This window comes from Sciurus vulgaris (assembly GCF_902686455.1).
Source record: "Sciurus vulgaris genome assembly, chromosome: 6".
Classification (NCBI taxonomy): Eukaryota; Metazoa; Chordata; class Mammalia; order Rodentia; family Sciuridae; genus Sciurus; species Sciurus vulgaris.
The window spans coordinates 47,481,630-47,553,718 of NC_136466.1; positions in this window are offsets into that span (position 1 = coordinate 47,481,630).

Genomic DNA, 72,089 nt, shown 5'->3' on the forward strand with positions numbered 1-72,089 from the left:
TGAAACGTAACAGAAGTTAAAATTCATCCCTAATTTCATACACTTCTAAACAGAATTTAGTACTCTTTTTCGTTTTCCTTTTAAAGTTTGGATGTATATAATTAAGATTTGAAACACATATGTATACATATACATATATTATAATTTTCAAATTTTAAAATTGTTTCTTTAAATATTTCTTCATGGTTTCATACTTGTTTCATTCATGGTTGTATAATATCCTCATTTACTGCTATTGAGAACTTAAGACTGTTTTCAGAAGATATCATGATAAATAATATTGCTATCAAAAGCATGTTTTATGTAATCTTTTCCAAGAAATGAAGTGACTGAACCAGACTGAGTAATCACTACCTATCAAGTGGCTCTTAGAAGCAGCATATGAAATAATACAACTACTTTAGAGGCAGCAACTCCATCTTTGCATAAAGGAGTGGTGTTACAATTGATAATTAAAAATAGCTTTGTAAGTCAGACTCAAATAGTCAAGGGTCTAATGTTTTGTCTTATATGTAGAAGCCAGAGAGAGAGAGGAAGAAATTTTAAAAAGGTGATCTCATGAAAATAGAGGGGAGACCACGAGAGAATGAAGACGATCTCATGGGGATGTAGTGGGGAAATTATGCTCTGTCCATATAAGAATATACCACAATGCCCATTTTAAGTCCTGTGAGTATAAATCAAGGAGTGGGATACCTGGGTCAAATTGTGGTTCCATTTCAAGTTTTTTGAGGAATCTTCATATTGCTTTCCAGAGTGGTTGTACCAATTTGCAGTCCCAACAGCAATGTATGAGTGTACCCTTTAGCCCACATCCTTGCCAACACTTACCATTGTTTATATTCTTGATGATTGACATTGTGACTAGAGTGAGATGAAATCTAGAATAGTTTTGATTTCCATTTCTCTAATTGCTGGAGATGATGATCATTTTTTCATGTGTTTGTTGATCAATTCTATTTCTTTTTCTGTGAAAAGTCTGTTCAGTTTCTTAGCCCATTTATTGATTGGGTTATTTGTTTTTTTTTGGTGTTGAGTTTTTTGAGATCTTTATATATCTGAGGTACATGTGATAAAGATTTTCTCCAATTCTTGGGCTCTCTGTAGGCTCTCTCTTCACGTTGTTGTTTCCTTTCCTGAGAAGAAGCTTTTTAGTTTGTAACCATTCCATTTGTTGACTCTGGATTTTACTTTTAGTGCTTTAGGAGTCTTGTTAAGACAGTCAGGTGCTAAAGCTGATATGATGAAGGTTTGGACCTACATTTTCTTCTATTAGGTGCAGGATCTTTGTCCTAGTACCTAACTCTTCGATACATTTGAGTTAATTTTTATGCAGGGTGAGATATATAGGTTTAATTTAATTTTGCTACATATGGATTTCTAGTTTTCCCGGCACCATTTGTTAAATAGGCTATCTTTTCTCCAATGTATGCTTTTGACACCTTTGTCTAGTATGAAATCACTGTATTTACGTGGGCTTGTCTCTATGTCTTCTATTCTGTACCATTGGTCTTTCTATCTATTTTGATGCCAATACCATGACATTTTTGTTATTATAGCTCTGTAGTATAGTTTAAGTTCTGGTATTGTGATGTCTCCTGCTTCACTCTTCTTGCTAAGGATTGCTTTTGCTATTCTGGGTCTCTTATTTTTCCAAATGCATTTCATGATTGCTTTTTTTCTAGTTCTATGAAGAATGTCACTGGGATTTTAATAAAATCAGCATAGTACAATGATGCAGCCACATCAATGTTTATCAGTTCACAATAACTAATCTATGGAATCAAACTAGATGCCCTTCAAAAGATAAATGGACAAAGAAAATATGGTAAATATACAAAATGGAATAGTAATCAGTCTTAAGAATGAAATTATGCATTTGCTGGTAAATGGATGGAGCTGGAGAATATCATGCTAACTGAAAGAAGCCAATCCCAAAAAAACAAAGACAGAATGTTTTCTCTAAAAGTATTATTAGATACTGATCCATATTGGGGTTAGGTGGGAATGAAGGAATTTTGGATTGTGCAGAGGGGACTGAGAGGAGGGGGGGTATGGGGATAGGAAGGATGGTGGCATGAGATGGAAATTATTATCCTATATACATGTATGATTACGCTACTGGTGTGCCTCTGCACCATGTACAGCCAGAGGAAGGAGTTTTCCTCCATTTGTGTACAATGTGTCAAAATGCACTCCACTGTCATGTATAACTAATTAAAACAAATTTGAAAAACAGGAATATATACCATGTCTTTTATCCATAGAATTCAAAAGAAGAGAAAGTTACAAACTAATTTTTTTTCATCCTGAAGCTACAAAAAGATTTTTTTCATATTAGAAACATCCCGGGTTGCAGGGTCAATCTTGCATTAGTTATTCCAGGCACAGGAGTCTCCATAATAAATACATCTCTGCATCAACACAGGTTTTCCATTTTCTGGTAAATTTCCTCTCTCATCCTCATGTTCTCTGATTGGCTAAATGAATAAAATAATTATCTGAATGCATAAAAAAACAAAACAACAAAGCCTGAATGTTATCTGTGATATTCACAATAGGCTGTGGGAGAGGGAAGAGTGTGGTTCACCAGATTGGAGGAGGGTAGGGGGAGTGGGGACAAGGGAGTGGAGATGGGAATGGGAAAGAGAAGAATGAATCGGACATAACTTTCCTGCGTTCACATATGAATACACGACCAGTGTAACTCCACATCACGTACAATCACAAGAATGGGAAGTTATACTCCAGGTATGTATAATACGTCAAGATAAAGTCTACTGTCTGGTACAACTAAAAAGAACAAATACAAATTTAGAAAAGAATATACCACAAGAATCACACTTATATACAACATAATGTGCTAATTGACATAATAATTATAATAGAGGGGAGATTAGTAGGGTAGAACAAGCAGATGAGGGAGGGTGGAGAGGAGGAAAGGAAGGGACTGGGGAGTGGGACTGGTCAAATTTTGTTATGAGTTTGTGAGACTATGACATAATGAATCCCACTATCCTGTATAACTATGATTCGCCAATAAAATTAATTTAAAACCATGAACAAATGACTTTCTCTCGGCAGGCCCTATGAGCGTGACTTAGACAAACCAAAACTTTTGACTTATTCTATATCTTATTTGATGTAGACATGTCTTGCAAACTTCCAAGTAAGTCAGAAAACAAATCTGGGATCACTCTACCTCTGTGCTCAATAAGAAGTGTTTGCCAAAAATTTACTTCTGGAATAATTGATGTTGTCACACACGCACATACAAACACACACACACACATAGACACACAGTCAAACATGCCTATCTAAAAAACACCAAATTCCGAAGAGTTCTAGAAGTCAAATTTTTCCAGTATAGAAAGTATGCCCGTATAGGCAAATTTACTCATTTATTTTCATCATGTTTCTGTTTTGTAGCCTCATTTTGATTACTGTTAGCATGTTTACTTTTATCTAAGAAGTCTGGCATCTTCCTAATGCAAGGTTTTATGCAGAGTTTCAACTCAATCAGAACAGAGTGTTCTTCCTTGAAAAAATAAATTACCCATATATGGCATATTTCATTTCCTTGGTATGAGTTTCTGTGTTCAACCCTGTTGGGATATGTTTGACTTCTCTCTCTTGATATATGTCACTTTCTTTTTCCTCCTCTTGCCTTCCAGCCTTTCCCATTCATTTGAGGATATGAAGGTTTGATGCAGGTGAATTGGCCTCCCTGAAGACAAGGAGTTTGACACAAATTGCAGAAACTTCCCTATAAAGTTGTGTATCAGACGAGAAGTTGTTAAAAGAAATAGCTGCCTGAAGCATCTCATTTCACAATACCTGGGGATGGAGTTTTTGTTGGAAACCATCAGACTGATAGGTAAAAATATGTTGCCCAGTATATTCAGTAACAATGCATTATAGATGCCACTCCTATGAATAATTGAAATTGTATTCCACTGAATTCATTTTATTAGCATTCAGTTGAATAACATGATTATAAGTGCAGAGAAAAACTTTACTTTGTACATTTATTAACACTATTTAGTACTTTAATGGCATGTTATATTTTCAAAGTAAAATATAACAAATTACAGTTCATTAAGGAGCTACACAGGATGCGGAGGCAAGTTAAGCTCATTATGCCCATTTAGCAGTTTAAGAAACAGAGGATTCAGAAACTAAAGAGATCTTAAAAATATATTTCCATGAGTATGACGTTAGAAAGAAACAACATAAAATTATTAATTATTTATTCTTAGTTAAATTCAATCATCTCGTAAATTCAATAATCTTCACCCAAAAAATTACTGGCTCTTTTTTATTAGGGCTGGAGGTGTGACTCAGTGATAAAATACCCCTTGCGTTCAATTCCCAGACCAAAAAATTAAAATGAAAGAAAGAAAGAAAGAGAAAGAAAGAAAAAAGAAGCTATAGTTTTTTCATGTAATCTATGTACATCTTCCTGAATACTTGAAATCAGCTCCAGATTACCCCCACCTCCTAATATAACATAAATGCTATGCAAATAATTGTTATACTGTATCATTTAGAAAACAAGTCTGTACAGGTTCAGTAGAGATGCAATTCTTTTTTCTACTGAATACCAAACTGCAATTGGTTGACTCTGTGGATGATGAATCCAAGGACACAGAGGACGAACTGTACAGACACCAGGGTGCATGGGCATAGAGGAGAGACTGAGTAGCAGTGGGAAGGTGACCATCTGCAACCATGGAGAGAAGCCTCAGGAGAAACCAAACCTGCCTACATCTTGATCTTGGACATTCAGCCTCCAGAACTGTGAGAAAATAAAATTCTGTTGCTTAAGTAAAAAAGTAAAATAAAAAATATTGACCCATTTTTGTCTGCTTAGTCAGAAAACACAGATAAAATTTCTGACTGATATTTATATCTCCAACAGCACTTCCTAAATATAATGGTTTGACTTTAGTCATTCATTTCCTGCTCTTTCATATATATATATGATTATTTTATTGATAACAGTCAGTTACAAAGAGTCAGTTTGAAAAGATCTACAGGCTCAAGAAAATGACTAACTGACCATAGAAATAAACTCATTCTCTTATTTTTTAGAATTCTATGCAGTTTAGTAAAATTTTTAATGAAAGTCTCTTATAGTACTACTGTAGCAAACTATCAGATGAAGTAATTGTGCCCAGGAAGAGAATACACACACACACACACACACACACACACAACTTGCTATCTTTGATATACCACAGCTGGCTGAACTAGTTTTTATTTTAGTTCAGAGTTAACTTTTGAAGCTAACATTTATCTGACTACTGAGGGGCTATTTTCTACATTACTCTATATGATTACTTTTCTATATGTAAAGCAGCTTTCTTTGAAACCAATAAAAATTTACATGTGGCAGAGATTAAATACTATTAATAATAATTATTTAAAACTCATATCAGACACATGGAAGGATTCTTTTTTTAATTTGTTCTAATTAGTTAACATGACAGCAGAATGCAATTTGATACATTGTACACAATTGAAGCACAACTTCTCATTCCTCTGGGTATACATGGTGCAGAGCCACACCTGTCATGCAATCATGCATGTATATAGGGTAGTGATATCCATCTCATTTCATCATCCTTCCCACTTCCACAAATGTTGGAGGCCGCTGCCCTGTAGGGCCCGCAGTGGAGGCTGGCCTCACCCTAAGATGGCGCCGAGAAGCCCAACTGCAAAGAAAAACAACTTTAAGGAAGTGCTTTCTATTGGCTGACTGATCTCCTCTGCGACCGTGCTTAGCTCGTGATCAGTACATGTCCTCATTACCCACCATTAAGTCTCCACGAGCCAAACGCCTGACCCGTTAGGTGATTGGTTGTTACATCTCATAAAGCTGCACACTTTTCACTGTGGAGAGGGGCAGCAGCTGCGCAATGAGAGAAGAAGAGGGGCAGCAGCTGCTCAACAAGAGAAGAAGAAGAGAGAGCAGCAGCTGCGCGAGAGAGAAGAAGAAGAGAGAGAGCTGCGCGGCGAGAAGAAGAAGAAGAAGAAGACGGTGGTGGTGGAGGAAGAAGAACCAGGCACTCGGCTCAGAAGCTCTCCCATAAAAATAAAGACCTTAAAACTCCATCTGAGAGCCAAGTCTTCATTCTACTCGCTGGATGAGACACACAAACCCTCCCCTTCCCTCAGTATCCTCTGCCCAATCCAAAGTTCCTCAATTTTTCCCTAGCCTCCCCACCCCATGCCCATTATGAATAAGCATCTGCTTCTTAGAGAAAACATTCAGTCTTGGGTTTTTGGAGGATTGACTTATTTCACTTGGCATGATATTCTCCAGCTCCAACCATTTATCTGCAAATGTCATAATTTCATTCTTCTTTAAGGCTGAGTAATATTCAATTGTGTATATATACCACATTTTCTTTAACCATTCATCTATTGAGGGGCATCTAGATTGGTTCCATAGTTTAGCTCTTGTGAATTGAGTTGCTCTATATTAATATGGCTGTGTCACTGTAGTATGCTGATTTTGTCCTTTGGGTATAAACTGAGAAGTGGAATAGCTGGGTCAAATGGTGGTTCCATTTCAAGTTTTCTGAGGAATCTCCATACTACTTTCCATAGTGGTTGCACCGATTTGCAGTCTCACCAGCAATGTGTGAGTGTACCTTGTTCCCTACATCCTTGTCAATATTTATTGTTGCTTGTATTCTTGATAATTGCTATTCTAACTGGAACAAGATGAAATCTTAGAGTAGTTTTGATTTGCATTTCTCTAATTACTATATGAATTGCTATATGAACATTTTTTCATATATTCGTTGATCACTTCTCTTTCTTCTGTGATGTGTCTGTTCAGTTCCTTAGCCTATGTATTGATTGGGTTATTATTATTATTATTATTTGGCTTTAAGTTTTTTAAGTTCTTTATATATCCTGGAGATTAGTGCTCTGAGACTCATGTGGTAAAGATTTTCTCCCATTCTGTAGACTCTTGCTTCACATTATTGTTGCCTTTACATACAAGAATTCTTGAAGAGAAACAAGAAAATAATTTTGCACAAACAGAATAGAATAAATAGAAATCGCTTATAAAGATTTTTAAGGCAGAATGTGAATACTTTTCTGTATTAATTTTAAACTTCAACAATTAGTTTAAATTATCTCGAAATATAAATCATGTATAACCACATGCTAATTATCCATATAATATGAAAATTCAAGAGCATTTAAAATGTGAAAACATTTATCGAAAATTTCAAAAATCATTATATGTATTACTTTTAACAGATGTCAGCATACATAGAATAGAATATTTGATAAACTTGCAAAAGCCTCTTTAAAGGCCGATAAGAATTTTTTATGGTCTATATCTTATTAGAAAACCAAAGTTCCAAATATGGATTGTTAGGAAAAAAGATAATCTCTTAGTAGTCAATTTTTCCTTTTCTGGAGGTGGGGAGTGCCTGGGGAATTGTGCATTCACGGAAATTAAAAAGGAATTAAAGTATTATCAGAGTCACACACTTGCTGTCAGTATAGAAGCAAGCAAAGCCCACTGCTGAATGACATGTGTTTGGTCTTCCCCACTCCTTTCTGTGAAATGAATCATATTCATAGAATTTAACAGTTTGGCAGGCAGAAGCTGGACTATTGATTGTTTCTCCACAGTGTTGATTTCAAGCTTTGACAATTTGGTTACAATTCCCCACTGGGAAATCAATATTATCTAACTAACCCTTTACAAAGTTTAAAATATACACATGTATGCACATGTATATGCATATGTACATATGCGTGTATATAGAGAGTTGTAAATAAACTGAATTTTTCTGCTACTAAATTTAAATCTACATGTCTTGTCTCAGAAAATAAAACTGTGCTTCTTAAGTTATATCTTACTTTGGAGATTTCCTTTTCTTCTTCATATTCTTACAGCAATACTATCTTGGTACTTGTTTCAGTATAGATGAGACTAACTACCTTAGTACATTATTTTCTTAATTTTTTCTTTCTGTCAATTTCCTTACAAATTTCTTAGTCTGCTTTCTTATTTATCTCCTGGACTTGATTCTACTCTACTATTTTCCCAAGTCTACTTGAAATCACTTATCTGTACCTTATAACTGGTATTTATATATTCCACACCAGATCGTATTTTCCTTTTTTTCTTAATACTTTTTTTTTGGTAATTTCTTGCTCTTTTAAATTTTTTTATTTATCTTTTTAATTTTGTACAGACTGCATTTTGATTCATTGTACACAAATGAGGTACATCATTTCGTTTCTATGGTTGTGCATGATGTAGATTCATACCATTTATGTAATCATACATATACATAGAGTAATGATGTCTGTCTCATTCCACCATTTTTCATACCCCCTCCCTCTCATTTCCTTCTACATAATCTAAAGTTCCCCCATTCTTTTCTCACTCCCCAACCACCCACCTCCATTATATATCATTCTTCACGTATTAGGGAAAACATTCAGCCTTTGTTTTTTTGGGCTTGGTTTATTTCTCTTAGCATGATATTCTCCAACTCCACCCATTTATTTGCATATGCATAATATTATTCTTCTTTATGGCTGACTAGTATTCCATTGTGTTTATATACTAAAATTTCTTTATCCATTCATCTGTTGAAGGGCATCTAGGTTGGTTCCACAATCTAGCCATTGTGAACTGAGCTGCTATAAACATTGATGTGACTGTGTTACTGTAGTTTGCTGATTTTAAGTCCTTTGGGTATAAACCGAGGAGTGGGATAACTGGGTCAAAGGATGAGTCCATTCCAAGTTTTCTGAGGATTCTCCACACTGCTTTCCAGAGTGGCTGCACCAATTTACAACTCCACCAGCAATGTAAAATGTGCCTTTTTCCCCACATTCACGTCAACATCTATTATTGTTTTTGTTCTTGATAATAGCCATTCTAATTGGAGTCAGATGAAATCTTAAGAGTTGTTTTCATTTACATTTCTCTAATTACTAGAGATGTGGAACACTTTTTCATATATTTATTAATTGCCTGTGTGTCTTCTTCTGCAAAGTGTCTGTCCAGTTCCTTGGCCCATTTATTGATTTGGTTCTTTGTATTTTTGGTGTAAAGTTTTGTAAGTTCTTTATAAATTTTGGAGATAAGTGCTCTATCTGAAGACGCGTGTGGAAAAGATTTTCTCCCACTCTGTGGGCTCTCTCTTCACATTCTTGATTGTATCCTTCACTGAGAGAAAGCTTTTTAGTTTGAGTCCATCCCATTTATTCATTCTTGCTTTGATTTCTTGTGCTTTGAGGAAGTTTGATCCTAAGCCAACATGATAAAGATTCAGGCCTACTTTGTCTTCTATTAGGTGCACAGTCTCTGGTCTAATTCCTATGTCTTTGATCCATTTTGAATTGAGTTATTGTAGGGTGAGAGATAGAGGTTTAATTTCATTTTACTGCATATGGAGTTCCAGTTTGCCAGTTTTGTCCATTTGTTGAACAGTCTCTTTTCTTCATTGTATGTTTTTGTCTCCTTTGTCTAGTATGAGGTGACTGTATTTATGTGGTTTTGTCTCTGTGACTTCTATTCTGTACCATTGGTCTGCTTGTCTATTTTGGTGCCAATACCATGCTGTTTTTGTTACTATTGCTCTGCAGTATAGTTTCACTTTTTCTACTCATGATTGTTTTGGCTATTCGAGTACTCTTGTTCTTCCAGATGAAGTTCATGATTGCTTTCTCTATTTCTATGAGGAATGTCATTGAGATTTTAATTGGAATTGCATTGAATCTGTATAGGACCTTTGGTAGAATGGCCATTTTGACAATGTTAATTCTGCCCATCCAAGAACATGGGAGACCTTTCCACCTTTGAAGGGTTTCTTCAATTTCTTTCTTTAATGTTCTGTAGTTTTCATTGTGGAGGTTTTTCACCTCTTTTGTTAGGTTAATTCCCAAGTATTTTATTTATTTTTTTTTTTTTTGAGGCTACTGTGAATGGAGTGCTTTTCCTAATATCTCCTTTAGAGGATTCATCACTTATGAATAGAAATGCATTAGATTTACACTTATTGATTTTATATCCTGCTACTTTGCTGAATTCATTTATTAGTTCTAGAAGTTTTCTAGTGGAGTTTTTTGGATCTTCTAAATATAGGATCATGTTATCAGCAAATAGTGACAGCTTTAATTCTTCTTTTCCTATTTGTATCCCTTTAATTTCTTTGGTCTGTCTAATTGCTCTGGCAAGTGTTTCAAGGACAATGTGGAATAGAAATGGTGAAAGAGGGCATCCCTGTCTTGTTTCAGTTTTTAGAGGGAATGCTTTCAGTTTTTCTCCATTAAGAATGATGTTGGCTATGGGCTTAGCATAGATAGCCTTTACAATGCTGAGGTACATTCCTACTATTCCTATTTTTTCTAGTGTTTTAAGCATAAAGAGGTGCTGTATTTTTTTTTTCTTTTTCTTTTTTTTGCGGTGCTGGGGATTGAACTCAGGGCCTTGTGCTTGCAAGGCAAGCACTCTACCGACCGAGCTATCTCCCCAGTCTGAGGTGCTGTATTTTTATCAAACACATTCTCGGCATTTATTGAAATAATCATGTGATTCTTAACTTTAACTCTTTTGATGTGATGAATTACATTTATTGATTTCTGGATGTTGAACCACCTTGCATCCCTGGGATAAACCCCTCTTGATCATGGTGCACTGTCTTTTTAATTTATTTTTGTATGCAATTTGCTGGTATTTTGTTAAGGATTTTTGCATCTATGTTCATCAGGGATATTGATCTAAAGTTTTCTTTCCTTGACATGTCTTTGTCTGGTTTTGGTATCAGAGTGATACTAGCCTCATAGAATGAATTTGAAAGGGTTCCCTCCTTTTCTATTTTGTGAAATACTTTGAGGAGTATTGGTATCAGTTCTTCTTTAAAGGTCTTGTAAAATTCAGCTGAGAATCTATCTGATTGTGGGCCTTTCTTGGTTGGTAGGCTTTTGGTGGCTTCTTCTATTTCAGTGCTTGAAATTGATCTGTATTGATTGTGTACATCTTCCCGATTCAGTTTGGGAGGATCATATGTCTAAAAATTTGTCAATATCTTCAATATTTTCTATTTTGTTGTAGTATATATTTTCAAAGTAGCTTCTAAGAAGTGAAAAGCAACAACACAAGTCAGCATATGGAAGAACTACCCTCAAGGAAAAGCCAATCAAAGGATAAGTAACAAACCAAAAATAAGCCAAAATAACCAGGAATACAAATCATATCTCAATCATAGCCCTGAATGTCAATGGCCTAAACTCAATAATCAAAAGACATAGACTGGCAGATTGGATCAAAAAAGAAAGACCCAACAATATGCTGCCTTTGAGAGACTCATATCATAGAAAAAGACATCCACAGACTAAAGGTGAGAGGATGGGGGAAAACATACCATGCACATGGTCCCAGTAAAATATCAGATAAAGTGGACTTCAAACCTAAGTTACTCAGAAGGGATAAAGAAGGACATTTCATACTGCTTAAGGGAAGTATAAAACAGCAAGATATAACAATTTTAAATATGTATGCCCCAAACAATAGAGCATCCATGTTTATAAAACAAACCCTTTTCAATTTTAAGAATCAAATAGACCAAAACACATTAATAGTGGGGGACTTTAACACACCACTCTTACCACTGGATAGATCCTCCAAACAAAAAGTGAACAAAGATACTATAGAACTAAATAATACAATCAATGATATGGATTTAATGAATATTTACAGAGTATTTCATCCATCATCGAGCGAATATATATTCTTCTCAGCAGCTCTCACGGATCCTTCTCAAAAATAGACCATATGTAATGCCACAAAGAAGCCATTAGTAAATACAAAAAAAAATAGAGATACTACCCTGTATCCTGTCAGACCATAATGGAATGCAATTAGAAATAAATGATAAAACAACAAACACAAACTATTCACTCACCTGGAGACTAAATAATATGCTATTGAATGATGCAATGATAATAGAAGACATCAGGGAAGAAATTAAAAAATTCTTAGAGGTAAATGAGAACAATGACACAACATATCAAAATCTATGGGGCACTCTGAAAGCAGTACTAAGAGGAAAGTTCATTGCATTGAGCTCATACATTTAAAAAATAAAAAATCAACAACTAAATGACCTAATATTACATCTCAAAGCCCTAGAAAAAGAACAGATCAACCCCAAAAATAGTAGAAGACAGAAAATAATTAAAATCAGAGCTGAAATCAATGAAATTGAAATAAGAGAAAAAATTAAAAGAAATTGACAAAACAAAAAGTTGGTTCTTTGAAAAAGTAAACAAAATTGATAAACCCCTAGCCACACTAATGAAGAGAAGAAGATAGAAATCTCAAATTACTAGAATTCATGATGAAAAAGGAAATATCACTACAGACACCATTGAAATACATAACATAATTAGAAGCTAGTTTGAAAATCTATACTCCAGCAAAGTTGAAAATATTGAAGACATTGACAGATTTCTGGAGACATATGATCCTCCCAAACTGAATCAGGAAGACGTACTCAATCTTTCTTATTACTTAATGAATATTTTATTTTAAATTCAGCATCATCCACAAATTTGCAAGTCTTACCAGGAACAATATCTCCTTTTTTTTCTCCTTTAGTATTTACTCATGAATTCAAATTATATTGGTATAATTACATGAGAGACTGTTATATTGTCTAAAATATATCTCAGGTAAAAATTAGAAATTGTGGAAAGAAAAGTCCTTTCTTATCTTTTCCTTACCTTATATTCTACAAATACATTTTATAATGTCCAAACCTGGGCTCCATAAATAATCCTAAACTGCCTATCACTACTGCTGCACAAGCTTAACAATTGTTTCAAGAGCAATGGAATTATGAAAGGGGAAAGACAATATAAACCTCCTCCCCTTTCCCAGTAAATCTGAGAGTAAAACAATCAAAAGGAAAACAGTGATGAAGTTCTATCGAATGAAAAAGGGATTGCAACTATTTTCTTAATTAATTCATTTAAAATCTAACACAACATAAAGATAAAAAGACAAAATATTTATTTGGCATTTTCGTAAAATGACATCATGCATATAAAGTTACATGATTGATAAGTATATGCAGCGAATTTTACAAAGTTAATACAATCATGAAACCACCACTTAGGAAAATAAGTAGAACATGGACAGTCCCCAGAAAGTTCCTTTGTGCTCCCTAGTGTACATTTCCTGTCCCCTGAGACTACTATAATTTAACATCTATTATCATTTAACTAGTTTGCCAGTTTTGAATTTATACAGATATTTTTTAACTCACCATCATGACTGGGATTCATCCAGGTTGTTGCCTGTAAAAATAGTTCATTCATTGTCATTGACATAGTTTTCCAGTATACAAATATACCAAGTTTATCTATTCTATTGGTGTAAGACATTTTATCATTTTTTGGAATATAATAACCTTTTTGGAAACATTATATATTTATATATATATACATCTTTTGCTTAAATATTTGTGAGTTTGTCTTTGCTACATATGTATGTGCATATTTATATGCATGTTTGTATATATATTTACACATATATATATATATGAAATTTAAAACTGGAACTACTGAGTAAATATGCCTATGTTCAACTTTTTAAATTGAAAGAATGATTTCTTCCCTTTCACCTACTTGACCCCTCAGTCAAGATACAATTACATAAATGTTGGCCTCTTTCTAGACTCTCCATTTGTTTTTATGATTAGATAGATTATGATAGAAGGTAGATATACATAGATCTCTCTATATATCATTCCTTACACCTATATCCTAGTATCTTGGTTACTGTAACTTTATCATAATCCTATGAATCAGGTAGTGCAAATGCTCCAACAGTGTTATCTTTTTTTAAACTGCTTTGACCGTTCATAAGCCGGGCATGTCTTTCCATGGTTTTAGATCTTTGTTACTTTCTATAAGCTACAGTCCAAGGAAATGGATTATTCCTTAAAGCCTCCAGAAATCAATGCAGTCAGCCAATGCTTTTATGAGCCCACTGGGATCCACTTTTTAAACTTTTGATGACTATAAATATAAAATGATAAACTTCTTTATCTCAACTGGGTTTTAAGCCATTGAGTTTTGGTAAATTGTTATGGCACCAATAAGATACTAATTCATGTTAAAAATTTCAGTGATATTTTTCTTGAGAAGTTTTGCTTGTTTTATTTTCATATATCTTCCATTTCCTTCCTAACTACATTTATAGCTTTGTTTATATCAGTATTTGCTTTTGTTGCTTTTTACTTTTACATACATTTTAAACCCAAGTTATAATTATTTTTTACAGAATAAATATTTATTTATATTTACCTTCATATTTATGTATTTTATTGCTTTTCGTTTCTTCCTGCAGTTTTAAACTAACATTTGGCATCATTTTCCTTTTGCTAAACATATTTTCTTTCAGTAGATATACTGTTACAAGTTGTCTTGGATTTTGATGACTCAAAATGTCCTATTTTACCTTTTCTTCCAAAATTCATCAGTTTTGAATGATACAATAATGGATTATGAAATTATAGTTTGGTAGTTATTGTCTTGCTGCTCTTTAAAGATATGACTTCACTTTCCTGGTGGACAAAGAGCTGTGCCTCCTCAACTACTCACTTGATGAGAGAACCTGTCACTACTGTCAGTAGAAACGCACCTGCTGTCAGCCACTTTAAGGTTTGCAGGCAGTTCAGAGAACCATCATCCCAAAACCATTCTCCTCTTGGCCAAACAGCGAAGTGGAGATGTAAAGACAGCCCACTGGCTCCACACCGGGTAAATAATGCAGGCTACACATCTCCATGAGATTAGCCAGAACTTTGTTGGATTTGAACACAATTAACTCTTTTCATTCTGAACTCTACCTCCTACTTGCTTCCCTCACCATGTGTCTATTTTTACTAAACATCATACGTGCTAAACTGTCTCAGCCTTTACTCTTGGAAAACCCAAACTGGATAGCTGGTGTCCGAAATTGTTTGAAAATACACTATGGTAAAATATGGATTTGGAGCTGGATTGCATAATTGACAATTAGAAACTTCATCACTGATCTTAGATGAAACACTGACCTCTGTATCAATTATTAAATTTCTGGTTGGAAAGGGATATGGTAGTGTGATATATCAGACTTTTGAGAAATACAGAGGAAATAAAAACAACCAACCAGTTTCACTGTTTTTCGGTTACTCAACACATCTAGAAACCCATGAAAGAAATGGAAAACCTGCAAGTGATGAACAGGAAAGTAAAAGCCAAGCTTTGAAAGCTAGAGAGCCTCCATTTCTAGTTCACCAAGAATTTTTGTATCTGAAGCAGGGCAGAGAAAGCTGGGAATCATGAACTGCAGCAGTTGATCCTGGGATCTCAAATGAAACTCACTTTCTCTTTCCTCCATTTTCTACTCAGTATTAATTTAGGTACCATCTCTGCAAGCCCAGGTAGTTTTCCTAAAAGTTTCATTTAGACATTTACCCTGAAAGTTCTGAGTTCCTTGTCTTCATGTCTCCATTCTTATGCTGGGGTTGCTTCTCTTGCTCATTAACAATTACAATTAGAAAAAATTCCAAAGAGATTCAAGTAGATTGCCTGGGTATTATTAATTGCATAAAAATCTTCTGGTTCTATTCTGTTACTTGTGTATATCCTCATGAAAATCAGGGATAGTATGACTCCACCAGGGAAGATTGGTCACTTTGTTTTATGCTAACTGTTTTCTAAGGCCAAAGCAGGCAAAGAGCCAAGGCAGTTGCTGTATTTTTTATTTTTTTAGGGATTGAACTCAGGGGTGGTTGACCACCAAGCTACATCCCCAGTCCTATTTTGTATTTGAGACCGGGCTTCACTGAGTTGCTTAGTGCCTTGTTTTAACTGAGGCTGGTTTTTAACTCAAGAATTCTCCTGCCTCAGCCTCCAGAGCAGCTGAGTTTACAGGCATGTGCCATCACACCCAGTTGTATATATTTAATACTTTTTAACCTTACCATCCTGTTTTCCTATGTTTTTTTTTAACCTTTCACTAGGTTTTTAAAACTATCCAGTATTTTATAAAACTGGCATTTGTGTCCTTTCTTTTGTTTTTCCATTTATTTTTTTCATTTCTATAACCTACATTTGACCATTTTTTATGGTTTTGTTCTTCTTTGTCAACTTTTCAACCACTCAGAAGCTGCTTCTGCAGTTTCCTGCTCCCATCTACATTTGCTGGGCACCTACCACCCCATTGAGGGATTTCCATGAGGCAGGATTACAGGAGAACAAGGAAAAACATAGAATAAATGAAAACAAGTGTATCACTCATTTCCTCTTAGCTCTCAGTTTCTTCTGCTGAGTCAGGCTTGTAGGTTTCTTGAGAAGCTCTCTGTCTGAACTGTAGCACTGACTTCCACTTTTCATATTGTGCCAAGTTCAGGCCAAGGGATATAAGAGTAAGAAAAAAAAAAATACTAGATTCCCAATGGGTTCAACAGTACAAAATTGCACCATACTTCATTGAACTGCCTATATTTAATTTTTAGATATCTCAAATAGCTTTCGTGTATCTGTCTAGACCTTTTTTTTTTGATGAATTCAACAAGACATAAAGAGGTATTTATTTTGTCTTGTTCAGAGCCAAAATCCCCTCCTCCAGCTTTGACATATTACTTAGAAAATAGCATCAATATCTATTTTTACATTCATGCCTAATAGTTTCATTACCTGCATTTGCTATATTTATATTGTGTATTTTTCTTGGTCTTCATTGCATTGTCTTTTCAGGTATTTTGGATTGTGTTACTGATATTTCATAAAAACATTGTATAAATAAAATGCTGACAAAATTTGGTCAAGTAGTTAGTAGCAACAGCAATCACTGATATTCCTTTTTAAAATATTGTACTGGGAATTGAATCCATGGGCACTTAACCACTGAGCCACATCTCCAGCCCTTTTAATATTTTATTTTGAGACAGGGTCTTGATAAGTTGCTTAGGTCCTCACTAAGTTGTTGAGGCTGGCCTTGAACTCTCAATTCTTCTGCCTCAGCCTCCTGAGTCATTGGAATTACACTGATAATGTTAATTCAATTTCAGGAAGATGTGAAGCTCAATTTATTTTAAATTTGGCTTAACTTCTGAAATGCAGTTTTGTGGATTCCAATTCATCCCATTCAATTATCAGAAGGCCTTGAGTTCCAATTTTGTCAAGCAAGTCCAAAGGTGGTGAAAGCTCTGTTAAGTCTCTTAGCCTTTCATGATCTCTTTTAGAATATATAATTCTTAAATATACTACACCTTGTAGGCTTCAGTGATTAACAGAAAAGCCTTGTAGTTTCTTTCTTTTGTCTTTTCTCATTGTCTCTATAATGCTCGGTGAAGGTTTATTTTTATTGTTGCTTCTTGCTGTAAGAGATTGTTGGGTCATTATGGCTAAGGTGTGACTGTTAATTTTCTTAATTAAGACTAGTGCTATTTTGTGCAACCCAGGAGACTGGGGCTGGAGAATTGCAAGTTTGAGATCAACTTTAGAAATTTAGCAAGACCTTGCAAAAAGGTGGGAAGGTGGCAGTGGGAGTTGTGGTGGAGTGGAGGAGTACCCCTGGGCTTCGTCCCCAAAACCAAAATAACAACAACAACAATGCCATTTAGTGCATTACTGCCAGTTGTGGTTTTCATCCTTCAAGAAAAATCCAGAAAATAAGACAGGAAGGATTTATCATGAAATTCATGTCATGCTTTAGGAGTTGATGAATGCCAATCTAGAAATTGTGACTTTTGATGAAAATATGAGAAAATAAAATTCAATTAATTATCTATTAAGTGCTGGGTCATACACTCAAGAATCTTCCTAAAATAAATGTTGTTCCATTGTGGATATGGTTTGTTCATGCTGAACATAGGCATTTAAAAGTGGTCTAGCTTTTCAGGTCCTTTGCAAAATTATATGGCATATTCTCTAAAGGACCATTCATTTATAATCTTTTTTTCATTCAGTACACACTTATTAATACAGAATATATTGCAGGCACACTGAAAGATATTACCTATAAAGAATGTCTATAATTAATGCAGAGCCTGCTTAAAAGGAGTGCATGTCTTAACACAATGGACATTGTTATGCGTCAGCGAAGGAGATTTCAGTGACATATTATGTTACAAGATGGTGCAAACTGTTACATAAATAACAGTGAAAAGAAATGCAGGTGATATTTCTTTTTTATGTTTTAAAAGGTCATTGACTATTTTTAGTGTTTGTGCATAGTAGATACTCAATATTGGTTTAAGTGACTCTACAATTTTCTAACTAGTACTATGATATATGGCCATGTTTGAATGTTTAGCTTTTAAAAAATTGAAATGTTATATGATTTATATGAATAACCTAATTTAATGGTTTTTTTTTTCCTTTCTCTCTTCCAATTATGTAATACACTGACATCAGTGTGGACCTTAAATTGGTAGAATAAATGATGACTCTTTTGCAACTTTGGGTCATAAACTCCTCCAATAAGTAGTTGGATAGCTTCCTAACTATATAGAAATTATATATTGCTTGTATTATTGCACTATTTCCCTTGACCTGCAATGTTTAAAAATAGATGAGTTGAAATTCTGGGTAAAACATAGTCTTCAACTTTCAGATTCTCTAGGTACACCTACAGCAACCCTTTTCTCCAGGGATTTTGTTGAAAGATTGCCTAGACATTAGAACTGTCAGGAATGCCTGCCTCCTGTAAGCAAAGATTTGGATTCTATTCACTTGACATGTATTCTATTCCAAGTAGGTGAAGATCAATCCAATTGCATCTAAACCACTGGAGGTCTAATTAAATAATAACATTCCTAACCTTCTTCTGTCCCATGTTATACTAAACCAAAGGGGATTTCAGAACATTTCCAAGGTTTCTTCTGTCTGAAACAATGACTTTCAGAGGTTATCAGTTTGGGCAGCCACTTCTTCACTGTATGTAAGGTATAAAACAAGACAGATAATATCTGTTCTCTATTTTATAGTTAAACAACAAGAAAGTTACTCAAAATTATTTATGTCATCTTTCAGTCCATACAGTATAGTAATCAGAGACTTGTATCATTCACTCAAAAGGCAGAAATAGACAAGAAGCAGCAACCACCATCCTCCATTCTTAAGATGATAGTAGGGACAGGAGCTTGCAAATTCTAACATCTATCATGCACAGGGTCACAAAGTTGAGTAAGGCATTTTTCTACCTTAAGGTGGAACCCATCTATTGATGGTCTTGTACTGGTAAGCTTCTTCAATGAGTTTGCATCTATCTCTCCAACATTTTTTCCTTGAAGATTAAGAGTGATATGCTCAATACTGTGTTTCAATCTTTCAGACTAGGTGGAAGGGTATTTTCTCAGGGAATCTTTTTTTATGTGTTTTTTGATAGAACAAGAGAGAATATTCTCACAAGCACCTGATTCTAAAGAATTTGAGGACCTTGCACCAGGAAATTGGTTTGGGTTCTTTAAACAAAGAAGAAACTCAAAAATGACTTCTCATGACAGTCACTAGAATGTATAAAAAATACAGTTTTCAAAAGATAGGCTCTAAGCCTAAATCCCTCAAATGTAGAAAGATTTATTCCTATCAATCAGGAACATGCCAAAATAAATCTATCTGCATTTCATCTTAAGAACCAGTTAAGTCAAATCAGATGGAAAGAGAATTTCTGGATCAGTAACACTCTCCGTTTTTTATGAAGGAAGATTCCATTGCTCAGGTATTTTTTAAAAATTATTTTGCTATCACAAATATATGTTCAACTTAAAATTCAAACAACTCAAACATGCAAAATAAAAGTGACAGCCTCTATTTCCCCTCAGTTAAATCCTTATTGTAGTAAAAACTATCTCATTAAAAGGGGTGATGAGTTTGTACATCAGCCAACACAAATGAGACCTTGAACTCACTCAGGTTTCTTAATATAATAATACCTTGGAAAGTCTTAGGACATTTAGAGAAGAGAAACCAGAATTACATAACTTTATCTAGGGAATAGGAGATTAACAAGGAAGATGATTTTTCCTCTTAAAATTACAGAAAGCTGAACCCATAGAATACAGAGTAGACTTATACCAAGGGTTAGAGGACTTTCTGCTCTGCCTCAAAGTGAGGTTCCTAAAAATGGTGCTGCCTGATATGGAGTGGACTGCTCTCTGGAAAATAGAGTTTCCCAATCAGAATACATTTAAGAAAAAGCTAGATGGCTTCAGCCAAGGATGATGCAACAAGATTTCTAATGATATGTAGGAGATAGGCTCAGGGGTCTTCTCTTTCAAAGGACACTTCTGCTTTTTCTTCTTGGCTCTCTAATTTCAAGCATCTAGGCTCCCAGTAAATGAGAATTATTTGGCTTAGAATAGTTGGTCAAAGAATGGGGGAAATATATCAGCATTTTATAAAGAAATCAACACTCTCAAGGTGACAGTCATGAGCACTCTCTTTTCCCAGAGCAGAAGAAAATAGTAGGCAATTCCTTTTGTTTTGGTCATATCTCTTTCAAATCCAGGGCCTAGTACTATCATGCTCAGCTTTGAAGCAAACAAATTTCACTGTATTCATTTGTATGAAAACATCTAATTTTTCACAGAAAAGTTCATCAAAAACTCTTAAATGAATACAAACGTATCTGAAATGCTATTTATACCTTCTATTGCCAGAGTACTTAAAAATAATAAAAGTATATAAAATTCTGTTATCAACTGAGTACCTCTTCCATTTCTAATTTCAGTTAAAGAATTTCAAAAAGAAAAAGAATAATAGCAGAACAGTTAGAGGAGACAGATGGTGCAGCTGATGACAAAATCCATTTGACTTTTACCACACTGAGAGAGGGAGAGCTTGATTAATTGTTGGTCAACCAGTAAAACAATATGAAAAGGAAAGCAATTTTGGTACAATGTGCCTTAAATGAATATAAATATCTTCTTATAGCTTGATTTAAATGTTACTTGTAGAATCACCATTTTGCACCTGTTGTCTCAAATATGCCTGCTCCGACCAACTCAAACCAACAGAGAACTGTTTCTATCATTAAATCCAGAACTCGAGCCAATATAAACTTATTTTAGTCCCATCTACTGATTAGGTAAAAGGGAAAATACAATTAAAAATTTCTTAGTGCTTTTCCCCAGATGGCACTATAATCTATTACAATTACCAAAGAGAAAAAGGATCAAAGAAAGTCTGTCTGTACAAATTATTCTTAGAATAATAGAACTTCAGAGTTGGAAAGAGCCTGAAACTTCCAGCCAATTATCTTTATTATACAAGTGAAATTAATGAGTCCTAGAGGAATTAAGTGATTTTGCTAAGACCACACAGTCTTCCAAAAAAAGCTATGCTAGAACCTAGAATTCTGGTCTTCTAATTCAATATACACTATCTTACTATTCTTTATTATATACATAGCCAGCATCCCAAATGTTGTTAGAATAATTGTTTCTTCTTTTTCAAAGCTGAAGTAGAAACTGAATTTAAAACTAGATGTGCCTAAGCTTTAGGTATTTAAGAAACTGGAAATTGTGGTAACTCAATGTAAACTTATGTGAATACCATTATCTAAATGTCATTTAAAAGAGCATATCTCTTTCTAATGCCCTGGGGATGCATGTTGATACATGCTAATTGTAACTATAGTTATTTTTAAATCATGATCTGGAAAGAGAGAGCATTTTAAAGTCAATGATTGACTTGTGGCCATTGACCAGATTATTTGCAATTTAGTGTTTTGTGAACCTCTTGTAATAATATAGGCAGAAAAAGTGGCCAAGAGAAACAATGACTTAGAGCAGATGCTCCTTTCAGCTTAGGTATTTGAGGAAAATAAATTTTAAGAAAAAAAATTGCTGAATTTTAATTTCACCTTGAGAATAGATGCTCAAAATGTTATGACTGTGGTTACTACACTATGATATATTATGTGAGTGATTTTCTAGGGAGTCTTCACTTTATCTTTCATTATTTGACCATACTGGTATATTTATACAATTTTACATTTGGTACTACTCTCTTTTCCTTGATTGTGTGGTCTCTCACACACACACATCTCCAACTATGCCTATACAATGTCAAGTAATACCATTTGACATATGAACACTGCAAATTAGTATATGTGACATTTTCTTTTCTTGGAACATTTTGTATATCTAGTAGTAGAGCTATGGGTATATGTGTCAAGTCATGTCATCTGTATTACATCAGCTGAAAAAAGAGAAAGACTGATATAATTAACTTCTTATTGTAGAATACTTTTGTCCTACTTAAAACAATTGCCTCTCATGTTTTGAACTGAAAGCTGTTTGTCAAACTGGATAAACCAAATGATTGCATTCTCAACTATTTTATTAGTGATATTTTTGCAATTTAATAGTACTTTTTTATATATGGAAGATACTGTTTATGGTCTCTAGACTATTATCCAAAATGGTCATTATATTTTCCTTGATGTATATTGAACAGTTCCATGAATCAAAAATATCCTGTAACTCATTAAATTATATACTTAAGATTTGTGAATTTCACTCTATATAAAGTTACTATCACTAATTTTTGTGTACTGCATTGGATTCTAGTTGATCCTGTGCATGCCAAAGAATTTAGAGGCAAAGTATACTAATTTAGGTAATTTACTATGATGTGCATTAAAATAAAAATAGATTTAAATAAAGAGAATTGCACAGATGAATAGACACATTATAAAACAAATATAGCAAAATATTAATGTAGAATATATGAAGCCAGTGTGTGAGTTTTCATTATACCTTTCTTTCAATATTTTCAAATATTTGAAATCTTTATCAAAAATATTGGAAAAACTTAGGTATGACTGAATTGTGACCTACTGCTTGATATGGCCCATTAAAATAATCCTAATCTCAGATAATATTGCATTTTAAGCACATAAACATAAAAAAAATCTATTCAAATTTTATTACAAATGACTAGTGACTGAACAAATTTTTAAAATTTAATAATTATGGTCTCAGAAATGAGTGACAACTCTAACTCAGATTAGTACATTCAATATTCACCTGCTTCTAAATCTAGTTTCAAAGTATAAGTGGTCAATATTCAATGTTAATCTGCAAGTCAACTTATTAGCTGGGGACACAGCATGCATGCAACTCATTCTGACATTTTTCAAGGTAGTCAGAGCTACTAACCATCTCCCTTGAACATTGTGTCTGCTGCAGTATGGAATGCTGGCAGCTCCATTATATATATTGGTTTGGTTCTGGAGTAATACTGATGTCACTCTCTGGTAGCTTGGGCCTACTTGGCAGTGCAGTTGTCTTCCACCTAAGGGCAAATACTTGCTGGACCTTTAAACTCTCATACTGGAATGTCAATCCAACCATTTCTAGACTTTGGGAACTTTCCCTCAATTAGTGCCAACAAAGAGAGTACAATTCAAGGTGTGCATATTTAATTTAATAATTGTTATCTTTGTCAAGACTTGTGCTAGCAGGTTCCTGAAGACAAATATGAGAAAAATACCATCAGATAAAATTGCTTTTATCAGAGACTTAACAAGTGGTCATCAGCTCCTATCTAAAAAAAAATATGAAGGAAGGAAATTTTAAGGGAAAGGAATTTAGTCTATGGGATTCTCTACATTTAATTAAAATTATCAACTTAGACCATCAAACAGCCACATATCTGTATCATGTATTATACTTTAGTGTTGATCTTGCTGGTTAAATCAAAGGAAATAAAAGAACAACAACAGAAACCACTTCCATCTTGATGCTAAAATTCATTTAAAAAGGCATAGGTGTGTATGTGTGTGTGTATGCTTCTTAAAAGATCAAAATAATCAACTAATTTTAAAATTAAATATAAGAAAATTTTGACTTTGTAGAAAATTAGAAAAGCCACTTTTATCAGACAATAAAAATCACGTCATATGTTTTGACCAAACTTCCAAGAAGTATAAAGTGAAATTACATATTTAGTAACTACACCTATACTGCTTTTCTATTCCAATTTTAACAATCATTATATAAGAAAGTTTTAAAAGGTGATAATCATTTTTAGAAACAGGAATATCATAAAAATACCTAAAATATTAGTCATTTGGATCGAATTCATGTGTTTTGACAAATATGTGTTTAAGATTTTAGATTTGTTGAGTTGCAGTTTATTTCACTGTTAAGAATGTAACTGTACTTTCTGACTACAGAGTACTTTATCATAAGGAAAATGTACATTGAAATTCAATTAAAGTTTTAAAAATAAATCTCATTGTAATCATGTAAAAATGCAGCATATCATATCCAGAAGCATTCTAAAATCAAAAGTGGGTCACTTTATAACTATTGGTAGGTGATGAGATAGTGTTTATTTTCTGTTCTCTGTGTATCTTGAAGAACATTGAAAAATTAGCTACATGGCTTCTGATAACAGGTTCAGGAAATGAGATTTGAAAAGAATTGGAAGTATTTTCCGTGATAAACAGAGAGCTTCCTAATTCATTTTAGTGGCATCCTTGTTATCCATCTTCAGCATATCATGGTCCCTAGTGAGCTAGGAAATGGGGACAGCAGGAGAGCAAACGGGAGGGGCAGAAAAGGGGGAGAGAAAAGGGAGAAGAGGGAACAGGGAGAGGAGAGGACATGAGGGAGAAAGAAAGAGAAAACGATTTTCAGATATATTTTCTTCCAATCTGAATTAATTTTCATATTCTCATATTTTTATTCAAATTTAGTCAGTTTACATTGCAAAACATGCTGAGATGATAAGATAATGTGAAGTATAAAACTCTGAGTTCCTCAGAAAATTTAATGTTGCAAAAAATACTATTATTGTCTAAATATCAATTATAATAATCTTTGAAAAAGTACTTATTTCATTGATAGATAACTATAAGTCCCTTTCTTAGGTAGGTTTAGTAGAATTTACAGAATATGTTTCATTGTGGTATTGAAATATCCTCATTTTCCCCCAAAGAGCTCTGTGTTAAATATTTTATTATTCAGGCAGTTCTTAAAAGTCTTGCATCTCAGGGAGTGAAAACCAATATAATACTCCAGTAAGTCTATATAAGTAACTGATCTATATTATCAGTAAATTATAAATCAACTAATTCCATATTTTTCTGTTATTCTGGAACACACAGGATAGAATTTACTTGCTTTAGTCTGTACTGAACAAATTTCAGAAACATAATAATTAACAACACAACCACTAGCTCTATAGCCACAAGAACTATATTATTTGTATCCAGGCAGCAATTGTGAATAACCTTTGATTGGAATTTTATAACAAATTTATGCCTATTCTCAACTGATACTGCCCAGTCCACTCTGTTTGCCTGTTATTTCCTGTTAATATTTGAAGGTTCACCTTCAATTCAAATCATTCTTTTTAGTATGTTTAGCAAAGTGAAATATCAAGTGATAATTACTGCTAAATATTGCTCTCATAAATATTTAAGTTTTTTAACAACTGTTTGGGCAGAGACTATGATAGTTTATTCAAGTTAAATAGTAATAAGCCCAGAAAAAAAGATATTTATAGGCAATAATAAGAACCATTTAAATCTTTCAGGTTTCATGTTTACTGGAAAGCTATTCTCTCAAAAAATTTTATGTGTTTTGAGGGAAATGAGGTGTTCCCCCAAAGCTACTGTGTTAATGTAGAAATGTTCCAATATGAAATTATTGGATTGTGAGAGCTGTAACTTAATCAATCTATACTATCTTGAATGGATCAGGTGGTTGGTGAGTAGACAGGTGAGGTATGCCTAGAGGAGGTGGGTCACTGGGGCGGATCTGGAAGGGTTGTTCTTCCCTGCAGCCCCTCCTCCACCCCTGGCTGCCATGAGCTGAGCAACTTCCCACAGCCATGCCTTTCTGCCATGATGTTCTTTACTCACCTTGGGCCCAGAGCAATGGGGTGACTAAGCATGGACTAAACTTCTGAAACCATGACCCAAAATAAACTTTTCATCCTCTAAGTTGTTCTTATCAGGTAATTCCATCCCAACAACACAAAACTAACATACTGCGAAGTCAGGTCACAGAATAAATTGCTCACAATAATGAACACAAATTAACTAATTAATAATTAATAATTAATTAATTAATTAATAAGCAAGGAATGTGTATTATATCATGTCCTATAACTTCTAAATATTTTAGTATGGGTTTTAATGCACCACCAAAATAGAATGGCAATGAAAAACAGTCAAATCATTGAATGTTCAGTGATATCAAGCAATTGAGAGGAAACAAAGACAGTGAATAAGAAGACAGCTCTGAGAAGATCACCCTCCATGGCAGAATTTGAGAAGTAGTTCATCAGAGGCAATTTTATAGTTTGTCATTACATCCCACAAAGAGCTGAAGGTTAGAAAAAAGTGATACTCTGCTGCCTGGATGAAATTGACTGCTAATAAAGTCTTAAGTCAGAAAGTGTGATTGGGCAGGTCTGCATAGAGGACAGTCAAGCTCTCCTCCTGATTTCAGACTTCAGAAAAGTGAATAGAATAAATTAAGGCTTGTGATGAAAAACTACTATAAGAAGTAAGTAAAGGGGCTAAGAAATGTTCAGCTGTACTATATCAATTAGAAGGTCTGAACCTATTGTTCCACATAACCACAAAGAGATGAAAAGATAGAACAACTATGCAAACACACAGTAATAAGAAAAAATAAAATATTGCAGTGCCAGATGCAGTGGCGCATGCCTGTAATCCCAGAGGCTCGGGAGGCTGACACAGGAGAATTGCAATTTTGAGGCCAGTCTCAGGAGTCTAGAGAGGCCCTAAGCAACTTAGCAAGACCCTGTTTCAAAATAAAAAAGTAAAAAGAACTGGGGCTGGGGATGCAACTCAGTGCTTAAGTACCTCTGGGTTAAATTCCAGGTGCCAAATGAAAGAAAGAAAAAAAAAAAGAGAGAGAGAGAGAGAGAGAGAGAGAGAGAGAGAAGAAGAAGGAGGAGGAGGAGGAGAGAGAGGAGGAGGAGGAGGAGGAGGAGGAGGAGGAGGAGGAGGAGGGGGAGGAGGAGGAGGAGGAGGAGGAGGAGGAGGAGGAGAGGAAAGAAGGAAGAAAAAGCAAGTGTGAAAAAATAAGAAACCACACTGTAAGAAAATTTAAACCAAGGAACAAAAGAAAACTTTCTCCGTGGTATTCCTGTGTACTTTACTTTTCAGAAAATCTTAATAAGAACATGAATTAAATAGGCTAAGAAATTTTAAAAATGAGATGATAAAATAACAATGATATGGTTGGCGAAGAAAAGAAACTGAAACCAAAATTATTTTATTGTAAAACAAGGGGGAAAAAAGGAAATAATATGAAATATAAATACCATTGAAACTCAAATAACTAACAGTCAAATGGCTTGAATTAATCACATTATAAGCAAAGAAAAAAATTAGATTTTTAGTAATAGAGGAAAGATGATATATATGGAAACTGTTGAAGATGACCCTGAAAAAGGATAATTGGTGACCTCATGAGAAAAAAAAGAAAATTCATTACAATGAAGTAGCAATTTTGCTGGAATGAAGAAAGGGCTTAATATGCATTTCAAAGGAGTACAGTCAATTATAGGGAGAATGATACTACAATGGACACTGAGACATAACCTGGTTAAGTTACTGAACTTCAAAGATTAAGAAATACTGAATTATTCAGATACGCAGGCAGACCAAAAACAATTTGCTAATGTGGCTGAAAAGTTCAGGCTGGCATCCGCAGTAACACTTGGTTCCATAAAACCATAGAGCAGTGTGGGCCAAGTTTTCATAGAAAGGTAAGCCTGGAATACAGGGCTCAGTCCAGATTTTGTTCAACAACATAAAAACAGCAGACATTCTCCCACATAAAAACTCAGTTGAGCTGAGCATGGTGGTGCAGGCCTGTAATTCCAGCAACTCAGGAAGCTGAGGCAGAAGACTCACAAATTTGAGGCTAGCCTGTCTCAAAATATACAATGAGAATAGCTGGGGATGTAGGTCAGTGGTAAAATACCTCTGGGTTCAATCCCAAGTACCATGTACTCAGCTGACTACTGGTGCTTCTTAATTATTTTGTTGATGGACATCAATCAGACCTAGATGATGTTTTGTAGGAAAATGCTATTGTCATTCTCACAGACATGGAAGCAGGTGTAGGGTGAGAAATGAGATGTACTCAGAAAATTGCAGCATAAATGTTTTAAGTGTGAAAAAACTGGCTAAAAATATTTGGGCACCAGTCAAGACCTGCCGAATCAGAAATTTCAGGAGTGGAGCCCAGAAATCTTTGTTTTAGCATGTCTTCCAGGTAATTCTGATGTACATTGAAGTTTGAGAACCATCGTGTCAGCATAACTTGTAACTGTAAATGTCAATACACAGGATCAAAAGCCAGAGGGAATCTAGACTATGTAGGATTAGGATTTCAGCAGCAGCTCTGAGACCAGAGGGTCAGACATAACGTACACAGACTCAGGGTCCAAAATCGTGTGGAGTTTTTCCTTCAAGTACTAACTGAGTTCCACTCCTGTTTATGAATGACTAAATGAATGAGAAGAGAACTGGTCATCTTAAAATCTGCCTGCCACAATCAATTAAGTCTAATAGCTTCATGAAATGCAACTGAGGAAACAGATGGCATATGAATTTGGAAATAGGTAACATGAGTATACAGAAAATAGCAAATGAGCACAGAATCACTGGGGGATTTTTGTGGCTGTCGAGGAGATGGAAATCAGCCTTGAAATGAACCAACTTTCTGAAAGAAGCCTTTGTTGGAAGTGTGATACAGGTCAAAGGTCTCTAAGGTTGGGGTGCTTTCACTGGGTTCATACAAAAGCCAAATACTGTTTATATAGAAAGAAAATATTATGATTTTTATTTTATTTTATGATTCTAAATGTATTATTTGAATGCTTGATTTATCAAGTACAAATTAGTAATGACATATAAATGAATAAACATTAGAAAAATACTCCAGAGCTATGAATGTATGGATTGAAGAAATTTCTCATGATGAAATCTAGTTAGTAGTGGAAAGACTAAAACACAGGATTATAGAAACCATTCAAAGGAAACACCAAGACCAAGAAGGTGGGAAAATTATGCTTGTAGACCAGAAATGTTATTCACCTGGAGAAAGAACATATTTACCATGCAAACCACATGGACTGGAACGTGGGAAGAATTGAAGTTGCCATGGTTCATACCCTCCAGAACCGAAGGGAAAACAAGATGGGAATGGCCCTCTCTGGGTTTATGCAAGACAAGAATTCTAGGAAGAAGAGCTACAGGGAGAGGAGTGGAAAGATTTAAGTTGCTTAGCAGGAAAGATTTAAGTTGCATATCAGGTAACCAACCAATATTGTTTAAAACTGAAACATAAAATTGGAAGTACATAATGACTCTATGCTCAATGATTTTTATATTCTCCTTTCACAAACTTAATTTTTATGTACTTCTATCTCTTGTATAAAAATAATTGAGGTTTATTTAAACTCCTTCAGTTCTCAATTTCCTTTCTTCCATTAAAATAAAAAGAAATTAATATTTTACTTAATAATGGCATGCATTGTAGGATTTCATTTTAAAATTCTTATCTATGGGTTATTTCTTGCTCTCCTTTTTATTTTGCTAGAAATTTTCCTACCAAGTATTTGCCAAAAATATATTCTTTTAGAAAATATTTTTAAAAATCCAAAAGAGAAATAATGTTCTTTTTAGCATTGTGTGACCTGTCCTTCTCAAGGTCCTATGTTCACACTTTTACAGTGAAAGCAATTCAGTTTTATTGTCAGTCAATGAATAGTTTGTTATAAGGCTGAAGTTAATCTTGCACTCAGTTATGAACACTCTTGTTTTCAACATTTTCCATTTTGAATTTATAGAAATTTATGCAACAAAACAAAAATGAGCAGTAAAGACAGTGACTGTATCCCTTTTTCTAATGTATCTTATTGAAGCAATTGATTTTTTATTATCCTTTCAACTTTAAAACTTCTGTCAGTCAGATCAAGGAAGCAATATACATACACACAAACATACACACACCCTTTTTGACACAATATTTGTGGAAAACATTTTATGATAGAAATACCTGAATAAAAGGAGTTTGAATATTTATGAAGGAAAAGTGTAAAACAGTGACATACTGAGTTTTAATTCTCAATTCTTATCATGTGCCACAACCCTGAGAGGAAAAAGACCCTATCTATCTCACTGTATGCTCTGTATGTAAATGAGCTTGATTAGACACAGGTACACTGGTGTGAGATGAAAATGCTATACTAGAATTATTTTGTGGAAAAACAAAAAAGTAACCTCAGAGAATCAGAGTAGAATATTGGGATCCTTGGCCATGTTGCCTAATGTGCCTATCCATTGCTTTTATTTGAATTTTACAAGTATGTCTCCAATTCAAAAAGTAATATTCAATGTAGACATTTTCGAGGAAAATGCAGTCTGATAAAAGAAAAATATTAATCAGTATTATGGTTTCATCCTTTGACTATCATGCATCAATTATAAAGGTGACCAGGAAGTAGACTAGGAAATTTAAATGCAGTGAACACTTACATGTGACAAAAACTTTCATTTACTTGATTTGTTTTATATCTTCAAACAATGGTTATATCGTATCTTCTTTTTGAAGATGAGTAAACAGAGTTTCAGAAAGAAAACATCATTTGTGTAGAATCCCAGGAGTGGTAAACACAGAGCTTGCATTCAGAAACTGGCTTCCATTTTCCAAACCAGTCTGAAATTCCTGTGCTAGTGGGACTCAACCTTAGTTGCACCACATCTCATTAGAAAGTTTTTAAAAACCTTGCTGCTCATACTGTAGTCACAGATTCTGATCCAGTTGATCTTGAATGTAGTTCAGATACTGGTAGATTAAAAAAATCTTCCAGGTGCTCTGAGACTGATTGAGAAGCTGGTCCAATGCCAAGATAACCCTGCTGGATGGAAGGTCCAGTAGTTCACCCCAGACCCTACCCCTTTTCCTTGGATCCAGATCAAGACTAACTTGCCCTTCCCTAGTGATTTGAGTTATAAATACAGTTTTATTTATGATGTCAAATATATTAATTACCCTGAGAAATTTTATTACAATACATGGTATCATAAGTAAACCATCAAATTCTACTGATGTATGTCCTAGTAATACATGCTTTAAAGATATACCCAGCATCAGAATAAATCTTTGACTTCAGATTGACTTGAGGTATTTTGAGGATGGGGACAGGGTGCCGAAACAATTGTTGACTTTCATTGTATTGAGATTTTTACAAAGTTCCAGGTTTATGCATTTGTTCACATCAACAAAGACCAGTGGGAAAAGTGTTTACCCAAACAAGAATCAGAGGGAATAAAGTAAGGGAAAACATCTGTTGGAGCTAAGAACATCTTCTGGAGTGTTTTGAAATTTTTTTTTTTTTTTTCTGAGAGGAGACAAATCAGTGAGTAATCAGTTCTGTCCTCAACAACAGGTATCACTGTTATTACCTGGCATTAATTACCTGGTGAGGTTCTTGGGCTGCAGCACCAGACTTAGATCAAGGTGCTAAAACTTACTATCTCCACAACACAAATGAGATATTTTTCTTCCCCTCTTTCTTTCTCATATACATAAACATATACATATGTGTTTGCATATATGTATATGTGTATATGTGTATATGTATATGCATACCCACATACATATATACATAAAATTTTATTAAATATCACTTATATGCCACTTTTTGCATATGTTCCCAGTCCTTTCTGTTTTTATTTTGAGACTGCATCTTGCTAAATTGCTGAGTGTCTCACTAAATTGCTCAGGCTAGCCTCAAACTTGTAATCCTCCTGACTCGGCCTCGTGAGTCACTGTAATTACAGGTGTGCATCACTATGCCCAGCTACCTTGAGTTATTTCTGAAGAACATACCTTTAGTGTATAAGAACTGTGGGGAACAAAGTAGATTAGGGTTACAAATATCTTAGATACACTTTTGGACTCAAATTTTTGGTTTGAATCTTTTACTGATGATTACTAAGGATGTGAATTTATAGACAAATTGTACTATCTCAAAGCTATTAGCACCATACCATATGTTACATTGTAATTTCATATACTATTGATCTAACCATTTTTTACTTGGCAGTATTATATTGCATAATATTGCACTAAAGGTTTGACACAGAAAGAATGAGTGAATGATTATTATAATATTTGCATAGCACCCTCCCTGTCCAATATTCCACTTGTTATTTACATTCATGTAACTAGTTACAGAATATGACCTATTTTGAAGAATGAAGTTGGGCTTTCAAAGTTATGTGTTGAATATACCCCAGTCCTTAATAAGGTATTTTGAACATTGACATTTCCTACTTGGGATCTCAACCTAATTTATAAGTAAAGTTAGTCATCAACTAAACCAAACAAAAATTAATTTGAAAGAGTCCAAAAGATAATAGATAAATATTGCCCACCAGAGCACAGTAAGCATTTTTTGTGTGTGGATCATTCCACACATTTTTGAGTTGGATTCCTTCAGAGAACAATAAAAATGGCAAGAAATTCAATCTAGTTGTCCCTGAAAATGGAAGTACATTTCAAGTGAGGATGAAATAAACTGTTTCAGAGAATTTAGAGAACATAATTCAAAATGAATGTGAAATTTTCCATTGAGAATGAGTTTGTAGAACTGAAAGCATAATCTTAAAACTTCCAGAAAGTCAAGTTCTAGGATCAAGATATGGACAGAGAAAAGATGAGAGATCAAAAAAGAAAACCAAGAGAAGAAAGCATCAGCTTTACATGGAAACTGACATGGAACTGATATTGAGACTTGAGAAGCAGTTAGATGTCCTTAGCTAATCTGCCCACACAGGAGTGAGATAAAGAATGAATGCAGGAAAACAGAGCAAAAGAAAAACAAATTGAGAAAGAGAATAAAAATAAGGAAAGGAAGAAAGGGAGATGAGATTGATGTGACACCCCAACGCTGAGCTTAATGGTCTACCATCTGAACAGGTGATACCTGGCAACTGCCAAGAAAGAGAGGCTAAATCAGAGACGAAAGAAGAAAAGACACTGCTGGGGCAAGAGGCATGTATGGTCCACAGAAATGCTCTCCCTGGAGGACAGGACATGGTCTACTTACTACCAGCCCTCAGGCTTTATCTATGAGGATTTAAGCGTCTGAAAACCACAAAGGCCCATAGATATAAATCCCACTTGGAAAATTGTAATTATTTCTTCATCTCTCAAGATGTGAATCAGATCTGAGTGTTCATGAGAGAGTAATTTTCTGAAAATTCAAACTCCTTGATTTTATAGCTGAAATAAAATTTTTGGAAGTACTTCTGAAAACTGCCCAGTCTTATTGAAAACCATATTTTAATAACCGAAGTTTATTTATTTATTTTTTTTTTGGTCTGTCTTCTCTTAAAGAGTGTTTACATATATACTATTTTTCAACAAAATCAACAATATATAGTATTTTGTTGCAATTTTTTGAAGTGCCTAAAGGAGACAACCATGCAATAGAAATCAAACACTTCAAATATCCACTAAAAAGTACTAGAACAACATTCAAACATTTATTTCTTTTAGCAAACAGACGAAAAAGTTCCTTTGTGTCAACAGATTTAATCATGTGATCGAAGTACCCATATCACCCTACCTGAGATTGAATCAGGAGACACTTCTCCATTCCAGAGACAGTCAACTTTCAGTGTCCAGGCATTTTCTAATATATCAAATAATGTGCATTTGCCCATGACAGCCTACTGTCACAGAAAGAAAATGGTAGATGATTTGAAAGAATTGCTGCTCTGAAAATTATGGGTGTTCAGTATAATTAAAGGGGCATCACTAGGTTAATTCAATCTCTAATTGTACTTGCATTAGATGAAAATAACTCATCATTGTGTTGTAAAGTTAAGTATTTTATGACGTACTCTCAGGGCATTGGAGCATAAGGAAATTTTCATAAGTGACAAAATAAATATTTGCAAATCCAGCAATTTACTGAAACACTTTAGAATCATCAGAATTTATATGTGAAATATGCACTTACACATACATTCAATTAATGAAAACAATGAGAATCTTATACTGGCAGATGAACTTCAGGTCATCTATCATAATCCGAATTATTGAATTATTTCAAGCTGTTACACTTTTAGGGAAGAAAAGGATCAAACAATTTATGCAAAATTACTGTTTGGAGAAATGAATTACTGTGTGGGTACCATGATGAAGTCCTGAAGACTGAAGGAGGAGGAAATTAAATAAAGTAAAAGTAGTCACGGATCTATAATACTTCATGCAGAACCAGGAGGAATGACATCTTGCTTCAGTGGGTGAGTTGGTAGTAACTAAAATGTACAACTCTTCTCAATATATTTCGATCCCAGGAAGTTCATTGTGCACAAGAAATCAAAACCCTTAAACAATCGACTGATAATTTAACTGCCTGTCATAGCATTACGTCATGAAAATATGGGCAGCAGTCCCAGTGTAAACACAAATACAAGCGGAAGCAAGTTGCGCCCTTAAAACCTGCTGCTTTTGTCTCATTCCCCTCACTTCTCTGGTCCTGGTAGTACAGGTGATGGCTTTTTAAGTTTTTCAACTTTGAACAGAGACCCATTGAAAGCACCCAGAAAACCACTCCAGATGTGGGAACTCATACAAGAGATTTTAATAAGCAGACAAACAGAGTGTCTGCCCTTAAGGGAGAGGGAGAAGAGAGAGAGAGAGAGAGAGAGAGAGAGAGAGAGAGAGAGAGAGAGAGAGAGAGAGAGAGCAAGTGAAAGTGAGAGGTTGAAAAGAGCAAATAGCAGGGGAATTACCTTTAAATAGTGAAAGTCTACAGGCTAATTGGACCAATGACTGACAAGAAAGTTAACAATCTAGATTACAAAATGGTATGTGGGTAGGGGGCAGAATCAGGGAAAAAATAGCTGCAGCCTTGTTCCTTATATCCACAGATTACATAGATATCAAAATTTGGGGAAGAAAATAACAAACAGCACAAAAATGACACATTTTATAATTTCCAGACCTGAGTGTGAGTTCCTGCTTTTATTATGTTCTAACAAGGAAATCAGAATATTTAACTCTGAGCTGTTATGAGACATAAGTAATATACATATTTGAGTAGGTACCTGAATGTGTTTGCTGTTTATGGTTGCATATATTGCATGATATTAACTAAAATATATATTTTGAATGCATTTAATTATTTATTTACTTGGTACTGGAGGTTGTACCCAGGATCACTCTGTCACTGAGCTAAACCCACAGTTCTTTTTTATTTATTTATTTATTTTTACTGTGAAACAGGGTCTCCCTATTAGGCTGGACTTGAACTTGTGATCCTCTAGCCTCATCCTTCAGAGTCACTGGGATTACAAGTTTGTACCACCAAATTCAGTTATCTTGGATACTTTTAAAGTGATTATTAGGTTGTAAATTTAAATTCTCTAACACTGACTATTCTGACTGAGGATCCATTTCAATTTCGTTCTGATTTTGTAGACTCTCTGCACTGAATGAGCTCTGTAGCTAGTTTGTAGTGTGAGAGTACCAGTTAAGGATCTGATCTGCCTGTACTCAGCTGTGGTTCACACTGCAGGCTGGGAGAAACTGAATGGGTTACTTACCTTAAGTCTCAATTTTTTTTAATCCATAAAATAGGAATAATTATAGAGTTATTTTGAAGAGTAAATGTGTTAGTTCTTGAAACTATGCCTCACACATAGAGATATTATCATTATAATTCTTGGTGGTTTCTGGAAGGTACCACAGCCAAACTCACAAAGCTTGTGGAAAACATCAATAGTAGCTGGGTTAGCTCTAGGAAGTTCAAGGACAGAGTACTCTAAGCCATAATGGATGACTGAGAAAATTCCTCTTACCTCCATTTCATCAAAATTCTATTATATGTTGTTTTATGGGGGAATCTTGATAAAAGTATTATCCCAAAAGTCCTTCTGAGAGCATTATTTGGTTTCATAAGAAGCTCAATAGAAATAGTCCATTTTGAAAATGGCTCCATTTTGGAACTCTTTTAGCTGGAGACCAGAACTCTTTCCTACATATTTTATATGTGTGTGTGTGTGTGTGCATGTATGTATGTACACATGTACATATATACACACATTCATATATACTGTGTATGTGTGTGTATATATATATATGTGTGTGTGTGTATTTATAATGTTACACAACTGATTGTGATACAGCAACAAGTTTGAAAACTATTGGATTATTGTGTGCACAGAATGTGTTGGTTGTGGTGGGTAGTAGGAGATACAAATATGACTAACACTCAGTTCATTTCCTCCAGGAGCCTAGCAAGAAAAAGGCACGAAAAACAAACAAAGCAACAATGATGCTCCTATTATTAAGATCTTTGAATACCATTTTCAAACTCAGAAGAAGATGCAGCTAATTCTTTCTAGAATCTCAGAAGAGGAAACATGAAACACATTGTGAGTATTAAATAATGGCATTTTTTTCAAGCAGATTGAGGGTAAAGGGAGACTATTTCAAAAGATGAAGTGCAACCATAAAATATAAAGACAAGATATGATGAACTATCCAAGCCATGCCAAGAAATAAAATGTCTTGAGACCTGGGTGCATTCTCATGTCTGGGTGTAACATGTTCACTACTTTATAGACAGACAAGGAGCATGGTCACAGAGAAAACTGACTCTAGTGTGGAGAATTAATTCAATAAGGACAGAGTAGAGCAGCAGGCCATTTAGGAAGCTATTAACATAGCTTGGAGAAGATGAAGCACTAACCTAAAATGCCAGCAATAGAAATGACAAAGAACCAATAGACTGAAGGGGTATGTAAAAGCTAGAAATTGTGTGACCTCATGAAAATGAGGGCATGATGTTAAAGTAGGAGAAGGGGCATATTTTTATTAAGGAAAAGGAAAAAAGATATGCCAAATACTGAGAGATATGAGACATCCAGCAACTTTAGGAACAAGTTTAGATTTGCTATTTCAAGCATGAGAAGTTAATTACTAGAATCAGGGCACAACTTCCCTATAGCTTCATCCCCTTAAGAGATAGTTAGGCCTAAAATATATATAGGGCCTTAAAGACTTCAAGTAAGTCTGGCAAAGCCTGATCTACACAGGCCACAGAGAAGGAATCTTTCAGTAGTAAATATATTAGACTCAATGTTATAATAACATCATTTAATCTCCTTCCAAATTCTACCCATAGCTGACCCATAATACCATAATAATCCACACTGAGCTTTGAAGACACAGTCCCGTGAGAGAAAGAAAAAAGATAAATGAAGGAATTTTATATTTATCTAGATTAGAGCTCTGTACTCATTTACTACTTGCACGTTTTAAAAAAAATCCTATTCAGGCCCAAATAACCTTATTTGTATTTCATGTCAGAAAGGCTGAGTTTCTCCCAGAAGGCCATGAAACAAGAAAAGGAAAAAGAACAAGAATGGGAAAAATGAAAGCTGTTCTAAATCAATTAGTTGGTTCAACAGAATTGAAAGTCAGCAAAGGCATTAGGGAGCTGTTAAGTCGTACAGCTCTTTCATCTAGATGTGGAAAGTCTGCCTTGCACAAAGGTTTCTTGCCTTTCTACCTACTTCAAGGAAATTCTATTTGAATATTTGTCTTTCTTATGACTGAATGAGAACTCTGAGTCTTCTGCCTCTTCAACTTTAATTCATCAATAATTCCTAAGTGCAGTGAAGTCAGAAATATTTGGAGGCTTTACTTTTAGTCAAAGAGACCCACTAGGAAGGTGGTATTGAAATATATGAATGAATGACCTAAGTAGAACCCTGAAAGAAAGTGATAGTTACTAGTGATGTAAGAATGCACTGCAAAAGATCCATCCAAAATGAGAAAGGAAAACAAGGTGAGATGAAGATCTCATATAATAAGTGTGTGTAGTGTTTATAGAAATTAACTGTGCTTTCCATAGGTGCTGCAGAGTTCAATCAAAGGTATCATTTTTGACACTGAATATGAGAAGCCATTACCAAATTAGGAACATTTTGGAATTTTCAAAGTACTAGCTAAGTCTTATCCTAATGAATACACCCTCCACATTCTACATATTCAAAGTGTAGGCTATGAGGTCCTCCAAAGGGTTACCCCTTCCAATAAGAAGTATCCTGGTTAGTGTTAATTGAAGATCAATTGGTGATTAAAAATTATGTGCTGTCTTGACCTATTGCAGCAACTACTAGAAATTCTACAGTGTTAAGCCATGAGCTACAGGGATTTGTATAATTTATGGCAAATAGTTTACTTAAAGGTGTACAGATAACTATAACCTATTGTTATAGGGCACAGGTTAGCTATTGCTTTTAACTTGAGCTTTTACCTAAAGCAGAAGTTTTAGGAAACTACCATAAAAGGAAGATCTATGGAATCTTGAGCTTGGAGACTAAGAGTTGAACACATAGAAAAGAACTGGGGAGCTATGTCAGGTCTTTCCAGACGATTCTCATGAAAGTGTAAATATCCATGAAACAGAACAGGAGCAAAGGGAAAATTTGGATATGAAGAGACGAGGAATCATGAAATTCAGCTCATGAACAATCCTAGGATCAGATATAGGCTAAATGGACTTTATTATATTCACCTCTCTTTGGAATTTGGATAGCTAAAATTAAATACTGATATTAACTCAAGAACACATGGAAAAAATTGAAAATCATAATGAATATTCAATTACACAGAGGCAATTTGCCACAGAGAGGAAAGTTTGAATGGGGAATTCTAAAGTCTAGTTTTCTTTTTTCCTTCCTGTTCGAGCAAAGATCTTTTTAACTGATTTTCATAAAGTGTGATACACTGTCTTATGACAGTCTTTCATAAGTTTTAAAAATTAATTTGTAAACAATATATTGTCTTTGGACACCAAATATATGCAAGTAACTGAAATTCCTTTAGAATTACAAAGTACAGTCATAGTCTTGTTAGCAGAAAGAAAAAAATATAATCCATACTGTCCTTGCATAATAATAGCAAATAGTGAACACTTATAAAAATGCAAAAAGGTCTCATTTCTAGTGAAAAAATTATATACATTCTTCCAGTTTGTACATTTATAGTATTAAGTTTTAATAGTAATAAAAATGAGAAGTTCTATGATCCACTTAAAGAATGCTAAAAAATTATCAAGAGATAGAATATAAACCTGATTAAACAAAGATGCTGATATATTTCTGTTTGGTAAGAATACTAAATATTTTTAAAAGTATAATTATATCTATACTAATTGAAGAAGTTGTTTATTTCAAAGTAAATTCTCAGATTCTGAAATATTGATACCATATATGAATTTTCTCAGGTTTCCATTTGTGAAGAGAATGGAGAAGAGGAGGGGGGATTCTAAGTTGGTTTATCAATTACAAGTCAATTATAACTCTTAAGATAAGAACGCAAAATTAAATCTTTGTGCAGCTAGCTATTGTGGGCTGAAAAAATATTTTGTTCTCAGTGTTACAATGTTTACACATGATGAAACACATAGAATCCTACAAATTTACACATTTATTACACATGTAAATATATACATATATATGTATGTGTATATATACACACTGCACACACCACGAATCCTCTTTATTTGAGAAGGATTTATAATCCTTCTCACATTGTAGAATGTTATGAACTCAAAGTATTGTTAGATAAAACAGGAATAGAGAATAATGTGGACAAGGAAAGAGAGTTTTACAAACAATATGGGAACACTTGACAAGGCTCTCTGTATTAAAAATCTAAACTATCAGTTCTGCCAAGGGTTGAAGGGATTCATATCTTGGGGTACCTGCAACCCATTACCTGACATTAGGTCCTATCACATGCTGATTAGGAATCTCTGGTGAATGCAATGCATCACACCAATACCTTTTTTATGAAAGTGATAGAATCTGTGGGAATAAGTAAGTCATGAGCAATTAATGAAGGGAACACAAAAGCAACCATTGAAATTACAGGTTCTACTCCTCCTAGATTCATGGTTTCTGTTGAAAAATCTTAATATCATTTTGTAATTTATTTGTTAAGACAACATTTGCAAGAGCAACAGATTTATGTTCCTTTCCCTTCTCTCTTCTTCTATTCTGTATCCTTTTTTAAAAAAGAAAATTAATAAAAAGCAAAAGGAACATAAATCTTTTACTTTTGCAAATGTCTTAACAAATAAATTACAAATTTATATTAAGATTCTTCAATAGAAACCATAAATCATCTTTATTTGGATATCTCTTCTCATGTTGTAGAATGTTATAAACTCAAAGTATTGTTATATAAAACAGGAATAGAGAATATTGTGTACAAGGAAATAAGGTGATTTTTACTTATTTAATTTAAGTATTGTCTACTTTGTGAAATACAGACCCACTGCCTATAGAAGCTTAGAAATAGTTGAGTTCATGGCATTTTTCAAGCTGCTTCAAGTTTCTGGTGAAACAGCTAGGTTCAGTACTTCTACAAATCAATGAAAACCTTATGGATGAGTTCCTACGTTTTCCACAGAGAATCTGTCACTATAGTCTTGTGTCAATTCTCTGCACATAGTTCCTGCAGCTAATCCATATCAGCCAATATTAGTTTGATTTTGAAGAACTGACAGAAATGTCAAAGGCTTTCACATATGACAGGAAATGAGGACAACAACTTTGTCCTTGACTGATAATGGCATTTTTAAATAAGAGAATTGGAGTATTAGAATAAATTATTAGGGATAAGCTTTTTTATTTACTTTCTTCTTGAGTTACATTTCAGTAAAGTGAAAGTGATATAGCTCTATTTATAGAAACTACAGATTTTTAATCCATCATTCACTACTGTTTGATTTGTATATATCTACAATATTCTAAATGAGGATTAATTCAGATATATGCTTTCTGTACTAAATCTTCTTATTTAGTTCTTATATTAAATTTATTTTAATGAGTTATTCTATAAATTTAATAAAGGGGTTCAATATATATTTAAATAAAGAACATCTTTAAAAATAAAGTCCTATTTTAGAGATAAGGGACGATATCCTGATAGTCAACATGAAATATGGAAAAATGAATATTTCCCAAATAAGAATATTAGCAAAATTGTATTTTGTTTTGAATAGGCTTACCACAATTTAAAATGCTGTGTAGCTTTCATCACTTTGTAAGCAATTAGTCAGCCTATCAGGGAAAAGAATCAATAGCCATTATAATCTGCTTCATCATAACTCATCATCAACTGCTATTTCACACCAAATATGTAATGTTAAACATGGGTGTGTAATGCAATACTAATCACTGGATGGAAATTACTGCATCAGATTCATAGGGAGAAGATATTTATTATAGATAAATGGATATTCACTGAACATTGAGTCTGAGTACATCTAGTAACAAAAACATAAAAAGCTTTTTTGTATAATTTTGTTATGGTGATGCTTGGAAAAGAGGAAATCTAACTTTGTGACTTTGGTATGAACAGGTCTCAAATGTCACCATATTCACTTTCTTAAGATAATCATGGACTCAAAACAAGTATATAAAAATACAAATACATTCATATATTTGATGAGTCTTTATACACATGCAGTGACACAATTCATGACTTGGAAGAGCTTACTGATATGCTGATATTTGGCATATAGTTATTGATGCATAACAACTTTCAGTGGTTGACCCTTAAGAGACTTTTGTTTTGAATTATGAATTAAAACATATTAACAACAGAATTGATTCAGATCTAGAGAATTCCAAATAAGCAGCTAGAATTGTGAACTCTATAAAAGTGATTCATCATTAGTTGTATAGTACAGTATAAAAATACATCTTTGGTATAAAGTAGCCCCCTAAGATGTGTAGACCTTCTTTCTATCCTAAATATCTTTGCTGCGTGTAGGATAAAATGTAAGCAGCCCATCAAAGCTAGAAATCTCCTACCAAATTTGTAGTGAGCATATTGGCAGAAGCCTGCTGTCATATTAAGGATATGATACAAAAGATACATAAATGTCAGCCAAATACTAAGTGGCAGTGTTGAAAAATGTTGTATAGGCACTTTCTAGGAATTGAGGCTATAAATTCTGCATAGGAAAAAAGTACTGTAGTGAGCATAGGTAGAAACTATCAATATGTCAGCAAGTAATAAGCACATGTTCGAGCAGCCTTTGTATATGATGATGCTATTGATCTGCCATCAGTGGGGCATGCACTTGGAGCTGTTCAGGCTGAAAGGGATGATGGATCTGAGCTGATCTGCTTGAACCTCATTATGAAAAATAGGTGCCAGTGGGAAACAGATTCTTTTCTCTAAATGAATCTACCTAACCTGAACTGACCTATTGCAAAGGACTGAACCTATTGAACTTGATCTGCATGTGTCTACCTCGACATCGGTGTATGCCTACAAACTACAGATTGTATATCCTATGCAGTGTAATATGTTGCAGAAACCACTCATTATTCAAGGCAAAGGGTTTAGTCCTAATGTTAGAATAGTGCCTAGTTAGACAGCTCAAAAACAGAATTCACTCTGTCTCCTGTTTTCCCTTCCTGTGGACTATGTTATTGTGTCCTGGGAGCAGAATTCACAGTGGTCTAAAAATGTTTGTGATTTAATTGGGGTTATGTAAAGACTTCAGGTAGTGGAGTGATTTTGGTTTAGTTTTGACTTCCAATACTGTAAAATACTAACTTGAGCGAATTATTAATTGGACCCCAGTTTCATAATATAAATAGATAAATTAATAATAATAAAATAAAGAAACTAACAAAACACACAAAAAAACAAGAATTTATCTCACAAAGCTGTTGTAAGGATTAAGTGATAATCTGACTCAAAGTAGACACCAGAAAATTTTAGCTCATTTATTTTTCCACCAAACAGTATATGTTGGATGCCCACTCTTTTCCAAGCTGAGCCAGGATCAGGGTTGCTGCGTTGTCATGGCCGTCTCCTGGTACCTTCCTACTTCTTTTCCTCCTCTAATACTCAGTGTTGATAATCTACATGACAGCAATGAAAAAATTATTCAGAAATCTCTCAAAATATAGTAAAGAAATGAAAAGCAAATAATTTAATAAATCATTTTCTCTGTTTAATATGGTTTGGATACTAAACCATTGTCATCCATGACTTAATGACTGGATTTATTTTCTTTTCTAGACATATTTCTGCAATCTTGTCAATAGAGCCTAAGTATCTTGGCATCTGTGGATTTCATGAGAGATTCTGACAATAGTTATGACAAAGTAATTATCAAAAATAGGGGGGAGAAAGAATGAAAAATTAACTACCATGTGACCCCGAATATATTTTTCTCTTTTACCTGCAAATATGTTAATAAAATAAGAGGCAGTTCTACATTTAGGTAATGTGAAAGTCAAAAACTAATGTCCAAAATTTGCAGGTACTATGTGGTATCGTCTGTTACAGATGCTTTTATGTACTAGATCTGCTAGTTTTCTTAGCAACCTTAAGAGGCAATTGGTATTAATTTGACATATTAGAGGTAAGAGAAGTGAGGCATAGAGCTTAGGTGATTTTTTTTTTTTTTTTTTTTTTTTTGTCATGATTTAGAAAGCAGCAGAGTCTGATTCTCACTCACTCTGAAGGGCTTTCAGAAGCCCCGGGCTTTCAGGTACAGAAGCTTTAGGGAAAAGACCAATGTCACAATGCAATCAGCTGTGACATGCCATACTCTACATGCACAGCCCCTGTTAGCACAGTCATACTTAAAAATAAAATTGGATAAGAGTTGCAATTCTATGTTTCATTAGCTTAGAAAATTTAGCAATTCCTACTGGACTCCAGGTATATGTGAACTCTTCCTAAGAAGTCTTGTGGGCTTTTACTTTTTCATTATACCATCTCTTGTGAATGTTGTTCTCTCAGACTATTGAATTTGATTTCCAAGTATGTTAGTTTCCTATTGCTGCTGTAACAGATGACCACAAATAAAGTAACTTGAAGCAATTTTGTTTTGTTTTGTCTTGCTATTCTGAAAGTCAAAAGTCCAGCCCTTATCTTACTGGGCTAAAAATCATTATCAGCAGAGACACATCCCTTCTGCAGGGTCTCAGGGGACAATCTACTTCCTTGCCCTTTTGAACTGCTGCAGGCCTCGTGTCTTTCTTGATTCATGGATTCACTGTTCTTTTTCAAAGTCAGAAATACATTTATTCCCGTTTACCTGCCAATTAATCCTTTGCTATTCAGGCTTATATTCTATACATCCCCAGTTCAACATCTTCAAGATCTACTCTGCTCCTTTCTCCCAGTACATACAAAACAGATCTTAGAATTTCATGCAAATGGATGCCATTTATTCTCAGAGCAGAAAATACATTCCATGCTTGAGTTGTGAGATAGTTACTGTCCTTTCAGCAGAGAGACGAAGAAGGGAAGAAGTTAAGAGAAAAAACTCTTCTTTTTATCTTCTATCACCTTACTCAGGAAACGTCTTTGCAGTATTAGGGGGTGACTTCTTAGTAGGGTGATGCTTCTAATAGCCTAGTGTGTTTGGCAAAGTCTAGGGATGAAGATTCAAGAACATTTATCTATCCCAATATTAGGGTCATTATTTTCCTATTCACTCAGTCTCATAGTATTAAGACTCATTTGATGTTTTGCTACTCTTAAAATTAATAATGGGCCTGATTTTCAGTACTATATTTTCTATTACAGCAGTTTAATATCTCCTTTAAACAATGCTCAAGAAGGTGTCTCAATTTCATAGTAAGCTTTGAGTTGACAGTTGATAGACCTAAGAATGTCATTATATTTTCTTAGGACTTCCTTAGCATTAAAATAAGTAGCCATGATCTTTATATTTGTCATTAACATTATAATGTTCAAGGGCAACACCTACCACATAAACTCACGTTTTCCTTCATCCCAATCTTCCATTCAGTAATTGTGGAGCTAGAGAATGCTGAGGATTAATACTACCCACCACTGCATCAGCAACAGAGTCCTTAGCAATGTTTAACTCTTGAATCCAGTTCCAGAATTCCATTCTGTGGGTCTGTGTCCTACCTCATTTAATACTTTAATGGTATCAAAAGTCTCAGTCTGGGTATCCTATGGAAATAAGAGTTGGAGAAAAATAACTTACATGAAGCAGCTTATTTTGATCACTGATTTCAGGGAACAATGGATGTGTGGAAAGACTGAAATAGAGGAAGATTATTGAGTTAGTTAATGTTGTAGACAACTGGGGCTTCGTCTACCTGGGACTCCCTAATGAACCAATTTTGAATGTATTTCAAAATTGTCTGAAGAACAAAAAGGCATGGCTTCATATGTCAACCCCATCACTCATCTATTGAGGATGGACACACATACAATATTACCTTACCTACATTTCTGAACTATCCATTAAAAACTTTTGCATTCCAAGCAGTAGTCCATAGGTATTCTACACCATGTGGTCAGAAATATCCTGGTAAAGGAGGTAAAAGAGGGCCAGATCATACCTGAGGTAAGAAGCTGTTAGGGTAGTTTGAAATAGCATGCTTGGGTCACATTTTCTCTATGCCCGAGCTTTATTCACATTGTTCTGTTGTCTTGCACTATTGTGTACTCCTTTTGAGAAAGAGCACAGTCATGTCTTCAACTTTAATGATCCAATTTTATGTATCCAGATGTTTGAAAAAAAAAATCTTAATCATTGAATTCTCAATTTCATTGTCTTCTGGAATATAGTGGGACATTTTTATTTGCAATTTCTGCTCTTCCTCATTTTATTTTTTTATAAATATGTTTGAGTCATTTTTATGTAAAACTTGCTCTAGCAAACAAAATGCCATTAAAGAATTTTCTGTCCTCCTAATATATTTTCTACTATCAAATTGTTTTCTTCTTGTAGTATCATCTGTATTCACATTAGCCATCCAAGTGTTTCTTCCATGTCACTTATGGTTTATAGCTATGCCTATTTTCTAATTTGATTGTTATTTTCTGATTGAGTTTTGGATGTCTTTATGTATTCCAGATTAAAATCCTTTGTTTTATATATATAGTGTGTAAATATTTTCTCTCTGTAACTTTTAAAAACAATCCCTTTATAAAGGTCTTTTGCAGAGCATGAGATTTAATTTTGATAAGGTATAGTATCTCAGTTCTTCCTTTTATGAACTCTTTTTATGTTTATTTTCCATTGGAGTGTTTGAATACTGATGTTACAGATGAATTAGTAAAATTGGAGAAACTGACTGAATGTAAGTGAGAGGAGATTACAGATAGACGATCCCTGAAGAAGGAATACATTCAGATCCAGGAAATGATGAAGGGGATTAACCATGTACAAGCTTGAACTAAATTCTCAGGTAGGTCCTACTTAGGAAGACCTGGAAGTAAGGAAGTGCCCTGTGGGGCTTAGGCTAGGGTTCTCAAAACTTTTCAGCAGCAGACCTTTTTTATTGGACTACTTGAGTGAATAAAAATTAATGACCTTAAATAACATAAAGGAATTTTGTACTCTTCAGTTGAACACAGGCCTTAAAACATTTTTACCTTTCATCTTGCACTCATATATTAAAGTATGAGACCACTCCTTGAGATTATGAATGTGTTGATTGGTCCAAAGTCTGGCAGTAATTAGGGACACTTATCTTAACTGTCCACTTTTTTTACTAGTACTGTGAACTGAAGCAAGAATTGTCATTTTAGCTAATTCATAGGAAAGTGGAGGTTCCGTACCTTGTTTAGACCTCATTGTTACTAGCTGCAAAGATTGTGCTTTCTCTAGTATTTCTCCCTGACCAGCTGCTGTCCATAAAGTGCCTTGTTATTTTACTGGCTATTTTAAGTGAAGCACATTTGTGTTCAACAGACAGAAAACTCTGTCATATGTATAATTTTTGCCACTAAATTTGTTCGCTATCAATAGGACATATAGTTTTTATTAGAAAATAGGGTGCACATTCTAACTACATGGTCAAAGCAAGTATCCACATTCTTTGTTATATTCAACTGATATAAAAATGGCCTCATGGCAGATGGAGATTTTTATAGTCCTTGTGATTGAAGAATGAATAAGAAAAGTATTTGTAAAAAGTCCATGGTCTTTGATGGAAAGGAGATTAACTGGACAAAACATTTTCAATGTCATTGAGTAACATTGAAGATTGTGTTTTGTTTATATATTTTTTACCAAGTAGCATCAACCCTAAAGTTCACAAAAAAAATATTTCATATTGTTGCTCTCCTGAATTACATTTACAAAATTTCCTATGCAGAATACAAGAGGCCATTATTATTTTAAATGCATCAAAAGTACCCGCAAGAAAAACTAAACATTTACTTGGTCCTTACAGATAAATTCTTTTACAAGAATGAGAAACTGTATTTCCAACTTGCCATAAGACAATGTCAGAATCAGAAGTTGTAAGGCATATTCTATGATTTAGTTTAACACTAGACAATTCCTAACATTTCAGAATAATGAATTATACAAAAGAGACATAAGGATTCTGGCTTCAATTTACTTTTTGGTTCAGAATTTTAATTTAATTAAATTTTGGTATTATGATCATTTCTTGCATATTCAACAATGCAGGGATTTTGAAGAGTTTTAAAAATATATCCTTCTAGAATGATGCTTGACACAAAATAAAGTACTTTAATTCTTTACCTAATTTATAGTCTAGATAGTTACTAATTATGTGTGTCTGTCTTTCTTACAGATACGGAAGGAAAGTGTGCCAAGCAGGAGAAATACCCTAATATCACCTATATTATAAAACGAGTATAATTTTACTTCATTGTGAATCAGAGGTTGTTATGCCATTATTAACCAATTATGCAAAGATTAATTATATATTGTATTTTCCTTAGTACTTAAAATATTTTTTTCACACTTTTGGTACTTAATAATCATTCCAGATGATTTTAGTAAGAAATGGGTAAAAAGTTCCTTGCTTTATTTTTAAATGAGGTTACAGATAATCATTTTATAGCTCAAAATGTAGTTTTGAAACTTTTAACTATGCATGTTGAACTGCTTTCCATATGAAAGCATTGTGTAATTCTTTTATAATGCATTTGTATTAATACAGTATATGGATTATTTCTAAGGTTAACATAAAAAGGTACAGGGAAGACGAATGCAAGCAATCAGGCAGTGTGATCAGACAACATGGAGATTCAGGGTATAAGCATGCAAATTTCTTGAATACTCATCTGATGAACTAATGCAAAGGATTCTGAGTTGTGAAGCTTTATTTTCCTAACCTTTGTTCTCATCATATCTGACTTTGAATGGAAAAAGGAAAGGAATATATGAGAACACCTGGGACTTCAAATTGAGTAGCACTAGATAAATGAAGTCCATCTTGACCTCATTAAATCCAGTTGAATAAAACATATAAAAGACAAAGAATAGTTAAAACCTCCAAGAACTCCATGTTAAGTGTTTCCTACCTGGCTGCTGGGTGTCACCTGCTACAGTTTTGAAGTGTATTCTGTAGAACATTATATTATTGTGTTTTTATAAATCTCCTCTCTAGTTGTATGGAGTTTTTTTTTTTTTTTTTAAGATAAAGAAAACAAAATAGAATCAGCTTTAAAAATTAGAATATTTCAAAGCTCTAGAGGCCATGAATTGATATAGGATTTAGTTTTTCTTATTAATAATTCTACTGATCATCATGATATAAACTGATGAGACAAACTCTTTCTTTGAAATGTAAATGATGATAAGAGCTTTAAAGTAGATATGGTAATATGTCATTACGTCTCAACATGTAGCAAGACAAGTTTTCTTTGGATTTTAGTATATATTTTATAGCAAGGATATAAAATCTAATGTGTTTTCCATATGCTACTATTTCAAATGCACTCTGCTTGATTCACCAATGTCCTCCCAGACGTTCACTCTTCTTTGAAACAAAATTTTATAATGTCAACCCCCTTTTTGTTTTAACTACTTTCCTATATATGTGACACCTATTAACTTTTCTGTTTTAAAAATATTCTCTGAGAACCTACCATGTGAGATATTCTTTGCAGTTGTGTGAGACTAAAAAGATGGATACATGATTTCCTTCCAAGCCCAAGGAGAAAACCAACTGTTTCAGTCAGTCTTTTAGTCACTGTGACCAAAAGACCTCACAAAAACTTTAGAGGAGGAAAAGTTTAGTTGGGAGCTCACAGTTTCAGTGGAATCAGTAAAACATCATGGTAGAAGAGTGTGGGGGAGGAAAGGAGCTGGGGACATGGCACCAGGAAGGGGAGTTGAGGGAGACCGGGCAAGGGAGGGAGGGAGAGAGAGAACCAGCATTCTAGTCACTGCAGGCAAAATGTAAACGCCAAAGAAACACCCCCAATGACCTACCCTCTCCAGCAACACCCTACCTGCTTAGAGTTAATCCCTATCAGTGGATTACTGCACTGATTAGGTTCAGGTCTCATAACTCAATCATTTCATCTTTAAACATTTTTTTGCATTGGCTCATTGGGGGACACCTAATATTTAAACCATAACACCAACCAAACAAACACAAACATGCTGTTTTGGATAAAGGAATACCCAGATTGGGCTGCTATCTTGCTGGATCTATCCCATCATAAAGAATCAGAAAGAGTTATTTCTGGGGAAGACGAGGAATATGTTCAATGAAACTTTGAGCTTAAAATTCATCCTCAAAGATTTATATCCATTATAAAACAGACTCAGGAATTTCTACCGGGATCCAAAATGAGATGTGAAGTAATGGAAGGTTAGATTAAGAAATAAAGGAAGAATTTTCAAAGAACTAGATTTCTTTAGCTCTCATTTTTAACTAGACAGAAGGTGATTTAGTCAGTGCCCGGCAATTCTAACATGGGTTAATTTATCTGATACATTAGCAAGAACTTGAGTGTTTTCTGAAGACAGCTCTGCCTGACACTCTCTTCTGCATGTTCATTTGTAACTGTGTCCTAGTGCTTCTTTTTACCCTCTTTCTCTACACAGACCTAAGGAGAGACTGGAGTAAACATTAGCCATGACAAATAAGTTGGTATGATGTGGATGAAAGAATCAATGTGGAATCAGTAGGAAGTGGTGGCAGACCCAAAAGAAAGTGAATATGTGGATAACAATACGCATTAAATTCTAAACCATGAAGCACCGGATTAGGTAGCAATGCTGGATGCTCCAAGGTGTACAATTAATTGCTCTGTACCCTGTAAGATCTGATTCCCCACAGTTTTCTGTAGTCCCTCTAAATCTTAGTGTGAGCCTCCTCCCACCTCTGCTAACTAAATTACTTGACAGAGTCTCGTTACCTGGCTACATAGAGGGTCCTTCCCTACTAAAGGACTGGTCCAGACCAGGAAAGAAATGGCACCCTGTGTTTCTACATTCAGTGTTATTCCAAGTCTGTCTGCTCTGAAAAATATGATTTCCATGGATTTATAGAACATAGCTTTCCTGAGGAAATTATTTTATTACTGGAACCCAAGTCACTACACAGGCATGAATAGCCTTCATGTCAAGTTTTCTGCAGGCAGCACATCCCTACTGATGAGACACAATTATCAGGGCAGGCATTTGTGGGTTCTGATGGTCATGAGCAATACAATTCCAAGCAGTTATTTTCTAGTTTGATAAATATTGTCTTTGCAAACAACTTGAGTGAGGTAGTAAGGAGCTATTCATAAAGCAAACATTTTTATACCAGAAAAAATTTTCCTTTGAAAATATGTCTTTGAAATATCATGACCCATGGTCTATTTTATCCTGTTTCAAAATATGTGGTCTCAAGGTAGGTTATACTGACCAAATAATTCTGATTCATCATTGACTGTATTTCTTTTCTTAACTTTAGTATTCTTAAATTGTACTTTAAAAAATTGCTTTGTGCTTTCTTTTTACATCAGGAAATACCAATGAATGGTAAAGTTTGATTCACTTGGGTCACTTCATTCTGACCTGAAACTGATTATCACTCCCAGAAAGGATGGACAGAGCCAATGCCAGAAGCAATGCTCTAAAATTAGTGATGACTGGTCAGTTTCCACAAATACTTTAAAAAGAATTGATAAAGGACTGTATTGTTAGCTAGGAAAACATGAAGTAGCCATGTAGCGAAAATCTACTTCATGGAACTTCTAAAAAATTAGAAAATTTTAAAATAAGACATGATAAAACAGATCAAAGTAGTACAGGTATGGTTATTTGAATGGATGACCATAATTTTTATAACAGTCATTAGTCACTGATAATAATACTTTCTGATAAAAATATTGAAATAAAATTATTATAAAGTAATACTGAAGAAGGCTTTCCCTTATAGGAAATAAAGCATATTCTAACTGTTTTGTACTAAAATGAAGTATAAAACATTTATAGGGAAGAGAAAAACAAATTGATGGACAGAATTTAGGTAGAAGAAAGATTCAAATGGATATCAACTTTTAAGTGACACAGATGGAAATTAACTTATTTATGCAATAGTAGTGCTGGCAAAACTGGTTATCCATATGTAAAAGGTGAGACTTATACCTTGTCCCATTAAGAAATTAATTCTAGTTGGATTGGGTAGAAACATATAAAAATAAATGCAGAAAAATAAAACAACAAAATGTATGTATTGAACTGTCCTCCCTATAATGAAAGAGAACTCAGAAGCCTTGATGGATAGTATAGACATTCATTCATTAAATTAAGATTTATCAAACCTGGACTCTGTTACTAGTCCTATACATGAACCTATTCATTTTGAACCTATAAATTTTGTTACAGAATAAACAGGAATGAACTGTTTACTTTAGATAGTACAAGTCAGAGACACCCTTCTGTGGAGCTGATATTTGAGCTGAGACCTACCTGGTAGGGCGGAAACCATTGGGAAACCTAGAAAAGATTCTAGAAAGCCTAAAACTGCTGCAAAATAGTAAAAAGCCAGCATCTGTTCAATGAGGTGAGTATGAACATAGTGAGTGCAGAGGAAAGTGATAAAAGACTGTATAAAACAACATATATTTTAGGCCCTATTCACTGTGGTAAGTGCTTTAAATTTTATTTGAAGTGCAGTAAGAAGATGTCAGAGAGTTTGAAACCCCAAATAAATAGTTTTAATCATAATTTTAAAATGTCCTATTAATCTAATGTTTATGGAAAGGATAGCATGATACAAAAATAGATGATGTGAGGTCACTTTTTTAAAAATATCATACTAAGATAGGTAAGAAATGATTGTGCTTTGGTCTGGAAGGGTTGGAACAAATATTAGGAGAAAACATACCCATCCAGAAAGTATTTTGGAATAAGAGTAAGATTATCAGATAAAAAACGGAATGAAGGGTATACAGGAAGGGATAATGCCTAGGAATTTCCACTTGAGCAGTTGCTCCTCAGTTGCAAGAGTACTTGCAAACTGATGAGTTAAGGGTAGATTTAAGACTGGCAGAGGAATGTGTCATTGAAGGGAAATTTTGTTTCTCGACCCATAAAGTTTGAAATGTGTATTAGATCTCTAAATAAAGATGTTTAGCAGGAAGTGTTATGATTTGAATATGAGGGGTCTCCCCCAAAGCACCTGTGTTAATGCAGGAGGTAAAACAATTAGATTAAGAGAGCTGTAACCTACTCAGTATATTAACCCATTTGATGGATTAGCAATTTAAATGATAAGTGGGGCATGAATGAGGGATCGGGTCACAGTGGTTGTGCCTTGGGGATTATGTATTATGTCCCTGGCTCCTTGCACTCTTTCTCTGCTTCCTGGCTACCCTGAGGTAGCTGCTTTCCTCCTTGATGCTCTGCCTCATCTCAGGTTCAGAGTACTAGAGTACACCAACCATGAGTTCAAAATAAACTGTGAGTGCAAAATAAACTTTTCCTCCTCTAAATTCTTCTTGTCAAGTATTTTGGCCATAGTAATGAAAACCTTACCAATCCAGGCAAAAACACACATTAGTTTATAACTCAGGGAGAGTCCAGGGTTGGAGATAGACACTTTAGAAACATCTGCATACAGATATTAAATCCACAAAACTGGATGTGATCACTAAGGGGTACTATACAAACAAAATGAGATCATAGGATGCACCTTCCTGCATTAAAAATTAAAGCATCTGTTTATAGCAAACATGAAAAGGTTGAGTATTGAAGGTTAAGTTGGAAAAATATGTTCAATATGATCAAGCCAAAAGTTAATATATTTAATTTCAAAATAGCTAGTCCAAATAAAGTAAGATAAAAAATTAAATAAGGTAAAAAAGCCAGTAGAAAAAAATTTATAACAGCTATAAATAGGCATTTCATATTAGTGGACATAATTAGTTAATAAATTTATGAACAGATGGTCAACTTCACTTGCAATCAAGGAAATGCAAATTATGATGATTCGATATCATTTTTCATTCATCAGATTGGTAAAAGTTAAGAACACTAATTCCCTTGCTGATGAGGATTTTTGGAAATGGATACTTTTATACATTGCTATTGAGAATATGAGATTTTTACATAATTTGGGGAAAGAAACAATATCTTATTTATTAAAAGTAAATATACATATATTTTGACCTAACAATTTTTTAATTTTGAGAATTTATTATAAGTTCTTAAGAAAAAGTAAGTATTTCAAGATATTTACAATATTCTTTAGATAAGGCAAAATAAACATTTCTTTTAGATAAGCCAAATAAATTGAATGTTCATTATAGAATAACAAATTATAATACATTCACACTATGGAATACATGCAGTTTTAAAAAATGGAAAACTTAAAACATTTACACTGTCTGCATTTTAAAAAGGAACTTAGAGTTTGTTTAAAAATAGAACTTGTATGTATATATAGGTATGAGAATACAACATTTTCTGAAAAATTTACATCAAAAAATCTAAAAATCTTAAATCTAAGGGATCAGAGACTAGGTGATTTCTTTTACCTATCTTTATCTTATAGTTTAGATATGAATTGTTCCCCAAAAGTTTATGTATGACACAATGCAATGTTCACAGGTAAAATAATAAGCTATGAAAGCCTTAACCTTATCAGTAGGTTAATCCACTGTATTAACTGGGTAATAACTGTAGGGCAAGTAGGGTGTGGCTGAAGAAAGTAGTCAATGGAAATGTGCTTTTTTTAGGTTTAGATTTTGCAGCTGGTGAGGGGAGCTCACTCTGTTTCCTGGTTGCCATCCTGAGGCAACTTTCCTCCATCACATCCTTTCCGCCATGATGTTCTGCCTCAACATTGGGCCCAGAGCTAAGGAATTTGGCTAAGGCTGGACTGAACCTCTGAAACTGTAAGTCAAAATAAACCTTTTCTCCTCTAAATTGTTCTTGTCCATTCTTTTGGTCACAGTCACAAAAGTTAACTTAAACACCTTATATTTCTTGACTTACTGAAATAACCATGTGTTATGCTTATAATTAAATATAAATGTGTTTATTTTAAAGACAGACATAGTTTCTTTCTAAGAAGTTTATTTAATAGCTGTTTGATATTGAGGAATCCCTCTGAGAATTGTCTTCTATTATGACCTACATCTTCTATTAAACTATATGGAATACTGCTGAGATGGAAGAGAAACGTGTGAGTAAAGAAGGAGAAGGGATAATTTTAATCTTTCAAGTATACAATCTTTTTCTTTCACCCAAGACAGTTCAAACTTATTTACATATGGGCTCTGTGAGGAAGCTCAGAGGCTTAAAAACTAGTTTTCAGTGGCATACATGTCATGAAAGAGTAATTTTTTGAAAATTTTATACTGAGTCAAGGAGTCAAGACTAATCCATGGACAATTCTAATTTAAGAGTCTATTTAAGGTTCTCAATATGAAGGAGAAAACTCTAACCTCCACATTGTTGGTTAATGCTGAACACTTTCCACCCACAAAAGAATAATTTGTGAATTTCAAGCCACTACAAATATGCTAAAATTCCTTCAAATTTTGGACCACTTATGGAGAAGAAATACTCCCCTCTTAAGTATAATATATGTCAGGTTAATACATATTCAAAAAGATGAAGCTAACAAGAGACAAAGAAAGAAAAATGCCCTTAATTTCCCCTTATATGAATTGAATGCTGTTTGAGAACTGTTGAAAATACAAACATTAAAAATAGAAACCATATGAATTTCTAGTAAAAATAGTAGTGTATATACATTTGTTTACACAGAAGGTGAAATTATTCATAGTGCTTTAAAAATAGAAAACATTATATACCTAGAGTCATACTTGGGCTTACCTGACTGGACATGTGCCTAGGAGAAGAGATTTATTTTCTTCTTCTTCTTGGCAGATCAGTCATTTGTAATTTGCTGGGTTTGATATACGGAATTGTTTATCCTCTTTTTACACTGTTCTTAGAATATGCAGAACTAAAAATAACAGAAAAATTGAGAGTCACATAATGATAGTTGGTCTGGAAATAAATGGTACTTCCTTCTCTAAAGGCAAAAACATTAAAAAAGCAAAAAAAAAAAAAATGAACTTAAAAAATCAGACAGGAATGCTACTGATGACATTTGGTACTCTTCACTTTCAGAAATACAGAGTACCAGATTCATTGGCATTCCATTAGTCTCTGAACAAGGGAGTCAGGCCACTGTCCAGGAACCCTGGCTGCCAAAATATCACAAGATAAACTGGCTTCATACTTCTGTGTATTTGCTATTGCAACAGAAGTTTTGCTTGAAAGCTACTTTCCATGTCACAATTTCCTGGGCTTGGATTCTGACTCTGACACTCCCTAACAGTGTAAACTTGGGCAAGTTTATTATTATTATGAACCTCTGTTTCTTAGTCTCCAGAGATGGATAGTGATGAAGTACCTAATTCTGATGTGAGATGGCATAGCTGCCCTTTATAATATTAATAATAATAGTTAACAGTAACTATAAAGTCACTGGATGTCTTTTACTTTAAATGCTTTTATATATGAGATTACTTCATTCTCATAACTTTATTACACAAATACTCAGGAAAACAGTAATATTTTCCTCATTTTATGAATGATGAAATGTTTCCATAAGTTCAGGGCCATAAGTAAAATTTTCAGCTAACATGTAGTCAAGCCTGAATACCAACCTGGAAAATTTAGCTCCCAAGAAGTTCATTTCTACAATTCCTCAACCCTTGTATGTAATTGTTAATACCTATAGCATGATGAATAAATAAGGGTCAAAATGTACAATAGCCCAGTGAAGAAGAGAACCTATGTGTTCATAGTATATCTACACCTCATAAAGTACATACAATGATTACTTAATAAGTACTATTTCTCTTCATTTTTTTCTTCCAAATGCATATGGCATATGCATTATCTCTATAATGAACAGCCGGAGGCACTCCAGAATTGTTGGTATTGACAATATTGATGAATAGTGAAGAAATGGCTTACATTTTACTAGTCTAGTTATTGTTTATGAGACTAGTCAATACATAGACATGTTCTATCAACAGTTCATTCCTTTCCAGTCTGCCAAGTGATCGGCATACATTTTGGGTCAATTTTCAGTGGGATAGATATCATTTATAAATTCCTCAGTCTATTTCTTGTTACATACTTTTCTATGGTCCTAAAATATCTTGCTACAGTAAGACACCTTAGCTCTTGTGCTGAATGCATAAGAAGCATTCCTCCTATTAGACAGAGTGCATAGAGATCCACTACAGAAGAGTTCACATAAGCTCCAGGCTTATAAAAATCTTCACCCTGGCATAAATACAATTATAAGAGATCCAAGGTGAATGGTGTTAAAATCTGGGAAAACAAAGGCAGATGGACAGTTTGCACCAAATGGTCTCCTGGGCACAAGCACAAAAAAAGTATGCAAATAGTTGACAGAAAGTGTAGGTCTGTTCAAGATGTAATATTATAAGCTGAGAAAAACCCAAAACAGGAGAAGGCATTTTTCACTCGGATTTTGAAGGTCCTGCATGGTGCTACCTACTTATTTTTTTCTCTGTTTTTAAACAACATGCCCACTAATTACAAATCTTCACCCTATACATCCTTCCTCTTGTTCTCCTGAGTTGAAGTCTTCTATTTTCTGACATAGTTCAGCAGGAATCTTCAGACTAGAGTCCTGCAACCAACGGTTTGCTAGGCTGTCACTCTTGTAAAATGCAGCTGTGCAGGCAAATTGTGGACAGGTCAATTGTTCTGAGGAGAGAAACTTCTGGGAAGGGGATGAAACCCGACCACCAACAAGCAGATGTTTCAATCACATGCATTCAGCCTGCTGCCAACCTAAGTGAAACTGATGTGGGGCCATGGGTACATGGAATGATTCAGCATATTATTACTATGGCTGATTAAGAACCCACAACCCTATGAGTGAACACAGCATATGGGAAGTAGGACTCATGCACTTGAAGAAGACCTCAGCTCATCTTATTCTCCTGACCATTTCCAACACTTACCTGTAATTTATGCATTCATTCCTTCATTCATTAAATATGTACCATGTGTCAGCTATACACCAGGTGTTATGCTAAGCATCAGGAATACACAGGAAAAGAAAAGTATCTTGTTACTGCTTTCATAGAGCTTATTTAAAGCAAAATAAAATACAAATTGACATGTTAATAAATGAGATCATTTCAGATGATGATATTTAATAACAAGCAAATAGAGTGGTGAAATAAAATAAATTCATGTAAATGAGGCTGTTTAAAATTGTTTGGTCACAGGGAAGTCTTCTCTGGACAGGTAACTTCTAATTTGAAATAATAAGATCAAAAAGAAGCCGTGCATGTGATACCTGTGTGGAGGAATATATTCCAGATAGACTAACTCCAGTGTAAAGTTAACAATTATGAAGTAGGCTTGTGGAACTGGATATGTTCATGGGAGGATGAAAGACTGAAGTGTGACATGCAGCATTACTGACTTGTGGAGTAGAGGGATGGAATGTGATGCTGCCAGAGCAGCTGTCAAGTGAGAGAAGAATTTGAAAGAAGGGAGTCACCAGAAGAAGATGAGGTCCCAAATCTACATATAAAAAAATTGTTAGGGGCTGGAGCTGTAACCCAGTGGTAAAGCACTTGCCTAGCATGTATAAGGCACTGGTTTGATCCTCAGCACCATATAAAATTAATTAATTAATTGATTGATTAATCAATCAACAAGATAAAGGCATTTTGTTTATCTACAACTATAAAATATTTTAAAAAAATTATTATTAGCCCAAGTGTAAAAGTGTGGAAGAACACCATGGGACCAAAAGAAAAGCAATCGGTGGTAGGACAAAAGAACCAAACAAACATAGCAGTCGCTTATAAAGGAGGAAGAATTTAGAGTTGCTATTCAACTTGGTCAACAACCTGCTAAGACAAAACTCAGAAATCTTTATGGGAAATTAGGAAAATTCACAGTCACTATTATGTGTCTTTCACAATGTGTAGTATCCAACAAAAGAGTAAACAAAGGAACAACAAAAAATTATGACCTACATTCACATTTCCTTTGACTCATAGTTAAGGCAAAAACAGTCAATTGAAACTAACCTGAGATGTCATAAACACCTGAATAAGCAAAGACAAAGATTTTAAAGCAGTTATTACAATTATAACCAAAGGATTAAAGGAAAATATAATAAGTAAACAGATAAAGCATCTTAGGAGGAAAATAAAAAAATATTGGAAGATGTGTTTTTTTTTTAATAATCAAGTGGAATTTTCAAACCTCAGGCTTCACATGGTGGCACATGCCTGTAATCCCAGTGACTCAGGAACTGGAGGTAGGATGACTATGAGTTCAAAACCAGTCTCAGCAACTTAGTAAAGCCCTAAGCACCTTTGCAAGATCTCATATCAAAATTTTTTAAAAAGGTTGGGATGTAACTCAGTGGTAAATGCCCCTGGATTCATTCCCCAGCACCAAAAAATAACAGTAAATGAATAATGAAAAATATAAAAAAACCCTCAATGTATATGCTTCCATTTACTCTGCAGATGGTAACAGAGCAAAGGCCACTAATATTGAAGAAATATTATTTATTTTTAAAGCATGAAGGAAGAAGTCCCACCAAATAATATTATGAGGTAATACACATGTATACTTTGCATTCCAAGTGGGGAGGAAAGAAAATAGGGCAGAACAATTACATAAATAAATAATTACTGAAAATATTCTAAATTTGGCAAAAGAATAAAAAGTTCTGAACCAAAAAGTTCTGTGGCTAAAGTTTTTGAAAATCATTATTTTTTTTTTAATTTGTTCTAATTGACATGATCATAGAATGCATTTTGACACATCATACATAAATGGAGTATAACTTCTCATTCTGGTTGTACAAGATGTAGAATCACAGTGGTCATCTAATCATATATACATATATATATATACACATAGGGTAATTATGTGTGATTCATTTTATTATCCTTCCTATCCCCACACCCCCACCCCTCCTGTCAATCCCCTCTGCCTAATGTAAAGTACCTCTATTTTGCACTAGCCACCCTCCCTCTTGTAAATTAGCATCTAGATATCAGAGAAAACATTTGGACTTTGGATTTCGGGGATTGGCTTATTTCAATTAGCATGATAGTCTCCAGATTCATCCATTTACCAGCAAATGCCATAATTTCATTCTTCTTTAAGACTGAGTAATATTCCATTGTGTATATGTACTGCATTTTCTTTATCCATTCATCTGTTGAAGGACATCTATGTTGGTTCCAGAGTTTAGCAATTCTGAATTGAGCTTCTATAAACATTGATGTGGCTTCATCACTGTAGTATGCTAATTTTAATTCTTTTGGGTATAAACTGAGAAGTGTGATAGTTGGGTCAAATTGTGGTTCCATTCCAAGATTTCTGAGGAATCTTCACACTGTTTTCCATAGTGGTAGCACCAATCTGCAGTCCTAGCAGCAATGTATGAATGTACATTTTCTCCCACATCCTTGCCAATATTTATTGTTATTAGTATTCTTGATAATTGCCATTCTGACTAGAGTGAGATGAAATCTTGGAATAGTTTTGATTTGCATTTCTCTAGAGATGATGAACATTTTTTCATATATTTGTTGATTAATTATATTTCCTCTTCTGTGAAGTATCTGTTCAGTTCCTTAGCCCTTTTATTGATTGGGTTATTTGCTTTTATTTTTGGTACTTCTTTTGAGTTCTTTATATATCCTAGAGATTAATGCTGTACCTGAGGTGCAGGTGGTAAAGATTTTCTGCCATTCTGTAGGCTCTCTCTTCACATTTTTGTTTGTTTCCTTTGCTGTGAAGAAACTTTTAAGTTTGACTCTATCCCATTTATTGATTCTTAATTTTACTATGCTCTAGGAGTCTTGTTCAGGAAGGTCAGATCCCAAGCCAACCTGGTAAAGATTTGGGCCTACTTTTCTTTTTGTTCTAGTGCCTAAGTGTTTGATCCTCTTTGAGTTGAGTTTTGTGCAAGTTGAGAGATAGTGGGTTAATTTCATTTTGTTACATATGGATTTCTAGTTTTCCCAGCACTGTTTATCATATAGGTTATCTTTTATCCAATGAGTGTTTTTGATCCTTTTGTCTGTGATGAGATAACTGTATTTATGTGAGTCTGTCTCTGTGTCTTCTATTCTGTACCATTGGTCTATGAACAGATCAATTTCAAGCAATAAATTAGAAGACATCATCAAAAGTCTACCAACCAAGAAATGCCCAGGACCACATGAATTCTCAGCCAAGTTCTACAAGACCTTCAGAGAAGAATTAACACCAATACTTCATCAAATTATTCCATGAAATAGAAAATGAGGGAACCATTCCAAATTCATTCTATGAGACTAACATCACCCTGATACCAAAACCAAAGACACATCAGAAAAAAAAAAGAAAGAAAACTTCAGATTCCTGATGAACATAGATGCAAAAATTCTCAATAAAATTCTGGCAAATCACATACAAAAGCATATTAAAAAGGATGTAAGTTTGGTTCAACATATGGAAATCAATAAACATAGTTCATCATATCAATAGACTTAAAGACAAGAATCATATGATTTCTTCATTAGATGCAGAAAAAGCATTTGACAAAATATAGCACCCCTTCTTGCTCAAAACACTAAAAAAATCAGTAATAGTAGGAACATACCTCAACAATGTAAAAGTTATCTATGCTAAACCCAAAGCCAACATCATTTTAAATATTGAAAAATTGAAAGCATTTCCTCCAAGAACTGAAACTATAAAAGGATGCCCTCTTTCACCACTTTTATTCACATAGTCCTGGAAACTATAGCCAAAGCAATTAGACAGATAAAAGAAATTAAAGGGACATGAACAGGAAAAGAAGAACTCAGACTATCACTATTTTCTGAGAACATGACTTTATATTTAGAAGGTTCAAAAAATTCCACCAGAAAATTTCTAAAACTAATAAATGAATTCAGCAAAAGAGCAGGATATAAAATCAGCAACCATAAACCAAATGCATTCCTATATTATCAGTGATTAACCCATTGAAAGAGAAATTAGGAAAATTACCCCATTCACAAGAGCCTCAAAAAAAAAAAAAAAAACTTGGGAATCAATTTAACAAAAGAGATGAATGACATCTACAATGAAAACTACAATACACTAAGGAAAGAAATCAAAGAAGATCTTAGAATGTGGAAAGATCCACCATGCTCTTGGATAGGCACAATTAACATTGTCAAAATTACTATATTACCAAACTACACCATACAGATTTAATGCATGTCCTATTAAAATTCCAATGACATTCTTCATGGAAGTAGAAAAAGCAATCATGAAATTTATTTGGAAAATGAGAGTCCCAAAATAGCTAAAGGAATCCTTAGCAGGAAAAGTGAAGCAGTATGTGTCACAATGCCAGATCTTAAACTATGCTACAGAGCTATAATAACAAAAATGGAATGGTATTGGCACCAAAAGAGACATGTAGAAAAACATTAATTTATAGATCCAATAAACTATTTGTACTAAGCTATGGGACAAATCAATTTAAAGAACTGATACCAAGGCATGAAATACTGTATACTGTACACATGAATACATGAAGATGGATGAAAAGCAAATCTGATTTCATTCTGGAGAGTAATTAGAATTCTTATTTTAAAAAAAGGAGGCAAGAATACAATATGATTACATCCTTAACTTACTGGGTAAAAACAAACAAAAAATTAAACCACCAATTCTCCATTCAGCGAATACATCCTTCAAAATGGAAAAAGAAATAAGAATATTTCAGACAGATGAAGACAGAGACAATATGCTGGCAGGCCTCCAAGCTGAAAAATTGCTGCTGTGTGCAAAATATAAACCTAGCAGAAAAGAAAATTCGAGGGGATATAATGTTCTTCTTTTACATTCTCTATAAACCAAATAATATTTAAAATAAATTTGATGACCCTGTATTATCTGGTTTATAATGTGTAAAGGATGTGATATTCATTCAACAATGGCACAACATAGGAGGTGGTTTGGTTTCATGGATTGTGTCACATGGTGAATGTGACTATCTCATAGAGATCTCTAAGTCAATGATGTTTATCATAATTACTAAAACCATCACTCAAAAATAAAGTGATAGATAAAAATGTTAATTAAAATTAGAATTTTAATGAAATATTTAAAGAATTCAGGAAAAGTAGAACAGAAATATCATGGGGAGAGGAAAGAGGTGACACAGATAGGACACAGTAAAATGCTCATCTAAATCAAGTCACAGTAATGATGTAATCAAAATCAGGTGGACTGAGCATTAGATAACAAGGCAAGATGTAAAGAAATACTCAGGACACAAATGGACCTTGAAGATAACGACACAGATCATTCAAAGGTAACAGTATGGTGGAAAAGATTTGTCATGTAAATAGCACCATAAAGCCGGAGAGATTATATCTACCAGACAAAACATTTCAAGACAAGAAGTGTCACAGAGATAGTGATAAAAGGAAACTATGAAAGAAGTTCCATTTAAAGGATAGATTTACAGATGATAAATTTTGAAGCCTCTAATACAAGAGTTTCAAAATGCATGAAACAGAAATTGATAAAAATAAAGGGAGACAAAGTCAAATCCACAAATATAGTGGGAGATTGTGACACATTTGGTATTTGAAAGAAAACTAGACCCAAAAAAGATCAATATGAATATAGAAGATGTATAGAAAATGTTAAAATCCCACGTTATCTTACACAATTACATTGATATTTGACTATATACAACAACCACAAGATAAATTCTTTTAAATTTTACACAGAATATTTCAATAAACACATACTAAAAGTAAATAATAAAGCATAAATGGTTGAAATTCTACAAAAACCAATCTCTGACAGCAGGAGAATCAAATTAGAAATCAATAACAATGAAGTACCTAGAAAAGCTTCCTGTATTTGAAAATTAAGTAACACACCTTTAAATAACTTGTGAATCAGAGAAGAAATCTCAAGGGAAATTAGAAAATATTTTTAAATGAATGATAATGAAAATACATCATATAAAAATTTATGGGAGAAATTCAAAGCAGTTTGGTGGTGGTTGTTATTTTTGTTTTGGGTGCCAGGGGTGGAACCCAGGGGCACTTAATGACTCAGCCACATCCCCAGCACTTTTTCTTTTCTTTTTATTTTAAAACTGGTCCATGCTAACTTTCTTAGGACCTGGCTTAGTTGCTGAGGCTGGCTTTGAACTTGTGATTCTCTGCACCATCCTCTGGGATGGCAGGGATGCGCCACCACACTTGGCTAAAGCATTGTTTATTAGAAATAAATGGACTTACGTGCTTACATTAGAAAAGAAGAAAAGTCTACCTCTCTACTTTTCTCTCTCCTTAAACTTGGGGGCAGAGGAAAGCATAAAGATATCATAAATCCTGCATCTGTATTTAGGTAATTGCATTTTCTTTGGTCCTGGTTGGCAGAGAGGCTTATCTGAAGGCAAGAAGTAGACCAGGTACTTCTTAGAGCTTGCTTCCTACTATGTGACTCTAATTCTATAAGTATCTGCATGAATCTGTTAGAATATACTTTACTTATCCTATACAACAAAGGTCCTTGACCTACCCCCACTCATTGTGACTTGGTTTCCACCAAGCTCTGGAGCCAATCATGCCAAGGCAAAATCTTAAGTTTGTTGTACTAATCAGTGTGGTTTAGGATTCAGCAATACTACCAAAAGACACAGTTCATGCTGGGCCCATATAACTTCTGGGATGTACAGATAATCTCTTGTTGCCTTTATATCTGGAATAACCATGAGATTTTACCTGTTCCATGTTTTCCCCCACATTATGATGGAGTTCTTAAATCCTGACCATTGGCTAGAGTTACATCCTGCGTACACCAGGCTAGCCTTTCCCTTAAGGTGGGCAAATTATGGCCAAAAGATAAGATTGTTATGGGAAATAGCATACAAAGATTAAGCAGACTATGCTTTCTATCCTGTCCTAGGGTATGCAAACATTCTGTTCTTTTTTTTTTTTTCCCTTATATGCTTAAATAGGATCTGCAAATCTCCCCCACCTCGAGAAAACACATGGAAGTATTTCTGCCACATACCAGCTCTTTGACAAGTATGAAGTTTCCCTTCTCATCAATCAGAGGAACCCAATATCTTCAAGTTTCCTTTCTTCCATCTGACTTGCCATTATTTTCCTGGAAGGACTTTACTGATGACTCAGGACATTCCATCCACATTTGCTGGCTCAAGCTCCAACAGCAAGAGCACTATTAACAAGCCTGTTAATATGCAGGAATTTTTATGTCTTCTAGGGTATGATGATTATGGATTTATGGTGGGTATTTAACCTATCACTTTCTTACAAATCTTTCCTTTCTTTGAAGAAGCTCTAATCTGCTCACATCTCTTCTGGATTCGACTTAGACATGAGAGTGCCCAACTGTCCTGATGGTTTCATCATTTCAAAGTTAAAATCCCTTCTATCATTCTTACTTCACAACACTGCTCTGTCCAAAGGGGGGAAAATGTGCTCTAAAGAAACAGAAAAATGTACTTACCCTCTGTCCAGCAAACTACATATTTTAAGTATCAACCACACAATTCTCAAATGGTTTTGGTAAGATATGAAGTGACAGCAAAGTCAGAGCTAAAGATTTTCCTTATTAAAAATTGCTGATTGCTTTTCCTTTCAGTGTAAGAATGTACACCTTATATACAAAGTCTGGCAATTCAAATGTAATTAAAACACATCCATTACCTCACATGAATCCACTGACATACAAAACAAGTTTAAATGGGCATACTGGCCCCCCAAAAGCCTTTCAAACACTGAAAGGAAGCAATTTCCTGTAATTATTTGATACTGATCAGGGCCAAGAAAATTTCATGAAATAGCTTCCATTTCCATGATCAATAGGGTAATCTTCCTTGACACATTAAAAATAGCTAGTAATAGGTAAGAACAACCCATAACAGATGAGATCACTAATCTGTATTTTGAAAGTGTTTGTTGTGTCATATTACAAGGTTTTTTCTCCTTTTTTTGTGGCTATTCAGCTTCAAGGATCTGCTTTCAAATGTGACATCAATCACTGTGTGTCAATTTATAGCTCCTTCTTTGTGCCTGTTTTTACATTTAGGTGCTGCTACAGTTGTGGCTTTCTTGCCTGTCACCATAGGTGCCCAGGACTTTGGGGCTTCAAACATGCTCTTGCAGCTTTCCATCTTTCATTCCTTCCCTTGTCTATGATGTAAAAAATGCTTGCAGCAGGACCAGAACCATTACAAGCAGACTCCCAAAAGCTGGTAAGTAACAATTAAAACAAACAAAAAATATCTCTTTTAAAATATGATTATTTTGGTTGAAGTTAGTGGCAGAGAGTTGGTAGCTAGGAGTCTATCGATTGCTTAATGAATTAGCTGGTAGCATTTAGATAATAAGAGTACTTTCTAAAACTAAAGGTTTGTGAATGCTCATCAAATATCAGAAGCTCTTGAAATAAAAAAGTGGGTCCTCGATGTCCACATTGATTTGACCCTTCCTCTTAGTCTAGCTTCTCTCCAATGGCACTTTCTACATAATCTGTCTCATTCATCTATATTTCCTTCTAGGCACTGTGGGAAATTGCATCTGAGATCCCTGTGTAATAATGACTTTGCTCCTATAAAAACCCCAGTAATCCTGAGAAGAGTAGCATGTCAGTTGGCTCTTATGAATCATAATATATTAATACACGTGTTTATCACGTATTTGACATTTAGTATTAACTTTTACTAGGATTGATTTGGAGATCTTATGATTTTAAGACTTACAAATAATGAATCTCAATGGCTTAAATCACCAGACACTTAATTTTCAATAGGGAGAGGTTATTTTCATTGAATATCAATTCTTTAAATCATTCTGAAAGAGCCATATATATGTACCTGAATTGTCCAGGGAAAAACATTCATAGGGCCACATGATACCCTCAGAAAATGATGCTAGAAATCAAAAGGGTACCTATCAAACATACTAGCAAAACGACCCATATCAGATGTCCAGAAATACTTACTTGTTTTTTCAAGTGTCCTGAGCCATTTATTTAGTAGGGAGAACATTAATATAACTCTAACTTATGAATTGGGGTGGAATTTTAAAATATTCAGAGGTAAAAAACATAATGGTTTGGGTCTTCTGCAAAATTATTACATCCATGCACCTTGCAATTTTACACTGGTCTAGATACATTCCATGCTGCCTAGCTGACAGTTCCATATTGAGGATTTTTACTGCATCACAGAATGAAATAAGCTTCCTAGTTAAAAGACATTAATTCAATTCATGGCTCCATCATTTTTCCAGCTATTTGACCTTAGGCAACATGCCTAACCTCCCAGATCCTCACCAGTAAAATAGGTTCAGTTCTGTTAATTTCATAGAGCTAAAAAAAGGTTACATAAGATAACGTTCATGGCAATAAGTGACACATGGTTAGCACTCAGTAGTCATTTAACGAAAATTATTTTTCCCATTTGCCAACATCAATTTTAAAAATAGCTGCTTGTATTATGTGCTTTCCAGCATGTATTTTTCACACTTGCTTATACTGAAAACCAACATCTCCACTTCCATTTTTGTGAAAGTGCAGCTACATTGAGTTTTATGAAGTATTTGTTTATAGATTTTGGTTGCAAGACAACCTAACTCAAACATCAAACAACGAAAGGAATTTTATGTCCCAAGTAGATGAATGAACTGTATGGGTAAGTATTGTTCAATGACCTAAATGACTTGAACAGTACACAGTTCCTTTCTATATAGTTACCTGCCATATTAATATTATTGTTTATATTTTAAGGTACTAAGAATGGAATCCAGGGACTTATGTATGAGAAGCAAGCACTCTACCACTGAGCTACTCCCCAGCCCTAGCTCTATATTACTGATCTCTATCTCAAATAGACTTTACCCTCAAAACCCACCAATTGCTGTCACCCACAATAGAAACTTTATATATCTGCATTTATATTAAATAGGTCATAGAAATTGTTATTTTCCCATAGCTCATATGTGAGTTCTAGAACTAAGTCTCACTGACCTTATTAGCTTAGGTTACATAATTTATCCACTATTGCTGGGTAATTGGGATAGATTTATTGGTAGAGTCAAGTTAGGGTCTATTACCAATAGTATAATTTTTTTTTTTTCATTCAGAAGTCATTATCTGGGACCCTTAAGGTTCTAATAGGAAGATGAAAAGGGGGAGTATGTGCTGTGGAGGCTAGAAGGTACTGGTTGCCATTTAGACCCAGCTTAAAATCTCTTCCTTTTTTATATTATGGATTTTACAGCTCCAATTGCCCTTTCCAGAACATGGATGATACTGCTTCATCAGATCTCTCAAGAGTCATCTGTCTCTTCTGTACTTGAAAAACTCTTCCTAATTCTTCAACAGAGGTGGTCCTCATGGAGCAACAGCAGGCTGGATTCAGAACAGCAGCATAAACTATGTAATTAAAGTCCTGGGTTCCTGTCCCTGTTCTGCTTCTCAGCAGCTGCAGGATCCATCATCATTTTAGTGCTGGAGGACATCATGATATCTTTCCCACACTTAGGATAAAATATGTTTAACAGGATGCTTAGCATACAGAAAGTGTCCCATAAATTAAGTGATGGTTCTTCTTAACAATAATGAGACCAATTTGGGAGAACATGTCTGTAAAACATCTTCTAACTTCCTCTATTCAGAGACTCAATTTCACATTTACTCCTTTGGACCTTAGACAAGTAGACAAAAGTAAGTGCCCACAATGTAGTACCCCATACCTGCCATTTCCCCAGGGCAAAGTTGTCAAACCCTTGACTGCAGAAAGTTGCCTATTTTCATTTCTGCCAGACTATTTAACTTGTTGCCTTATATAAAAAGCTGTCTGCGGACTATAATTTACTATAGATTTAAATTATCAGTGTTCAGCCCAACTTCAAGTATTGTTGGGTTAATGAAATGACATCATTGAGGTGCTCTGGGTATTTTCCACTTAACAGAGGATCAATGATAATATAGGACCATGAGCAGGAAACCGAGATTGTCAGCAGTACAGGAGTTCTGGGGTAGGAAAGTCACTTTGGCTAAACTGGAATAGGTATCACCATCAGAGTAGAATTCCCTCAGCTCTGACATGACCTGACTAGAAGCCCTGGGAATGGAACACTCAGGAAGAAGGCCCTATTTTAGAATGGGTACACTTGGAAATGAGCTGGTATCTGGAGAGAAACAGAAAAAGCTAGTGTGTGGCTACCAGAAATTCTGTAGGAAAGGATGACAACCAGAGCAATATAATGGGTAGAGAAAGTGAAAATGTTCTCAGAGCTGTCTACCAAGGATAACAGGCTACACCTGTTACAGTTATGACCAGTGTCTCATTTGGGCTTTATATATTTTTCTTTTTGGTATTTTTCTTTCATATACATAACATGAAATCTGAACAATTGTTTCTCTTCTTTTATCTCACTACAGGCCACACTTTCTCTTGTGGCGTCACTTCCTACTGATAGAAAATGAAAATACACATACAGTTTTATATTTTCATATGATTTGCCAATAACATTGTTCCCAGTTTCTCCAAAACTACTATCTTAGCATTTGTAAACATTTGGCATTACCATTCTCACAAAAACATACTTCACCTGTTTCTAAATTATACAATGGTTATCAATGTATAACAATGCTACACCTGCTATGATTTTAATAAATTCTAAACTGAGAGTGTTAAATCCAGAATGTCTCTTGTCAGTAGTCTGTGCCATTTCTAGAGGAAGAATTCATTGTTTTCTTTTCTTCTCTTGACTACTTCCTAGATCCCCTTACAAACAAGTGGATTTGAAAGAACACAGTAGATGAAAGGAACACTGTTCAACCACAGGGCAATGCTGAGATAAGAGACATTTAACAACATGTGTAAATGAGAAATTGATCAGGAATGATGACAACTTAGCTGAAAATTTTAAGTGTTTCCATGTTATGAATGTGCTTTTTCATGAACCAGTGAATACCTCAATTTGCATGTGCTAAATAAAATATTCTTCTTCTTACAAATGTACTTATAAATAAAATACACTTTTCTCCACTGGTCCATCCCATAAAAAGTCAGTATCTCATTCCTGTGAGTACTTAAAGGAAATTTCAGATTGAGACCATTCTTATAAAGCCAAGTCATATAGATGTTTTAGTAGGTCTTTGACTTCTCATTTATAACATTGAATATATTTGTGATAAATTATTTCCTTTCATCTTCTTTTATAAATCTAATTTGGGTAGCCAGCCTTTATGAGGAAACTCTTAAAGGAATGAATCCTTAAAGAGGGGACTGCAGCTTCTATAAAGCTGGGACTGAGACTACAAGTATATCTTTAGCCAGCTTCATTATATGTATTTTGGTACAGGGAATGAAACTCAGTGATACTTGATGACTGCCACATCCCTAGTCCTATTTGGTATTTTATTTAGGCACAAGGTCTCACTGAGTTGTTTAGCACTTCACTTTTTGCTGAGGCTGGCTTTGAACTCACTATCCTCCTGCCTCCACCTCCTGAACTGCTGGGATTACAGGCGTGTGCCTGGCTCAGTTTTGCCATATTAACTTACAAAATATTTCTGGACAAGTCAGACTGGTTTTTCAGATCTCAGTAGGATGGATAAAATATTTGAAATTAGAGTAGATTAAAATATTTTTATTTCATTGGCCTAATAATTGCCACAGACTTTACATGTTGTTGACCTACTAATTACAGCACTTCACATATCTAATATTCACTAAAATGAAATAATAAAAGGCATATTTTAACAAATGAAAGAACTGAGGCTTGAGCAGACTGAGTAGCATGCTCAAGTTCACTCAGAAATGAACAGCAGAGTAAGGATTTGAAGCCAGGGCTATCTGGCTCTGACCGCCGTGGCACTTTCCTTGGTCTGTAGTCATCAGCCCTGACAAGGTAGAGGAGATAGCTCTGTGGCCCTAAGTTTCTAAAAACATACTTAGATGAAGATTCTTTTTTTCATAAGAGCAGTTCAAAAACTGCTCTTAATAAATAAGCATGTATTGGATGTCTTTTACATTCCACTAAGATAATAGGAACTGAAGAATGGAATAGTTATGTTTTCAAAGAAAAGGGAACATTCCATTGCACTTGAGAAGCAGGAAGGCATTTATTATAAAGACAAGGAGGTAAAGATAATGACAGTGAAACATCTTGATAATTGGGTTTAAGGAGGATGATATCACTCTGTCTTGTAGTATAGATTTCAGCATCAAAAGCAACTTACAAATGGTATCTCTCCTGTTCTAATATTGCATTTCCTATGGAGTTCAATATTTGGATAACTAGTCCTCACTTTTATAAAGGTAAATTGAAGTTTCTGAAACAGCTTTTACAATATCAAAACAAATGGTGCTTGGAAAAATAGAAAGTCACATGTATCAAAATGAAATTAAACCTCTATCTCTCACCCTGCACAAAACATAACTCAAAGTGGATCAAACACTTAGGCACTAGAAGAGAGACTCCATGACTACTAGAAGAAAAAAATAGGTCCAAATCTTCATCTTGTTGGCCTAGGATATGACTTCCTTAACAGGACTCCTAAAGCACAAGAAGTTGAATCAAGAATCAATAAATGGGATGGACTCAAACTAAAAATATTCTCATCAAAAGAAACAATCAATAATGTGAAGATAGAGCCTACAAAATGGGAGAAAATCTTAACCACCTGCATCTCAGATGAAGCGCTAATATCTAGAACATATAAAGAACTCAAAAAACACCATAAAAAAAACAATCAAAAAATGGACTAAGGAACTGAATAGACATGTCACAGAAGAAGAAATACAAGTAATCAACAAATACATGAAAAAAATGTTCAACATCTCTAGCAATTAGAGAAATGAAAATCAAAACTAAGATTTCATCTCACTCCAATCAGAATGGCAATTATCAAGAATACAAGCAACAATAAATGTTGGTGAGGATGTGGGGGAAAAGTTACACTCATACATTGCTGGTGGGGCTGCAAATTGGTACAACCATTATGGAAAGCAGTATGGAGATTCCTCAGAAAGCTTGGAATGGAACCACCATGTGACCCAGTTATCCCACTCCTTGGTTTATACTCAAAGGACTTAAAATCAACATATTACAGTGACATGGCCACATCAATGTTTATAGCAGCTTAATTCACAATAGCTAGTTTGTGGAACCAACCTAGATGCCCTTCAACAAATGAATGGATAAAGAAAATGTGGTATATATATATATATATATATATATATATATATATATATACACAATGGAATATCACTCAGCTTTAAAAAAGAATGAAATTCTGGCATTTACCTGGTAAATGGATAGAGTAAGAGATTATCATGTTAAGTGAAATAAGCCAAACCCCAAAAACCAAAGACCAAATGTCTTCTGGGGTTCATGGAAGCTAATTCATAATAAGCAGGGGGAGGGATAGGGAAGAATAGAGTTACTTTATATTTGGTAGAGATGAGTGAAGGGAGGGGAAGTAATATGGGAGCAGGAATGACAGTAGAGTGAAATAGACATTATTACCTCATGTACATGTATGAATGCATGACCAGTGTGATTCCACAATTTGTGTAATCAGAAGAATGAGAGATTACACTTCATTTATGTATGATCTAC